Raw genomic sequence first — 54496 nt, forward strand, 5'->3', positions numbered from 1 at the left:
AGAGCCTCCAGCAAGCCAGGAACGTGTGCATGTGAGGCTCAGGCATGCAGCTCCGGCTCTGGACTGCGTCAGCCGAGCTGGCAGGGAGGAATATCTGTGGGAGCTGGGCTTTGCTCCGGAGGTCACTTCTTCCTTGGCCAAAATAAATACTTCTTTGATTCTCTGTCCCTGTTTCCACTGCCTGTAGCTCCTCTGCATCATCCCTGCTGCTCTGGGCTTGAAGCTTTTCTCCATACTTGCTTGTGGAGTACGACACACTCCAGGATACTCAGTGCAAGGTCTGGTGGGTGGCACAAAGAGACAAAAAAGGGATAAAATCAAGGACAAATTGATAAAAAGGAGCATACAGGAAAGCCCTTGGGTGGTGGGGAGGTGCCTTGCTGCTGGCATTTGCACATCTGAATCCAGCCAGGGCTTTGTATTGATTCCTTTAAAAGCTCTTTCAATTATTTTTACAATGAGTTCATCTTTCCTGGCACATCCTTGCTCCCTGTGCATTTCATACATGGCAGGTGTTGTTCACCTCTCTCTAGTCATTCACATATAAGCTGGGAAAAGCAGCTCTGCTGCTTGTCCCTGGAGAAAAAGAGAAAAAGAGGTCTTGTCTTGGCTTCTTGTAGGCACTGTGTGAAGGTGGGGTGGATGGAACTGGAGGTGTTTCTGATGGAGCTGTCTGAACTTAGCCAAAACAAGGCCTGTGTGCTGCCTCTCAGCAGTGGGACTTGCACAAAAGCTGTTTTTTTTTTTTTTTTTGGTCAATACTTTAGGAAACATTCCCATGAGCAGAGGTGGAGTTGTGGAAAAGACTGGGTGGTGTGTTGGTACATTGTGATAAACCACTGCTACTCCAGCCAAAAATCCAAAAGGCCTCTTGGAGTTGCATTTTTAAGATGACAAGCTGACTGCACACTGCAAGGACACTAAAAAAATTAAAGTATTGTGTCTGCCCATGGCATTCACAGTCCTGAGTGAAGCTTCTTAGAAATTTCACATGTCAAGAACTCAGAATTGCGTCTTGGGGGAGCTTCATCTTTCATCATTCATCTTAACCTATGGCTGTATCATAAAATAGGAAATCTTGGAAACCCCAATCTGGAAATCTGGAGTCCCTGCAGATCTGAAATCCTTAAAATACTGCCCCAAAACTCTGTGAGCAGAGGGAGCTCCCTGGTGAGGTGACACCAGCAGCACCCAAAGCCTCACTCTCCCTACATGTTTGATTTAAAGAGTGAACCAAGGAGTGGGTCCCATGGATCTGACACAGGGGCTTGGTTCTTGGGGATGCTGCAAGGCAGCACCAGTGGTTCAGGGCTGAGGAATCACCCCCAGCTGCAGAGCTCCTGTCTGCTGACACCTCCTGTGCTGGTGCTGAAGCCGTTGGAAACAAAGAGCCAAGAAGCTCAAGGACCTGTCCAGGCAAAACACCTCATTTTGCTTTAATAATTTTGTTTTTCTCAATTCTACACCTCCATAATAATGTGTCCAGGCCTGTTTCACTGTACTGGTTCACTCAGAGGATTCATTCTGAGATCCAGATATTTCTAGAACATGATCATGCCCCTGTCCAATCCTCTGGAAAAAAGGTAGTGTTGTTTCTCTCTTTCCATGTTGTTTCTCTCTTTCACATGCAAACATGGATTTTGCCACCTGGGTTTGGGGATGCACTCCCTGCAAAACACCCAAATCTGTATGGATTCTTCCTTTCCGTGCCTCACTGTGTGTGAGATGTCTGCTGGTACGTTTCTGTTCCAGGGCAGTTGGATTCATAAAGCTCCTGTTTTTGCAGTCCCACAGGAATTTGCAGGCTCAGTGAAATCGCTGGGGGCTCCCTGCAGAGGCTGGCTGGGTGTTAGCCCTCTGCACCATTTGCAAGCAGAGGCAACAGGCTGATGGAAGAAAATTTTTCTGCAAAGCTGCCTGCCATGCTCCAGCCTCTGGCTCTTGTCAGCAGCTGCAGTGTGTTAACCACAAGCCAAGGTGCTGCTATTCCTCAGGTCGCTCATTTTATGGAGATGAGCCCCTTTATAATACCCAAATACTGTTAAAATTGTCCTCTGGATAGTTTTATTATGAATGCCTGTGTATGTAGGTGTTTGTCTCCTTGCATTTTGTGCTTTTTGGCCTAATGGATGTTCTTCCAAGTGATGCAGCTCAGTTATTTATTCACAATATGCTAAATATCTTAATCTAATATAAACTTAGGACCTTTCCTGTTTCAAACCCACCAAATATGTCTTTCCCTGTGATTCAAAGTTACTGTGGCTTTGGATTTTTTAAGATCCAATTAATTTACTCTTATAAAATTACCTTTATTTGAATCTCTCCAAGAAACCACTGCTTGGACATGCAGAGGGAGAGAAAAAGCTTGGATTCCGGAGGAGCTAAAAGTTTAATTTAGGAAATTTAATAAGTTTGGGAGAGGAATGAGCAAAATACCATGAGCTCTTTTACAGACAAAGTTTACACTACCATCATAGAAGACTCAAAATCTCAAATCTCCCATCACCTGGAGCTCTGGGGCCAAACTGATACAAAGAAAGTGAAATCAGGTTCCTCATGCAGTTTCCTGTTACGATAGGTGATGAATAACTTGGTTTTTACCTCGCAAAGATGACTGCAAATCTTTTGGGGGTTGTTGGCACATATCCACAGCAAGCTGAGAGCGTGTGTGTCTGCCTGGGAGCAAGGAACAGAGCTGGGAAAGTTTTGTGCCTCCATGAGGTAGGAGAAGAGCTCTTTATTCTCAGAGCTCCTGTGAGTGTTTGTGGATGCCTGCAGTGATGTTCTGTGCTCCTCTGCCTGTTGGGCAGCCCTGTCTTCTGCAGCCACTCAGGCCTGGGGCTTATGGCAGGGGAGTGTTCTGAGTGTAGCTTTCCAGTATTGTTGTAACTGTAGTGGGACACAGGGTGAGGGTTTGTCAGCTCAGAACATGGCCAGATGCCAAACCTTTTCATCCCAATTACCTTGCAGTTCTCCTTGTTCCACGGAAGTGTTATTCCAACACAGCTTTGCACAAAGAATGGAGAGGAAAGAAACAACAGGGAGACAGGAAAAGGGCCTCCCAGGCTCTGCATGGCTTTGCTTGTGATCTGGGACAGGAACACCTTTGAGTTGCAGGTGACTCCAGCTGGATTCATCCTGGTGTGTTGACCATCAGGAGGAATCCCTAAGAAATCAAATGTTAGTCTTCAAGAGCCCACAGCTAAACAGTTTTCCTGAGACCTCTTTCCTTCAGGAGACCCAAACGAGGTGCAGACTGGGCTGTAATTGTTGTCACCAAGTGCAGGGGCAGCCTGCTGTCCTGGAGCTCCAGTTCTAAGCTTCAAGAGATCCTAAGCTCCTGAAAATCTAAATGTTTTGCAAGAAACTTGAGAACATGCCCATCAAACAGCTGAGTCAGGCATTTATGAGCTGCCATCTGTAGTGCTCTGGATATAAAGCTTCCCAAGATATGTACATGGAGGGCATTCCCAAATTCTGTTTTTGGATAGCTTTGCCCTGCCATGTGTGTGATGAGTCAGTGTGGAACATACTTAAGATAGATGTCTCTATGAGCTCTGGTGCCCAGTCTAAGCAGGGAAGCACTGCTGCTCCCTGCCTTCTCCTGCACATCTCTCGAAGAAGGGAGGGGAGCCACTGCAAGGCTGGGAGCACCTGCCTCCCGGAATGCCCCTTTCAGCTGGCCCGTCTGGAACAAGGGGAAGTGGTTTTGGGCTGGAGCCAACCCTGGGCATTTTACAAACTCATGTGATGGCTCTGCTTAGGGTACAGCCTTGTGCAGGACACGGAGCAGAAATCACTTGGGACCAAGTTTCCCAAGACTTCTCTCCCAGGCCATCCATCCACCGACCCGCTGGGGGCAGGCAGAGCGGTTCCTGGCCGCCAGCAGATCCCAGCCCGGGTGTCACGGCCGTGGGGAACACCACATGGAGGCCGTTCCCAGGCTGAGGCCGCCTCTCGGCCTCCCCTTCCACCCAAATCGCAGCGCTTCCGCCACCACGTCCCGGAGCCATCCAGCAGCCGCCAGCCGCAGGAAGTGCAGCAGGTCGTGGGAACTGGCCCGAGGAGCAGCGGCTGGGCCGCCGGGAGCCAGGAGCAGCACCCGGCACTGCCTCCGCTCCCCGGGCGAGGAGTCCTGCAGCGCCCTGGGGAGCTGGGGTGCACGGGGTACACACACCTCCGGCTGGGACACACGGCCCCTCGCTGCCCAGCCTCGTGTTCCCATCACTGCACCCATGTGCTCCTCACCAAAGTGTGGGTGCCCGGCTCACCCTGCACCCTGTTCCCTCCTCAGCCATCGCTCCCCCGCCCTACCCCTGTCTGAGCGGGCGCTGGGTGCTGTGTGAAGCTGGGCGGGTTGTTATGGACCAGCTGAAATGCCTCACGTGCCTTTGAGTGTTTTCCTTTTTGTTAAGAGAGGAGCCACCTCTGGTCACTAAAACCTCTGATTGCTCGGGAATTATTAAAGTGTCTCTTTTAGCCCTGACAGCATTTTTGTTAAAGCATTTTTAAAACGATTTGCCAAGTTTTCCTTTCAATTGCTCAAAAAGGGCTGTGTTTCAGAGTTCCTTGTCTTTTAGATCTCTCTAAGGACTTGCTGGGGCCATTATCCTACAGGAAGAGCCCCAGAAACATGAGTGCAGCAGTGCCCTGTCCCAAGTGCAGCCTTGCCAGCCCTGCTTCCACCAATGGCCCTGTGGGGCTTTTATGGGACATTCAGCTCAGCCACCATCTTCCAGCTGTTTTCTCCATGCAGTTCCAGGTCACTCTCTTGCAGCAGGGCTGGATGCATGTGAAGAAGGTGGTTTATTTGGGACAGGAATGGGGGATTGCTTGGAAGCCAAAGGGAGCAACAACAGAGCAGGGAAGAAATGGCAAGATGCAGAGCTTTTCCTGTATAAATTTCTATTTGTGGCAGTGAAAAAATTCCTACCCAAAGCTGTGGTTGCCCTCTTCATTGGTCCTTGAGACACAGAACAATGATCACAGCCTCTGGGTGGTGTGGGATGGATTTTCAGGCAGCTGGTGGGTTATATTCTGCAGTGTTCCCAGGCTAGTCCGTATTTCCCTGGCTTGTGTCAGTTGCTGAGGGTGTCCTAGACTGTGATGGAGTAAATCCGTGTGTGAGAGTGATGCTGAGGGGGCTGTACCCCATCTGCCCAGCAGCCAGAAGGGAGCACTGTGGGGTGAGGGGTCCTTGAGACCAAACCCAGGCTTCATCTTCACCCCGCAGCCACCCTGTTCCTGCTGCGGTACATCTCCAGGCAGCCCTGTCAGTGTCACTTGTCACCTCATCTGTTACTGGTCTTTTGTCCCTCCCTTGGTCCTCGTCCCCTACATTCCCACTAGTGACTGTATTCCCCTTTTTGGGGTTCCTGTCAACTCCTGTGGCTCTGTAAGGCCACAGATGGATGGTGTGGGACAGGAGGGTGCCCTGTCCCAGGAGGTGACACCAGGAACAGTGCTGTGTCTCCGTGTTGCTGACAGTGAAAATGGAGAGCTCAGTGCATTTAAATCCCAGCTGAATTTTTGTGACTCAAATATATTTTCCAATGTTTTAATGCCAAACCACCCTGCTTTACTCTCCCTGCAGCAAACTCCTGCTGGAAAAGGATGGGGAGCCGAGTCCCCTGCGAGACCCTGTAACTTGTGTTCCTGTCTTGTGTCTCCCCACAGTGGTTTCACGCTTTGCCCCAGAGATTCCACCTCTCGCTGTCTGGCGTCACACAGCTGAGCAGCAGCCCGGCTGAGCTTTCCAGCAATGGTTTCCTCCCATCGCGACAGCTGGGGTCACTCTTTCACAACGAGCGTTTTCCTCCTGAGCTCCGCTTGCGCTTTCCAATAGGACGAGCTCTGAGCATTGCACCCTGTGCTGGCTGGAATTTCAAGCTCCCAGGACTCTTCACTGGACAAACGCAGGGTCAGCAATATCTCTGATTTTAACACTGCAGTCATACAGGAATAAGCTTTTTCTGTTGTCTTAGAAGCTCGATTAATTAGCATTAAAGCTCCCTGGGCTCCTCGGGTGTGGATCCAGCAGGGGAGCTGGACTCTGCTCTTTGTCTGGCCATTCCCGGTGGTCATCGGTGGGGAGGGAGTGATGTGGCTTAAGCTCACGGAGTCATCCCCAGGTCTGGCATGTGATCATATGCCATGGCATTCATTGCAGCCTCCTTAGCACCCCAAACCCTCCGTGGTTTCATGAGGGGGAGTGTGAGGTGATGTCAGGACCCTGCTGGGCTTCCCGTGAGGTGGTCTTATGCCATGTTTGGTTTTCCCCTCTTCTCGGTGTGAGCAGGGCACCGACCCACCGAAGCCATGCCTGGTCTGCCAGCACACACCCTGCGGCCCCTGCGCAGCCAGGGAGAGGAGCTGATGCCCTGGTGGTGCATGGGGCCAGCTTGTAGGGACACAGCAAGGTCCCCCCCCAGTGCTAGGCTGAAGTCTGTGGGCTCTTCCCTGGTAGTCAGGCTGGAGCATCCTCGGGGATTCAGCCCCACTGCCTGTCCCGTGTGAACAGGGCTGCTCCCAGCCCAGCCAGCACAACCACATGGGAACGTCCTGCCCTGGGGGAGGAGCTGGGGGAACTGCGGGGGTGGGAGTGAAGCATCACCCGGTGATGGGAACTGATTGTACCCTGGAGGGGGTCTTCAGGGATAAATTCAGTGGTGGTGAAAGAGTGCAGCTGGCTCTGCCTGATGTGTGATGAGCCAAGTGTGCCAGGAGCATCTGTGGTTCCTGCTGTCATTGGGTAGCAAAGCCCTGGACACCCAATGGGGACAGGAAGATGGGGTGGGAAGGGGGTCGCAGTGACTCAAAGCAGCAACCCCAGCCAGCCCCTTTGCCAATCCTCCTTGGTGACTCCACTGTCACTTAAAGGAAGAGGAGCTTGGAGAAGACATGCCAGGGCTGATTTGAGAAGCAGGTCACCCAAGTGCAGGGAACTTTGCAATTCCAGGATAGTGGCTTTGTTGATAGTGCCTGGACATCCACAGTACATCCTTGAAGGATGTACTCGGTGCTGGGAGCCAACCCCAGCCTGGCACACCAAGGGGGCTAAGGAGATCATTTGCTGTGTTAACAGTGAGGGTGGGGGTCCCATCTGCTAAGAATGGGTCCAGCCAGGCCTGGTGACACCCTGCTGCCACTTCACAGGGGACATGGTGACAACAATGTCCCAGGCCTAACTGAGTGGCCAATCTGTCGTGTGGCAGGGAGGTGTAAAAGGTGTAAAGGGCCATATCAGGATGGGCAAAAATATTTCCTTCTCTGAGTTTGATCCAAAGTCAGGCTGGAAGGAGTTTAGAGTGACCTGGTCTAATGTAAAGTATCCCAGCCAGTGGCAGGGGGTGGAACAAGATGATTCTGAAGGTCCCTTCCAAGCCAAACTGTGATTCTATTGTCCTGATAAACAGGACCAACCCTGCATGGTGCTCCCTTGGGAAATGGTGCTGGCAGGGAGCCTTTCTTGCTGCTTTTATGTTTCCCTGTGCTCCCTCTTGTGTCAATCCTGGAAATCCCATCCCCTGGCTTTTCCTTTGGCACTCACCTCCCTGGCCCACATTCGGTGGTGTCTCACATGCTGCTGCAGTGTTTATCCCATCTCCTTTCCCACCATCCTGTCCTTACATCTCGCTTCTTGTGAAGGTGTTCACAAGGACACCCAAACATCTTCCAGAGAGGCAGCCAGGCTCAGATGTCAAGCCATGCCACCCTCTCACACCCATCCCTGTAAGTGTTCAAAGCCAGGTTGGACAGGGATCTGAGCAACCTGGTCTAGTGGAAGGTGTCCTGCCTGTGGCAGGGCATTGGAAGGAGGTGGGCTTTAAGCTCCCTCCCAACCCAAGCCAGTCTGTGATTCTCTTTTCATCCAGCATGTTGAAATGGCTGTGGCAAACCAGCCTCTTTCAACTGGACATCTCTCCTTCCCAATGCCTGGGGTTTCCACAGGTGACTTTCCACCAGCCCCTTTGTACAAAGCAGAATCATTTTGTGCTTCTTTCCTGTGTCGGGCAACAGTTGCCATGTTATTAATTAACCCAGTTACTCACATAACCATAGTGTTGGACTCACTGTTGTTTAAACCGGTGAACCTGAGCCTCAATTCACTCCCTTCCCTCTGCTCCGAGGTACTGCAGCTCCAAGGAGGGGGAAGTTTGCACTGTCAGCTGCCCTGAGGAGAGCTGAAATACAGAGGGCAGCGAGGCATTTGCAGGAGGGGAAGGAACCCTTTGCCTGGTGCAACCCAGGGCTGCAGGGCTCTGGGTGTTCCCAAAGCCCGGGCTTGCTTTGGGTCTGCAGGGCTGTGGGGCCGTGCCTTGCCGCTGCATGTGCCAGCAGTGGCACTGTTCCTTCCGCCTCGCCGAACAGCAGCCAGCCCAAGCAGGGCCTGTTTAATTCAGCAAGTCATAAATTCATAATGCTTATTTACCACACAGTACCATCAATATTTGATAGCGGCCACTGGCCTGCTGCAGCGTGGCCTGCAGAGGAAGGGGATGGTGCTGGCACGGGGCTGTAGGGGGCTGGCAATGGGGTTGGCATGTAGTGGGGCTGCCCACTTCAGTGTGCTGGTGCTGAGGTGGAACTGGAGAGATGTGGGCTCCTCCTCCACCCCTGCAAACCTGCCAGTAGTGGGATGTGGCCGCAAAGGCTCTCAGAGGGATGCGTGGGGGCCGGGCCGGCAGCTGGAGGCTGTCAGGTTGAGGGAGGAATGAAGCAGGGAGCTGGGTGCAGAGGGGGACCCAGCAGCTGGTGGTTAGGAGGGGAATTTGCAGCCCTTGGGACACACACACACAATTTGGTTGTTCCCAGCGTGTCCCAGGACAGCCATGGGGATTGCCCTCGATGTGCCACTCGGTGCTGGCGTCGCTCAGCAGCCGTTCAAAGACAGGCGCTGTGAACTCGGGAAGCCCCTTGACCCCCGACCCTGGCTCACTAATTGACTGTGAGGAGGAACCCTGCCCTGGCGGACGGGTGAGCAGGAAGGAACCTTCTCCCCGAGAGAAGGAGAAGGCACAAGCGGGGGAGTTTAGCCATGCAAAGACAATATTTTGCAGTTCACTCCAAAAGAGCCTCTTCCTGCTTATGGATCTTGAGTGTTTTGCTCATCGTAAGCAAAAGTTGCTGCAGACAGTGGCTTCTCCCCCAGCTCCTGCTGGAAATACTCTTCCCTGGGAGTGCTGAGGGTCTCATTTCTTACTCCTTTGGAGGGGGGCTGCTCTCTCCTGCCTTCCCTTTGTCTGAGCTCCCTCTCCCTTGTGTGCAGAGGGTTGTGGAGGGAACCAAGGATGGCTGTACCCCTGGAAAACCTGGCTCACCCAGGAGCCATCCCAACTTCCCTCTGAAGGGCTGCAGTGGCTCGGGGACATGTGGTGTGTGGACCAGGTGGCCAGTGGAGCTGGATGGGATGTGATGGCTCCAACTGGGCATAAGGCTGCAGGTTGCCATCACAGAGGGGACAGAGCTGAGACTGCTCAGAGGTGGCTGGTGAACTGGTGCTTTCCCTGGCATCACTCAGCAATCCCTGAGCACTCAGCTGTGACATGCAGCTGATAAGGTGGCCCTCAGCCCCTGAAGCTGCAGTGGCACCCGCTTGCTGAGTGGTGCTCCACTCTCCCTGCTGTGCTGAGACAAGCCAGGCCAGCCTGAGTGACAGGTCTCCCCTTTTACGGTTGCTTTTATCTCTCCCTGGGGAATGTGGCCCCAGTGCTGGTTGAGTCTCTGGCGGCAGTGCCGGCAGCCATGCTGCCTTGCCTCCTGCTACCCCAAAGTTTGACATCCCTGCTCTGCTGGCTCCTGGACCTGCTGCTGTCATTCCTGGGGGATGTAGCAGGAGTTAAAACCCCTTCCCAACACACTGGAGTTCTGCCCTGCGCTGACTCTGCTGAGAGCAAAGGGGGCATGTGTCCATTAGTGCCTTGCACCTCTGTGCCAGGTTGGGACAGCGAGGTGCCAGCGCATCCTTTGGCAGTGCATCCCAAATCCCACAGCCTTTACTCTACTCCAGAAGCTCTTCTGGCTTGGACCTGAACTTTTCACCCAGGACGTGACTCCCCACACTCCCCTGGTCATTGCAAAACCGGCGCCGGTGGGGCTGCTCTCCGGGTTGTGGCTTAGGGGATTTGGGAGAGTGGCAGATAGGGGCAGGTCTGCTTTAATTTACAGTGACAAGTGTTTATGGGCTTTAGGTACAGCCCACACTTCACTGTCCATGTAGTCAGGTCCCTCCTCATACAGCCTGGAAAGGACCAGATTATGTGGACTGGGGTGAGGAGAGGGATTTCCCATGATGGAATGAATGTCCTCTGTACCGACCGCTGTCACCTTCCCCCTACAGTGAGCCCAGCATGTGGGGTAACAGTGTGGGAGCACAGTGACCACACTGCTTGGAGGGGGTGAGGGAGATGGGGGGAGCTGGGGGGAACTGGGAAGACGGGGTCTGCCTTGGCACTTGCCAGGAAGCCACTCTGCAGTGACTGGGATACCTAATGGATGGCTGTGTGCATGGGAGCAAACCCTCACGGCTGTAGCATCCCTGGGGGCAGAGCGGGAAGACCTGGTACATCTCCAGAAGAAGTGTCCTCCTTGGCCAATGCTCCAATGGGCTGCTCCAAGTCGATCCCTGCCAGAAGCATCCCTGCCAGACCACACCATGGCCACTGTGCTGACCAGGTGGCTGTTTGTTGCAATGCTCAGTTGGCTCCCAGCCCTCTTTAGGGTGCTCATTCCTCTGAAATATTCATCCTTGCTCCATGGGAGACACTGAATTGCTTTAACCTCTCTGAATATTTAATCCCCCACCTTGCAAATGGTTCTGCTGGGGTTGGTGATGTCCTGGCCTCAGTTCCATCTGAGACAAGTTCCAAAAATTGTCAGGTTAGTGTCCCACAAGCCTGACTGCTAACTGGGGCCATGACACCAGCCTGCCCCCCATGTAGCTCCTTGTCCTCCTCATCACCATCTCCACAACACCTCCCAAACACAATGTTTTTCACCCATGCTCACAAGCCACTGTTGGTGTTCAAGCATCTGGGAGGTGGATCCAATGGGTACGCTGGGAGCAGACATCATGGCTCCTTGGGGTGCAGGATCAGAGAGGTTCAGGGATGGGCAAGGTTGCCAGGGTTAGGGATTAGCAGATGATGCATGTGCTAAGAGTGGGTGCAGAACTTCAGGGTGCAGGATGGGCAGGAGGATCAGGAATTCTGTGGGATACAGGCAATAGCAGTGATGCAGGGAAAGGCTTAGGAAGGGGTGCCAGGCTTGGTACAACAGTTCAGCCTTTCAGCAGTTGATCCTTGCTGCTGAGTGTGTTGAGGCACCCCAGTTACTTATTATTCTGATTAATTCCTCAGCAGTTTTGACCAAATAAGTCAAGAAAGTTGAAAAATATCTGAAGAGCTTCTTGCCCCTTGCTGTCCTGCCTGAAGTGGGGCTGGGAGCTCTCTCTGTGGTTCCCGGCCCCTCAGCTGGTTTTACTGGTCTTGAGGATAGAGGGAAACTGAGGTCACCCACCCTGGGGACACAGTGAAACATGTCTGGCCCCATCCCACTGCCTCACCCCACTCCTTGTGGGGCTCTTTCTCCACCCCCCTGCTCTAGGAGTTAAAACCCTCCCTCCAGCCTGGCGTTGCTCATGGAAAGTTTATATATAGCCTTTTGTTTTTGCCAGCATCCCCCTTGAGTTTAAATAGCTCTTCCCCGTCCCTGGCGTTGACCCCGGATGTATTTATAGAGAGCAATCAGATTTGTGCACAGCACTGAGCAAACCAAGCTCATGTCAGTCCCCCGAGGGAGGCCCTTCCAGCAGTGTGGCCTCACACTGAGCCTTGCCCTGAGGAGGAGGCATCGAGGGCTGGCAGGGGCTGCCCAGAGGGTTCAGAGCTGGGGCTGTGCCAGTCTGTGCATGGCTTCCTTTGGGATGACCGTGCCAATTCTGGCTATGGAGCAGCTTTTTGGATTGCCATGACGAGAGTTCAGAGCATTGTGAGACAAGTGCTGTTTCTCCTGTAAAACTGTGTTTCATGTTGTGGAGGTGACCCATGTCCCTGGGTGCCACAGGCCACTCAAAGCCGGGGCTGTGAGGATGCTTTAACTCCCTGGGGCTAAACGTGAGGCTTCTGCCACCTCTCCCTCAGCCAGCCAGCTCCCCCCGCGGGTGCCAGCTCCTCTCCCATCCCGGAGGTCCATGCTGCTGGGCGGCTTCCCCTCCAACCTCAGCTCTTGACTATTTAAGGCAAATCTCCTTGCTGGACTTTTAAACAAAACCCGGGCTCCTCTCACTCTCCTCGTTTTAAATAACTCGCCTGGCGTAAACAGAATGAAGCATAACACTATAAATCAGGCATTCCCGGGATCTGCCTGGCAGGCTGCATGCAGGGGCTCACCAGGCCCCTGAGCTTCCCTGCAAGCTCTTTTCAGGGCCTGGGGGGAGTGATAAGAGGGCAAAAGGGGCTCTGGTAGGGCAGGCTTTCTCAAGGAGACTAATGTGATTACAGGCTGCCAGCCTTTGGGGTAAAATAATTAAGGTTGCAAAATAGTTTCCATCACAGCCCCTTGCTTGTTGTTCCCCACTGAGGCTGGAATTTTCCAAGCTGTATTCCTTGCGTGAAAATGAATTTTTACAGGGAGGTTTGCGCTGGTGATGGTCAGTGATGCAATGGGTGTTTCATTGGGGTTTGGGGGGAAATGCCTAGACTGCAGATGAGAGCTCAGCATGTTCCTTGCAGGAACACGGGCACTTTGCACCACAGTTTGTCCCATCAGCCAAAGGGATCAACTCTGGAAAATCGGCCCTTGTGCCGTCAGTCCTCAGTGTTTATGCACTGTGGTCAAAGCAGGACAGAAATAATTACAGCTCATCTCAGGGATCAGTGCTTCCCATTATAAAATTCTTTGTTTTCCCTGGTTTTAGGACTTTGCCAAACGTTCATCATGAGCTGAGTCTTTCAGGCTGGGTGTCCAACATACACCAAGTCTTCTAAACAACCCAATTTAAACAAGTCTGGCCTTGCTGGGATTGAAAACTGAGAAGATGTATTAGTTTGCTGCCAAGGCTGGAAACTCTAAAGGGTAAGACTTGGGGTGCCCTGGGGATGGGGACGGGCCACTAACTGTGCCTGTCGGGAGCTCCGGGCTGTGGCCAAGCTGAGGAGTGTGTGAAAACCCCGCAGGTGGAGCAGGAGCCTTGGCTGTGGTGCATCCCCCATGTGGAAACAGCACTGGGAAGGGTGTTGCTGTAGCACATTGTCTTTCACTGTACCCCCAGCTCAAGGAGGGCAGGAGGGACAGTGGAGCCATGCTGCCATCCCTGGCCTGCCCCAGTGCTGCCCTCCACCTTCCCTTCTCTCCCCAAAGACAAGCAGGATGGATGGAGCAGCCTCTTGCAAGGCAATGCTTCATTTGGCTCTCATCCTCCCAACTAGTTAATACCTCTCTTTATTCACATGACTGAGGAGCAGCCTTCAGAGTTCTGGCAGCGGCTTTTACACAGCAGGTTGCACCCTTGGATGGGCAGTGTCATCTCCAGGAGGGGAGCATGGGTCCTGCTTGGCCAGAGGAGATGGAAAGCTGGAGTCAGCAGGAAATCTCCTCTGTGCCACATCCATGCTGGGACCTCCCCCATGCTGGGCAGTATCACACAGGGTGTCTAACAATGGAGCTGTGCTCTGCAATGCTCAGCACCGGGAGAACAGCACAGGAGGAAGCTGCAAGGAGATTTCTTTCCTACCCTTGAGGGCACCCATGGACACATACCCCAGAGTGGATGTGCAGAGGGCTGCCTGAGGGGCACCCATGGGAGCTGGGAGTGTCCTGGGGAAAGACATCATAAGTGAGCTGATAAAGAGCTTTTCCAAGCTTGCAGCTGCCACAGAGAAAGTGCCACATCCAGGCTGGAGTGATGTCCATCCTACACGTCCCCTCTTGCTCTCTGGAATGCTCCAGCAGGCTTTGGGACTCACTGTGCATCCCAGGCTGGCGCCAGTGGCTGGGGAGCTGAGCCATGCCACGTGTGGCGGGAGCGCTCGCTTGGGTTTTTGACAATCTGTTTTCCAAGTCGGAAGGTCATGTGTATGTTGGTCGTGTTGCCAAGGATTCCTCCACAACAAGTCTTTTTGTTTTGTTTGACAAGGCCTCCAGTGTGCAGAGGGGCTGAACATCAATAACCTTGGTGAAAATGGGATGCCTTCCTCTCAGGGAGTTTGGGTTGGTGTGTTCTGCTGTGGCCAGGGGACATATCACATGGCACAGCTCAAAGCTGCCCATCTCCTCCCTTACAGAGGTGGCCCTCTTTGGCTGTCCAGATACTTAAGGGCAAACTTTGGGAGTATTTCTCCCTTCCATATGATCCATAATGTCTGTTAATAGGGATGAAGGTGATGTAGTAGAGGATGAGGCCTGCAGAGCCCTGTTGATGGTCAGAGGTGGCTCTGGAGAGGATGGGACATGGTACTCTACTTGGTGGTACCTGGCTGAGAGATCCAAAGCTGGATCTCCTGACACCCTGAGGAGCCTGGGCCAGATCCTGGGGGTAGGACCACACATGAGCGCTCAGGACACCAATAACACTGACTGTCTCAGTGCTCTGGGTCAAGCCATGTCCTGTCCTTCTGCTCCACATCCCTGAAGCCAATGTTTTCACTGAGCAACCGGTCAAACCTTCACTCAAACAACTGCAGAGCAGGGAAGGGGCAGGATTTGGCCGAGCAGGACTTGCCAGAGGTGCTGTGCCTCCTCCCTGCTGCCGGGACAGGTCTGGTGACCATTGGTGCCACTTTGTTAATGCTGAGTGCCAGGCTCTGGAGTAGAGCTGTGTCTGCTGACGGGCAGTGATAGTGGGGTTGGGAGACTTGAGCGTGTCCCTCTGCCAGTGGGGCAGCTCCTGACACGGCTCCAGTGAGGAAGGACAGATTCTACTGCAAAACTCCCTCCATTACAGCTGGCATGGGACCACAGCAACCTGGGCAGCTCCCAGCTCCTCTGTGGATGAGGTGGTGGAACGATCCTGTTGTTGGTGAGGTCCAACTGCATTATGAGGATTTTAGCACGCAGGAGCACCATGGTGGTGGCGTCAGCTGCTCTCATGGCTGAACGATGGTGGAAGGAGCTGCAGGGGATGGACACAGAGGATCAGCCTTAATGCTCCAACACGTCCGCCAGGTCTCGGCACACCTGTACCTGGAGCTGAGAGAGCCTGCACCCCACACTTCAAAAAGACCTCGTTAAAAATCAGCCATGGATGCCCCTTGGGCAGCAGTTCAGTGCAGGAGTGCTAGAGCCAGGTGTGTGGCCATCCCATGCACAGGGCTGAACTGGTTTTGGGGTCCTTAGTTAAAAAGTCCTCTACAAAGGACTCCCCCTGGTTAATTTCCTCATAATTAATATGCCTGGCAGTGGAAATGACACATTAATTATGAAACAAAAGAGATAACAGTGCACTGTTTCAGTGCTGCACAAGCAAGGAGGAACATTGTCTTCTTTCTTCTCTGTATTTCATCTTCTAGGCAAAAAAAGTATGAGTCTTGGGGCAGACTAAAGTCCTGTCTTCATTTCCTAGGTGACTAAGTGACAAATCCCTCTATGAAGCCGTGCTTTTTCCACCAGATCGCCAGCAATGCTGCATCTGCAACCCATCAGAGAAAACGTTTGGGTTTATTGGTCCCGCTCCTGGCTCCAGAAAGGCTTTTCTGTTTGGCGCTATCTTTTTATTCAAATTGTGTAAACACAAGCTCTCCTCACCCGTTTTTGGTCGGAAGCCCACTCGGTGGTTCACGTCATGGGGCACTGCAGCATCCCCGGAGCTCGGCTCGGGCGGCGCTGCCAGGAGCTGCTCCGAAATGCCCATAAAAGCAGCTTTGCAGCGATCCGATGCGTCTGAGCACACATTTGCGCGCACCTCTGAGCCCTTGTCTCTCCCAGTTAGCTTCAGCTTGTCCTCCTGGGGGAAGGCGGAGCTGGGGAAGACGAGCGGTGATGTACGGAGAGGAATTAAAGTTTGAAAGCACTCACTGACGTCCTCAAAGCAGCTACTCCAGGCACATGATGCTGGATGATCTCTGGAATTCCACTGCTGCTTGTCTCTGCCCTGCACCCACTGGGCCACCCAAAGTCCTGCGCAGCTCCAGGATGGGGCTAACTGCATCCTGTGATTTGGTACCAAAATGTCAGTGGTCTCTGGTACTAATTTTTCTGCCACACCATTTATCCTCTGCCCTTTGCAGTGTTTAGGGTTGTTGTAGCCACATGGCGTTTGATCCAATGGAAGGAATAAGTCCATGGAAGGGGTTGGGAGCTCCTCTTTGGCTTGGGCTTGACCAAGTGCCATCCTAGCTGTTTGGAGACAGATAGACCAAAAGAGGCTGCAGGATGGGAGGAATGTCTGGGCCTACCCTGTGTCAAGCAGAGATGCAGACTAGGAGAGGGGGAAGCACAGAAAGTGCAGCTGAGGGGTCAGCAAAGAACTGGGCAGGGTTAGTCTGGCCAAAAGAGGTTGAAGGCGCTTACACCTCTCTCTATTTGGAGCTTACACCTCCCTAGAGGAGTAGTTACGAAGATGGTGGAATTTCACTTTCCTTGATAGCAGCAGCAGATGATGTAACATGGGGCAGCAGCCACACATGGTGGCTTGACAGAGTCAGGATAGGTGTTAGGGAAGCCTTTTTCCCTCCTGGATGGTGCAGCTTTGGGGTGGACACCTGGAGAGGTGGGGTCAGTCCATCCTTAGGGGTTTTCAAGGCAGGACCAGCCTGACCCAGTGCTAGTGACAGTCCTGTAGGATGTTGGATGGGTGAGTTCTGATGTCCCTTCCCAGCTTTGCTATAACAAGTCTCCAGACGTTTGGATGCTCATCCATACCAAAAGCAGCCCCAGAGCCTTTGCTTGCCTGTGGCCAGAAAGTTCTCATCTGAGGCCTTGTGAAGAGTCTTTGGTGACACCAGCACTCAGCCTGCATGTGTCCATCACTGGTCTGAGCAGTGACAGGGTGTTGTCTGGTCTCACTGTTTGCTTGGAAATCAGTGTTCTTCCATGTCCCATGGTTGGTTGCCTCTTTCCAGCCAGCATAGCAAATCCCAGTCCAGAATAATTAAGCAGAAAGACTAAGAGCATGAGGCCACAACAGCTGGAATGGGCAGAGGATGGAGGAAAGAACAGAGCAGCCTGGGGAGATGTGGGATCTCCTGGACAAGTTCAGAATCAGGACAAATTGGTGTCAGTGGCAAGCAGAGGAAACCCTCCCTTCTCCATACCTCAGAAACGTCGGAAGTGGCATGGGAGCATCCTCTCTGTCCTGGGACAAATGCCAAGGCTCAGTTGTTGTCGCAGATAAGCAGTGAGAAATAGCAAAAACAATCCAGCAGCTCAGCCAAAGTGTGTCACTGCCTGTGAGGGGCTCGGCAGGAACAGGGGCCTAAAGTGCCCCCTATGACAACCACCATGATGCCCGGAATAAAATCCATTGCTTTTCTACAGGTGGGTGAAGGAGATCTGGGATCACAGAATGAGTGGGCAGGATGCAGGAGCCCAGCTGAAGAGAGACATCCCTCGTTGTCACCTTAACCAACATCCTGAGCTGGTCACCTGCTTGTTTAAGAATGAAAAATAGTCCTTGCATAATTCAAAGCTGAGAAACTGTATGAAAGAACAAGATTGTCCACAACTGGCTGTAATTTCAAGTCTCGCCTTGATTTCTCTGCTGATTTCAACCTGCTTCTGTCTCGAGTACTTTGTTATACCCCCTTTCTAGGACCTGCTAGACCAATCTTGTTGGTTGTGTGCACCTCCCAGCTTTTACTCCTTTCCCCTGGTGAGGCTCTGCCTTTCTCATTGCTTGCAGGCAGGACAGCATGGTTGGATCTGCTTGTGTGGGACATTGTCACAGAGTTCACTGTCCATGTGTCCACCCTGATGGGGAATTGATGTGGGAGAGGTAAGTGGGTGCTGAATGGGTCACAGCATCACGTCTGCTCTTCTAACCATCCCATCTTAGTGGAGATGGTATCACAAGGACAAAGCTCTGGTGCAGCCCTTGGCCAGACTGCAGAGCCAGATGCTGTCGAGTGATACTTTAGGAGGAAAAGTGTTGGTGAAAAAAATACATTGCTGTAAGGCGTGGGTAAGCAAAGTCCAAACCAAAGTGTCTCCTGCTTCTGCACTGGTCACTGGTGTGACCTTGGATCACATACTTAAATCTGATCATCTCCAGGTGGGAGTGGAATCCCCAGCCAAAATCTCTGCAGAGACGTCACCATTTTCTGGTGGACTGGCTCACCTGCACAAGCTGGTAGCAGTGACGGCTTCATTTGTCCCACCTTCTGTCCTTCCCTTTAAGTTCCTGGGGGGAGAAAACATCCCCTCTGTGTGCAGCTGGTTGGACCATCAAGGCTGCACGTGTTGAAGCACATGCTGCAGTGCTTTGGGAGGGGAGAGGCTGCCTGGGCGTGATGTTTATGAAGATATAAAAGGGACTATGAGCCACAAGATACTGGGATGTAGGGATGCTGCCACCACATACAGCTCTGAGGGGTGAGTGTGCAAGGAAGATCTCCAGCCCAATGTCATGAGTTTGCCTATAAAATAAACCAGAGTTTGTGGTCATCAGTATGCTAGTGATGTGGTGGACCTGCTGTTGTTACCCCAGCATGATGGATACATAAACTCTTCTGCCTGTGGCCAGGATTTCCCTGCTCTGGAAGAGGCAGAATGTCTCCTCTGCATCTGTGTGCAGCATTGGGGTCCTTGGGGGTCTGATGAAAACCTGCTGCTGCTCCTGACTTCCACCCTTTTTTTGACTTCTTCCACTTGCCTCGGGCTCTGCACTCAAAGTCTGTAGAAAGTGAAACACCAAACCTAAACACAGAGAAAGTGCTGTGAGCTTACACTGAGTTTTTCTCAATTAGCACAGGAAGCAAATATTCCTTGTCTTTGTCAGGGCCAGGTCTCTTAGAATTTTTGAAGAATGGTAGGAAACACTCTTCCTGGGAGTTATTCCTGCACAGCTTTATGGGACTGTCCCCCAGTCTTGGGGACAAAGTTACGGTGAAGGGCAGTATCCCTTGAAGAGTGGAGAAAGTTCTTGCTCTGATCTGGATCTGTCTGTGCTGAACTTCATGGGGGGCTTGGGGAGCTCTTGCTGTGGTGCTCAGAGCTGGAATGTGAAGTCTCTCCAAAACCCTTTCATAGGACAGCATTTTAAATAAATAAATTGGGGTTTTTTAGTCACAAAGTGGGAGTTTTCTCCCCTCCTGCAGAACCTGGCAGGGATCAGGCTCTCTGGCTTAGCAGCTCATTACAAAGCCTTGAAAAAAGAAGTGGTCACTTCGCTGCTGTGTGAGGACTCCATGCACAAACCCTCTGTGCCACATGCAAACAGCTGCTGCTGCTAAAAGCCATAACCTAGAAAGCAGGGGAACATAAAGCTGGTGCTCCCAGGAGATGTTTCATCCCCTCCAATACACCTCCTGTGATGGAATTACTTGGCCCCACATGCACTTGGCTGTGGGCACCATCTCAGTGCTAGTGTTTTCTGCTTTGCTTTTCTGGTGCCAGACTCAGAGTGTCGTGGGTTGTGCTGGATGATGCTTTTGCATGGGGATGGCTGAGGTTGGGGTTACATTTTCACGGGGTGCCTCTCTGTAGCCAGGTGGCAAATGGAGTCAGAGGCTGGGGCTTGAACAGGGTAGTGGACAGAGGTGTGGTGGGAACTCAGCTGTGGTTTCTCCCAGCTAGGCTCACACCTCTTCACAACATTCACATGAGCAAAACAATATATCCCTGAGCTCCTGCTGGAATGAAACTATCACTCAGAGCCAGGTGTGGACTTGGTTTGACTTTGAAGTGACATTCAGTGCCATGGAGACAGCACAGGTGTCTCCAGCCAGGCCAGTGGAGGACAGGGAAAACACTTGGCTTTTGCAGTGCGAGGGGGCTGTGGGACCTACAGGGCAGGGCTGATGTTTCCCGTCTTTCACCTGGCCTCGGTGCTGGGGAAGCAGCACAGGCTGGGCAGAAGAAATGCTGGTTAAGATAACAGGGCTCAGATCCCTGGACATCTCTCACTTGGCAGGTTGACCTAAGCTCTTGGGGTTTTACACTTATACCTCACATAGGGGACCAAGATGGGGGAGGCAGTATGGAGGAATGTTTATGTATTCCATTTTCTGCTCATGTTATCCAACTGCAGGCTGTGCTTTAGGATGCAGCCAATAGGGCACCCATGTGCGCAGGAAGAAAGGAAAGAAGAGGGATAATGAGGGTGGTGAGGCCCTGGCACAGGCTGCCTAGAGAAGCTGTGGCTGCCACATCCCTGGAAATGTCCAAGGCCAGGCTGGATGGGGCCTGGAGCAACCTGGAATAATGGAAGGTGTCCCTGCCCATGGCAGGGGGGTTGAATGAGATAAATTTAAGGTCCCTTCCCACCCACACCACGCATGGATTCCATGATTCTATGCCTCAACCCTGCTCCTCCTCCCGGGCCCAAGAACAGGGCTTTGCACGGGGCACACATCGATGTCTGTGGGGTTGCCCAGGCAGGAGGAACCAGGCTCTTGTCCCCAGGGGACCGGGGATGCTGTCGGGGCAGATTTGGGGATGCTCTCCTGAGGCTCAGGACCGCTGTCCCGGAGTTACAGTATCCCCATCCTGAGCTCCCGGGGCTGCTGTTCTTGGGGCTCGGGGCTCTCATCGGGGGTCACAAAGGTGCCGTCCCGGGATCTCGGACCCCCGCGGGGCTGAGCCACATCTCCCCGCCCCGGGGATGCGCGGAGGGAACGGCACGGTCCCGCCGCGAGAGCGGAGCCCGGCGGGCCCTTTAAGAAAGTCGAAACCCGAAAGTTCATCAAAGTTGACAAAGTTTTTCGTGGAAAGGAGGGGGAAAAAAAATTAAAATAACTCTAGCCCAACAACAACAAAAAACCTCCCCGCGGTCCCGGGGGGCCGGGCCGGGCCGGGATTGGCGGCGGCGGCCGGGGGCGGCCCCGGGCGGGGCAGGCGGGCGGGTCCCGGCCCCGCTGCTCGGTGCGCGGTGGCGGCACCGGGAGCGGCGGCTGGGGCTGGGGCGCGTCGGCCCCGCAGCTGCGGCTCGTTGCGCTCCGCTCGGCCCCGCTCCGCCCGGCCCGGCCCGGCCCTTAACAGCGGCGCCGTCCCGGGACGCCGTATGTGAGCCGCGAGGGCAGCCCCGCACCGCCCCGCACCGCCCCGCACCGCCCCCGCGCACCAGCACCACACCGGCACCCGGCTCGGCCCCGCGGAGCTCCGGAGCAGCCGGCACCACCCCCCGCCCCGGCACCCCACCATGAGCAACCTCAACAAGGACACCGAGCACACCAACGGCGGCGGCACCGTCGAGGAGGAGGTGGGCGCCGGGCTGGGGTGGGAGATGGGGCGGCGGAGGGCTGCGAGCGGCGGCACTGGGACACCGAAGTGCCTGGGGATCGGGGACGGGGCTGCGCCTGGGTCGCGGCGGAAAACGGGGAGCGGCGGCGGGACCAGGGACGGGGCGGCGGGGATGGAACGCCAGGGTGCCGGGGGACGGCGGGTGGAGCGCAGGGCCGTCGGGGAGCCGGGGCGGGGGTACTGGGGACGGAGCAGAGCGGTATCGGGGACCGCGGAGGCGGCACCGCGGCGTCGGGGAAGCCGGGAAGGAGTGTAGCGCCTCTTTTGGGGAATAGTGAACCCGGTATCAGGGCTGGATCCCCGGGTCGTCGGGGAACCGGAGCCCAGGTGCTCGGGCTGCTGCGGGCTGAGAAGCGGGGGCCAGGCTGTGGCAGCCAGAGTACGGAGGTGTTGGCGAGCTGGTGCTGGAGTCCCCGGCTCGCCCCGAGGAGCGGCTGGGGCTGGGCAGGGCGAGTCCCCTGCTCAGCCCGGTGTCCCTGTAGCCCTGTAGGGCAGAGCGCTGGCAGGTCCCTGTTCAATCCAGCGCAGCCGCTGCCCATGGGCATGGTGTCCTGCTGCCACGTCCCTGTAGCTGGACGGCTCCTGGGTCCAGCACCGTTCCGCCCATGTGGGCGGCAATGGAGACCCTTGGACTATAGTGGAGGAGCCCCTGCCCTGCTCCGTGTGTGCTGGCAGCCTGGCTGGGGCTGGAGGACTGAGCTGACCTGCTGGCAGCCCCTTCCCCCAGATGCCATTGCAAACCAGAGCCTGGTGCTGCTGGATTCAGGGCTGGGAATGCTAGTAAGGGTTGGTTGTCTGTAGCCACATCCTCGAGCTTGCAGCCCTCCATATTTGCACTTTGGCTGTTGGAGCCATTGGCTGATGTCATTACTGCACCCCTGGAGCAGGTATTGCCATAGTGGGTTACTAGCTACCCTCCATCTTGGAGAGGGCTCTGGAATATGCCTGGCCTCGGAAACGTTTTGCTGCAGTCCTCCGTGCCTGGCCCTCAGGACTGGGGAGGTGCTCAGTCCCCTCCCCTTGCTGTCCTCCGTGCGCTCTCGCCGCCGCAACATGGCGCCTGGCTTGCTCCACCACCCACCGGGCAGCACAGGCCCTGTGCGCAGCTGACCTGGGGCTGTCGCGTCCCCTGGGCTTCAGCCCCGGCGAGGGAGACCGAGTAACGGGGTGGAATGGATTGGCAGGGGGTGGCTGTAGCCATTCTGTCCGCAGCATGGAGCAGGGCATAGGTGATGCGCTGATGCAATGGGATGTGGCTGCTGCGGGTGGGATGTCCCAGCGTCACCGGTGGCACTGGTGTGGGTGGGCTGAGAGCCTGAGCACCTGGGGCCCTGTGCTGTTCCCAGTGGAGGGAGGTTTGGTACCTGGGGCTTCACAGGCTCTGCATGCGTGTGCTGAAGATTCTATGCGGCTCCTCAATCCAGTTATTCACTGGCCTGCAAAGCTCCCCAAGGTTGGTGCCACTTGGTGCATCCCGTCCCAGTAATGTTGCTCCATCTGGGCTGGTGCCTCACAGGTTGTGGTCAGGTGAGCTCCTGGTGCTGGGAAGAGCTGATCTGTTCCCCACTGCCAGGTGATCATTTGGCAGAGCGGGTGCTGGAGTGTTTCAGGAAATCCTCACCCTCTGGAGAGGCTGGTCCTCTCAGGAGTGGAGCTTGATGGCTGGAAAATGGAGTTAAAGATGGCATCCCTGGGGAGCGTGCAGGGGTTGGACAGAAGGGGCTCCTGCTGTCCAGTGTGCAGCCTCCAGGAGCACGTGGGGAGGGGCATGGTCTGTCTACCCTGTTAGATGGTCTGTGGCCCCGCTGGGTGTGTCTGTCACCCTGCACCCACGGCTGCAGCAAGAGACTTGCCACCTGGGTTAGGCTGGGACTGGTGGGGGGTTAGGGGGGTTAATGTCCCAGTCCCTGGTGGGATTGCTGTTGGAAAGTCCTTTATCTGACAGAATCCAACAGGAATAATGCTGTGAATGGTGAGCACGATTTGGGCTCCATGGTGGCTACCCTGAGCCTACTCTGAATTCTTGTTTTTCCAGTACCTCCTGGCTAACCAGGAGCTATTCTTCACTGCAGAAGCTAGTGGAGGCATAAGGAGTGACCTTGTATTCTTGATCCCAGCATGGTCTGGAGGCCCCCATTCTTGCCCAGAAGCTCCCCTTGATACAGAGCGATAAATACATTCGGTGCAAAGTGGAATTCTTCAGTCCCAACATATGCAGGAGGGTGTGCTGGAATATTTTCCCACACTGCATGGATAACACTGCCAGATCCTGGCGCTGCGGACACTCCTCCACCCCCCACTCCCCCCACCATGCCCCTCCTTCACTGCCTCCCAAGCGTTCGCAGAAGGGCGCCGTGTGCCCCAGATACAGCGGGGCGAAGCTCCCAAATTCAGCCTTTCCCTTTATCTTATCTGTGAGCCCCTGGATCTCGCAGCCGCTTCCTGGCTGGTGACATGCGGAGGACAGGAATGCCTCTCGCTCCTCTCGAGGTCGTTAACGGGAATGTTAAACAAACAGGGCCTAATGTCAGTCCCTGCTGTTCCTCACCAGACACCTCCCCAAACGCGATCCCTCCCCACTTGCTGCTATCTTCTGTTTAATTTTCCAGGCAGCCACCAATCTACGTGGCTGCATCTCTCCTGGCAGTCCTGAAGGGTAGTGTGGGACAGGCAGCTGCCTAGGTGCTGCACTCCCACCCCTATGGCAGGCAGAGCTTTTTCCAGCAGCTGGAGGAGCTCTCATGCTTCCCATGGACACTGGGTGTTGTGTCCATGGCTGCATAGCAATAAAACCCTGTGTGTTCACCCTGCTCTCTGGAGTGCCTGATGCAGACATGTTGGTTCTACTCTAGAAATTAGTTCTTGCTCTCCTGAGAGGGCACCGGGAAGTTGTAGATCTACTGGGAGCAGGAGGAATCTGGAGCTGGCTGCGTAGGTGCTCAAACTGGCAGCTGAAGCCTGTGGTTATCCTGTGTGTCCTCTTGGCTGGTCTGAAGGGCCTCTTTGCAGCTCCATGGCTGGTGGCTGCTGCTCTTGAGGTAGAGCTTCGGGATCCCAGACTGCTGAAGGCGTTAAATGAGAAGTTGTGCTGGGAGAGCCCAGAGGACCTGGCTAAGCTCTGCCAGAGAGGATAATCTTAGAAAGAAATACTTCCATGTGATAGGGTGAAGCCCTAACACAGGTTGCCCAGAGCAGCTGTGGCTGCCCCATCCCTGGAAGTGTTCAAGGCCAAGTGGGATGGGGGTTGGAGCAACCTGGTCTAGTGGAAGGTGTCCCTGCCCATGGTAAGGGATGGAATGGGATGGTCTTTAAGGTCCCTTTTGAACCAAATCATTATGTAATTCTGTGGTCTTCCCTGTTGGTCCATGGAAGGCTGTGGGTTAGAAAACTCTGTGTTGGAGAGGCAGAAGACTTGGTTTCCAGACAACCTCCTCAGTAGCAAGTCCTACATCCCTTTTTCCTTAGCTGCTGCACTCCAGGGCTGCCGGAACTGCCTGGGAATGCTGCTGGTGAGTGGGCTGTGTTATGTGCTGGATGTCTGTAGCACTTCATGGACCGGTGCCAGGCATCTCTTGACTTCTGTAATCTCTGCTTGAGTGGACCTAGATACCTCGTGCATGTGTGGATTCCAGCTCTACAGCTGCAAACAAATAAGGTTAGTGTGAGTTCTGGAGTCAAATGTCTCCTCTGATGCTGCTCTTCACTCTGAGGAACATGAAGCTGTAGTAGTTACAGTCACCACTCGCTAATCCTCTTGCACTTGGCCTGGCTGAAGGAGGATGGTGCCTCAGAGCTGTTTTCATGCATCCTAAAAGTCCCCTAAGTGTTAGTTGCAGCTTTCTGTCAGTGACAGATTGTTGGCTGAGCAGACACCCTGGAGTCACCACGCACACAGGGGTTCTGGGAACTGATGTGTTCCCAGACATCCTCTTGGTCTTGAGTTGAGCACTGAGTTGCTCTGACAGGAGGAGGGATGTGGGAATCTCCCCATTATCTCCTTGTGTTCTGGTGCCTGTGAATACCCTCTGAAGGAGCTTTTTTCTCCTTTCTCACACTTTGTTTCAAATCTAAATTTCTTAGATGTGAGTCTGAGTGTCAACATCCCAACTCAACCAGTCCCTGTGATGGGGTAATTTCTTTCGCCTGCCAGCTGGGCTATTAAATGAGACCCAGCTTCAGAAATGAGTCTTCCTCTTTGGCTAATCTGAGGAGCTGCTGAGCAGGACTTTCCCTCCTTAGCCTCAGAATTAATGGATTTTTTGGTGGTGCCTGTGGAAGTTAGGAAGGGCCAAACTCAATGGTTCCCTTTCTAGGTCTCTGCCCTCACCAAAGCAGGAAGGATGCCCTTTGAGATGTCTGGGAGGTAGCTAAGAGTAGTTCAGGCTTTGTTGTCCTTCCTCATAGCTCTGCTTGAGGATCTGGCACTGTAGGAATTCAAGACTCTTGCTGGAGCTAATATGGAAGGTTGTGGAGTGAAAGATCCTTTGAGTTTGCTGGTCTTGGCCATGCCAAATCACAGAGACTTTGCTGCTTGGATTGCAGAGCAATGCTGCTGCTGTTCTGGAGCTCTGAAATAAAGGCTTCAGCTTGAAGCTTCACTGTGGCATGACTGTAGAAATGAGGTGGTTAGACCTCGCTGCAATACTCAGCATCTTCCTGCACCTAGTGGGATAGTGGAAACAGAGTTCCTCCTGTGTGCCTGGCCCTGTGAAGGGCAGTGGGGAACAGCTCAACACTGGAGCTGCTGAACCTGGCCCATGCTGAGGTGTGATCCTGAGCCAGGCAGCACATCTGATGAGGAGGAAGTAGTGGCACCAGGTGACCCTGCTCTTGGCACGGCAGAAGTGGTGCTACAGGCTTGGCAAGGATGCTCTGGCCACTTCCCCGTAGGGTCATGGTGTGCTGAGGTGGCTGGAAACCTGAGAGCCCAGTGGGTGGTCTTAGCCTTGTGGAGGTTCTCCAGCTCTGCTGCACAGCCCAGGAGAAGCTGTGGAAACGTTTGACCTCCCAGTGTGGGGTGGTGCCTGCCCTCCTGTGCCGCAGGTGGTGACAGGTCCTTGCATTGCTGTGGGGTTGGTTGTGGTGTCAGAAGCTGCTGGCCTGGGGATGCCTTCCAGGGACAGGAGGCCTGTGTCTCCCTCGATGTGTAACTGCCCTGGGCCACCTGTAGCAATGGGCTGAAGTGCAGCATGAGCCATGCACTGGGACAGTGCAGCCAAAGGACATATTGTGGGTTTGGGTTGGCACTTTTGGTCCATATTTTGGTGGCACAGCCCTTCCCTTCTGTCTAGTGGTGCTGTCTTGCTAAGAGCTGCACTGATGCAGTGCTGGCTTAGTCCTGTGGGTGCTTGTCATCCTCCCGGTGTCCCCAAAGGTCTCTCTGTGTTGGGGGTGACACTCCAATAACTGCTGTCCACAGCAAAGAGCTGCTGTGAGCTTTCAGCTCTCCATCGCCTGAATTTTATGGAGTACTTGCTTGTTGGGCTGTGGAGGGACCTGAGATGGTGCATGGGGCTGGGGCATGGCCATTGGTGTGCTACCCCAAATTGGGTTGATTTGAGGAGAGATTCCTCTGTCTCTGGATGTGTCTGGGAGGCATGGGACTGAAAAGGGCCCAGGAATCATTGTGTGTGGTGGGGTGAAGCAGATACAGATGTACTCAACGAAAGATCTGAGGTGAGAATGTTTCTTGTGAGGGTCCTGCTTCCAGACCCATGTCTCCTGCCAGTCTCTACCCTGGGGAGGAGCCCCTTTCACCGCTGTCTCCTGTCTGGAGAGCAGGTGCCTGGGTGTGGGCAGGAAAAGCTGGTCCATAACAAGTGAAGTCTGTGGCTCCAGCTGATGATGATGGGTGTCTGCAGGTCCCCAGCACCAGAGAGTGGCAGGTGAGGGTGTCTGGAGCCCGGGGCTTAGTGTGGTGGCTGGGTAAGGCCAGCATGGTTGTGAGTGTCCTTCAGCAGTTGGCTGTGGCACTCATACCAGTCCCCTCTGGCTTAGTGAACCTCTTGGCAAGGTGAAAGGTGATGAAGGCAGCCTGAGGGTGCTCAGCCAGCCCCTCCCTGTGCTGGGGAGCTGCCCTGTTGGACAGTAATCTCTTGGTGATTGTGGGGCTACCTTTCCAAATGTTTCATCAGCTTTGGGCCCCTCTGGTGGCCCAAACCCATCTGGGTGCTGTTCTTTTTGTGAAAGGCTGCAGAGACAGAGGTGATGGGACTTGATAGCAGGAGCAAGCATGGCAAAGCCACTCCAGCTGTGCTTCCTCTGCCAGGCCCAAGATCTATTCTTGGGTGCTGTCCTGTTGTGCCTGGACTTATCAGCTCCCATGTGCTTCCTGCTCTCCCGGAGTGGGGCTGGTGCCTCTCCCTGCTTCCCCCTTGTTGGACTGTCTTCCTCCCCTGACCACAGGCTGAGCCCCACTGACATCCCCTGCCTGATGTGGGGGAAGAGCAGTGCTGGGGAGAGGCTTCTCTGGCTATGAGCAGTGTGGAACACCACAGCCTTGGGGACAAAATGCTGGTGCACTTGGGCTGGTTTGTGGTCAGCCTTCTTCCCTCTGGGCCAGCAGGATGTTGGTTCTCTCGTGCCTGTTGTGCAAAAGGCTATTTTCGGAGGAAAATGCCTGAAGCCTGCCTTGCTTCAATGCCAGGGGAGGCTCAAGGCCCTCTTTCCCCTCTGGGCATGGGTGAACATCTCTCCAGTGGGTGGGAGGCTCTGGGCTTCCCGGTTGGAGCGGCTCCTGGCCGGATCCTTTGCCGGGGCTCAGTGCGATCCTGCCTGAGGACACCGCAGCTCTGCTAGGGCTGCAAGGGCAGCAGCCCCCGGCTTTTGCTACTTCTCTTCTGAGTGGTGGAGGGGAAACTGAGGCATGGAGCAGTGAAGCAGCCAGTTGCAAGCCCCTTCTCTCGGGATTCTTGCCCCGTGGTGTGGAGGCTGCCCTGCTTGCCTGCCGTACAGACCACACATCCATCTCTCCCAGTTTTCTCCTCCCTTGCGGTTCCTGGGACTTTGTGCCGAGGTCCAAAGCAGCCCCGGGTTGCAGTAGCAGGACTCTGCAGCCCGTGCGAGACACCGAGAAGAGGCTCCTGTCGCATTTTTCATCCCCGCCACGGGGCTCCGTGTGTTCCCTCCCCGCAGCCCTGTTGTGCAAGCTCGCCGCTCCATCCCGCTCCCGTGCCTTATAAGTCCCGGCTCCGGGGCAGCCAGCCGCATTCCAGCGCCCTCGCGTCAAGTGGCCCTGGCTGCATCGCAGCGGCCAGGACCGGGGCTCTGTGTCCCCCTGCGGCCCCGCTGCTGACCCCGGATACCGGAGAGGCACCCACTGAGATGCTCTCCAACGGGAAAAGCTGTGGCCCGTATCCCTGAGCTCTTGGCACCACAGAGTGGCTGTCAGGAGTGCAAAGTGCCTTTGGGATGCTGTGGCAGAGCTTGTCCCTGTCCTCAGCAGGATGGCGTGGGGCTGGTGGCACAGGGAGAAGGCTCTGTGGACATATTGGTGTGAACTAGTGGGAAATGGCTCGTTTCTAGGAAAAGCTGGCATGGGACTGGGGTGGCTTCCTGGAGAGGGGGAATGTCCAACGGCGCAATGTGGGGGTGGCATTGGAGCACGTTCCTGCTGTACCCGTGCTCAGGTGTCTCTGAGGCACTGCTGGTCAAGACTTGTGTGCTGTAGGTGCTGGAAGTACGGATCCAGGACCAGGGGATGGGGTAACCCAAGCTGTGCTGTGGGTGATGTAGTTAAAGGGCTGATCTCTCCAAAGGGGAGGATCAGCCTTGCTGGCTCCAGGAGGGGGATTCAGAGCAGTCTTGTAAAAAAAAAAAACCCCAGTCACTGCAGCCTCAGGGGGTGGGTACCTGTGCCCTTGCATCAGACACTTCTGACGTAACTTGACCTTTTTTGGGCTGCAGTTTTGAGAGCTCTTACTCCAAAGCAGCTGTGGCCAGGAGCAGTGGGAGCTGTGCTGGTCCCCTGGCAGCACTGGGGCTGTGGTAGCACAAGGCAGGTGCTGCAGCTTGGCTCTCTTGGTGCAAAACTCCTGGCTGTGCTGGCCCAAGGTGTGTGTCTCTTTGGGGAGATACAGCTGTGCAAGGACTGACGCTGAGAATTCAAGTGCTAAATGGTTTGTCCGTGTCCCTCCTCCCCCTGCGTGGGAAGCTGTGCTGGGATCCTCCCTTTCTAAGAGATGGCCTAGATGGTCTTGTCCCTTCTGGCATGAATCCTGTTTTCCATGGCTCTCCTCCATCTCTGTCAGGTGTTTGGACTGGGGACATCCCCAGAGGGGCAGGGATGGGGAAGGGAGAATGTTTTCTGCAGGGCCTGCAGCTGTGTGACACTCCCAGGCTATCCTAGGTGGGAGCTGTTCCCTGCCCTGCTTCCCCCATGCCCATGTGTCCAGTTCAGATCAGTCCTGGGTGGGATGTGACTGCTTTTACCTGGCATCAGAACCTAAGAATGAGCAGAAGAACATGGTATTCCTGCTCCTGCTGGATGTCTGGACATGTAGTTTGGCCCAGGCTGTTCTTGACCCAGCCATAGATGGATATTTTTGATGGTATTTTTGCTTGGGTTGGTGTTTTTTGTCTTGTGCCTTTTCCAGATGCACTGTGGGGAAGCTGGATTTGGTGTTTGGTGGTGTGGACTTGAAGTAGGGCATATTTTAGCAGAAGTTATCCTGTTGTGGCATGTTGAGTGTGAGGGCTGGATGCCTGGATTTGTCAGCCCTGTGTGGTACCACTGGGCTCTCAAAGCCTGCAGGACTTGGGCTGACTGGAGAGTCCCAGTTTGGTTAATCCACTGGAAGATGCTTGTCTAGACCCTCTTGCTTTCATCTACAACTTCCTCTATTTTGGGAGCAGGGGAAGAGGCTGGACCAGGTTGCCCACAGTGCACAAGAGGCTCAGATTGGTGAGCCTCCTGCTTTTCTCCTGTGGGATAACCTAAATCTCCGTTGCTTTACGCCTGGTGTTGGCAGTGAGCTCCCTCTGGTTTAGTTCACTCTGTGCCGTGAAAATATTGCTCAGGTCTCTCACCAGCCTCACCCTCCTTTCACTGAATAACTTGGTCTCCCTCTTTCCTTACCCTTCTCTAGATCACTTATGGATCTGTTGAATTGCAGAGATCTTGTAAAACCAACTGCTTGGTCTTGTCATTTCCAACAAGCTGTTCTGGGCAGGGACTTCCTTAGCTTGTCTTGAGACCCTCTTTGGAGAGGTTGGAATTGCCCAGGCTTTGGAGCAGTGGTGGCCCTTGCTGGGTGCTGTGGCTTGGCTTTCCAAAGCCTTTTCAGTGCTGTGGGTGGTGACAAACAGGACTTGGAGGCCAAGGGAAACTTCTGGCCAGCGAGAGAAGATTTCTTGCTCCCGTCCTTGGCAGCAACTTATGGGGCTGGCACTGGGAGCCTGTTACCTCTGACAAAGAGCTTTCCTGGGCACCTGCCTTGCTCTGCTCAGGCTGATGTGAGGACTCCAGCTCTGGCTCCCCATTCCCTGAGCCACCACACATCTTCCATCCTGTCACGCCTGTCGCAAGGACTTACCAAGTGACGCATCACGGGGCCATTTACAGACCCAACAGGGATGCAGATTTCTATCTGCTCGGAAGAAAAATCCATTCTGGGGGCTGAGCGCACTTGGATCCTGAAATATTGAAAAGGGACGATGCTTTCACATGGCTGAGGCACATGTGTGTGTGCAGTTCTCCCCTGCAAGAGATGGCCGCGGGTCTTCTGGGAACACGCTGCGAGCGCTCTGTGGAGCTCATGCTGAAGTGCAAGCGCTGAGCTCTTTGAGGCAGCCAGCAAGCTGAGAAACAGTGGCATTGTCCCCTCTGTCCAGGCATGGGGTGGCCTTGGAGTGGTGCCTTAAAGAGTCACATGTGGGGTGGGATGGTTGGGGAGCCTGTCAGACCGAGCCTGGGCTTGCAAAATATTCCTGGAGTGCTCCACATGGCATCCTGCTTCCCAAGGCAGGGCAAAGCAAAAGTGTGTGGTAGAGCCATGCACATTGAAGGGCCAGGGAGGGGATGGGAAGGGTGCTCTGGTTCTACTCCTGAGCTGTGTTGGGCCAGAGCTCCTCACACTAGTCTAATGGGGGACAGGGGCAGCCCTAAGTCTCAGCATGCACAAGAGAGTGGGAACACCCCAAGCTTTTCACAATCACTGTTCATTCAGAGGGACTTTATCCTGGGAAGGGCGTTTTTCTGCCTTGGCAGGACTGTCCTGGGCACAGGAGGTGAGATTTCATCTGTAAGAGAAACTTCCTTGTGTGGTGGAGTCTCTATCTGGCTGCCTCCAGAGAATTACAGAGGCAGAGGCTCCTGTGTTTCCAGGTCTGCCTCCAGCCCAGGAGCAAGGCAAGCATATGCTGCTTAGTTTGGTAGGAAAAATGGTTTTGGATATAGCCCACTCTGTCTGGAGAAGGGGAAATGGCTGAGCAAAACAAAAAAGGGAGCAGAGACCTTCTGGCCTGCAAACTTAATGGGGTCACTCTGTGCTGGAAGCAGGCCAGGAGATGAGCTCTGGCTCCTGCTCCTTGTCAATAATGACAAGAGTCTTCATGGCTTTGGTTGTGCATAACTTCCCTTTCCAGCTCTGTGCTGATTTACAAGAAGCCTCTGCAGCTTCATCCTGCTACTTCCTATGGAAATAGTCTGCCAGCCAGTGTGCAGGGAGAAGGTGCTCATGATGAGTCTGACTGTTGAGCAGAGGTCTTCCAGGCCATGAGCCTTCAGCACTTTCTTCTTCCTGGTTATTCAAGTGAACTATTATCTATAATTTTAATGGATTATCTATTTAAGTCTTCCCCTGGCATGGTGTTTTTTGCTTTGACATGAGTGTGTTTGGACTTGGTCCATGACTTGAACAGCCTGGGAAGAGCAGATGCCTACAGGGTTCGGCCCAGCACAACAGCTCTTGACTGGGCACAACAGAATAGCTGCTCTGAGAGTGGGTTTGGGAGCAACTTCTGAAGAGTCTGAGGTGTGCTGGGGAAGAAACTGGGATGAACCCAGAAATCTTCCTGCAGTGATGTTCTGGGACGGTTGAAGTCAAAAATGATGAGTGGGGCAGTGAGGTGTTTATCAAAATGGAGGACTATCTTTGAATTGGTGATGGAATTAAAGTGCCAGGATAGGTTGAGGAGAGGAGATCTATTATGTGATCTGTAGAAAGGTCTGGAGAGAACTGGGGTTTATACTGGTCCCTTTGGACCTCTGGGATGCATCAGATGTAGTTCTTGTGGCAGTCTGTGACCTTTTCCCGTTCAGGTCGTCATCAAGGTCCTGTCAGGCTGTGGGGCTGGTGTCTGTGCCCTCATCAACGCAGGCCATGATGCCAGGGACTGAATTTTTGTAAAGGCATCAATTCTTTGAGGTGGTGGTCAAAGGGCTAGGTGTGTTGTATCCTGGACAACGCTCCCCTAATGCAGGGAAGGGCTAGTGGACTTTTGATGCAAGGTGTCCTGTTCTTAGTGCACTTAATCTTCTGAGCTGTGCTCTGTGCTCCTGCTTGGGCACCAAACACCTCCTTTCAGTACAGCTGGCTGGCCTCTCCCCTAGGTACGGACGCTGTTTGTCAGTGGCCTTCCTGTGGATATCAAACCCAGAGAGCTCTACCTTCTCTTCCGGCCATTCAAGGTAAGAAGGTCTCCAGATCTGGTTTTTGGAGGGAAAGATGCTGTTTTGTGGGTGACCTGGCACCAAAGGTCTGTCAGGGGAAGTAGGGATGACATAGGAACCTGAAGCCAGCATGGGATCCTGTGACTTGTGCTCAGCTGGGAACCTCCAGCTGGAGCCTGCCATTGGAATTGTGCTGTCTCTAGGCTTGATAAAACCTGCTTGGTCAGCCCTGCTGCTCAGCTGGACCAGCCCTTCCTTGAGGATGTGTCCTCATCCCCCAGACTCTCCATTCTTCTCTAATAACCACCTAGGCTGTCTCAGGGGAAGTGGGGTTCCCTTGTCTGCACTGCCCTAGCACAGAGGGTGCTCTGCTCTCTCTAGGCACTAGCCAGGGCAGGGTGCTCATCCTTGTACCTGGATGAAGAGCCAGAAAATAGAATTCCTTCCCAAAAGGTCAGAATGGAAGAGCTAAAATACCTGCTCTGCCCCAGTCTTCTCTACTGGTGGAAAAGAAGTGTTATTGTCCCTGTTTCTACTGTGGCTGCTGCCCTGTGGAGGGCTTGGTGCTACAGGAGCTCCTGGAGCTGTTGTGTTGTGTCTTGGTTGTAGCACAGCCTCTTCAGGAGCCTGACACTGACTTGCTTTCTTCTCTCCTGCAGGGTTATGAGGGGTCACTGATCAAGCTGACTTCAAAGCAGGTACCTCCTTCCAGCCTGTGTGTTTTTGGCTTTTGCTAGCAAACTTGACATGCCAGGAGGGGAGAGGGGAAAGATCTCATTTCGCTGGCACTGTCTGGGCCAACACCAGCTGCACAGAGGGGTTCTACTGACCCAGCATGTTCTGAATGTCTCCATGTCTTCTGCTGCCCTGGGTGAGACCCGAGGCTTCAGCCTCAAACCTTGTGCTGGCATCAGCCTTCCCCACTCCCAGCTGATCAAGGCAGGGGTAGCCATGCTGGGGGCTTGTCAGGGAGAGCGGTGTCCCCACACGTAAGAATGCCAAAACATTTGTGCTGGAAGCAGGTGCAGAGCAGGAATCTTGAGCCAAAGACCCAAGCTCTGCTTGAAGCCCCTATGCAGCTTAGGATGGTCTCTTCTGCTGGTTGTCTGGGGCAGAGGGGGTGGCAAGGCAGCCTGAGGAGCTGGAAGAAGCTTCCAAACTGAAGTTGGTGTTGTTTCTTTTAGCCAGTGGGTTTTGTGACCTTTGACAGCCGGGCTGGCGCTGAAGCAGCGAAGAATGCCTTGAATGTGAGTACCAAAAGTGCTGGGGGCTGAAGGGGCTGGGGGCCACCTGCCACTTGCCACTTGCCATGCTGGACCCAGAGCTAAGGGCAGAGACAGGGCAGGGTTGTCTACCAGCTGTGTCCTGGACTATGGAAGTGAAATGATCCTGCAGCATCCCACCAGAGAAGCAGGAGAACTGTTCAAGGATGACATCAGCCTGGGCAAATAGATGCAAGCTGTCTCTACATAATTTTTGACCACTGGAAGACAGCTCTGAGGGCCTCTGAGGCTGTGGGGACCTGCTGTGACTCAAGAAAATATCTTGAGGATGATCAGCATGGAAAAACACCCAAAATGATCCCCATCCTGCAGGACTGTTGGTGGGATCTGGTCAGCAAGACATGGTTCTGCTGTGTGGTAGACCTTGCCTTGGGCTTTTTGACCTCTGTAGTGCCTCTGCTCAGGCTGGCAGAAGGTATAGTGGCACCACAGATGGGAGCTCCCACACAGATGGGGGTTATTCCTACTCCAGTACAGACAGTTACCCCAGCTTCAGCAGACAGGTCTTTCCTGAGCCGTGCTGGTAGCCATCCCTGCTGTAGTGGTTGGTGAAATGCACATAAGAAGCAAAACTGTGTCCCTCATGTTGGAAATGGTGATCCTGGGTCTAACATTAGTCCTGGCCAGCTAAATGTAAAAATAAAAGCACGTGGGAACTTGAGTGTTGCAGTGAGGTGACAAAAATCTGGGCATGTGACAGCAGTGTGGTGGCCTTGGTTCCTCAGCTGGGCTTTGCTCCATGAATAACCACAGCCTGTGCTTGGACTGGAGCTTCACCTCTGAGAAACCCCTGTGCTCTCTCCTGTGACAGGGCATCCGCTTCGACCCTGAGAACCCCCAGACCTTGCGGTTAGAATTTGCTAAAGCCAACACAAAGATGGCCAAGAGCAAGCTGATGGCCACCCCGAACCCCACCAACATCCACCCTGCCCTGGGTGCACATTTCATTGCACGGGACCCCTGTGAGTATGCTGGGAGGGGCTTGGAGGTCATGGCTCCAACCTGAGAGATGCCCAACTCTGTGAGTGTTACCACAGTGGAAAGGAACCCAGACCCACCTCTGCTCTGCTTGAAATCTGCCTGGGGCAGGGAGGCCAGGAGGATGCTGGAGCCACAGGAGAATAACAGGCATCTGGCCAACATAGAACTGTTGAGACATGAAAGTTGGATTTGGTAGCTCAAGTGATACTATAAATCTTTTAAAGCATCCCTAAATGTGAAGCATAAGGGATGAGTCCTGTGCCATCACCCTCTGTGTAGCCTGGTGGGCTGAGAAGCCCTGCTGAGGCTTATGGGGTGACCTGCAATGTGGCTCTGAGCCCCCTGTCCTGCATCCTGTGGCACCGCCCCTCTGCTGCCTGTGTGGACCAGTCTGTCTAAAGCCCATGTGAGGCTGTAGTGCAACACATTCCTGGGTTCTCCTGTCGAGGCTGGGAGGCTGGAGGAGCAGCTGTGCACGCAGGTTTTATACCTCATCAAGGTGGCAGTGCAAAGCTTTAGCCTGGGGGGAGGAATCCGGAGTCTGTCCCCAGAGCAGGCTGCCGGGGCCGGTGCTGGGACTGTCCCCTTGTCTCCTCCTCCCGTCTAGATGACCTGACTGGAGCGGCTCTCATCCCAGCGTCCCCGGAGGCGTGGGCTCCCTACCCGCTGTACACCACGGAGCTGACCCCTGCCATCCCCCACGCCGCCTTCACGTACCCGGCGGCTGCCGCCGCGGCCGCCGCTCTGCACGCTCAGGTGAGTCCCGCGCCGGGCGCTGCTGGCCCCGCTCCTTCGGCGGGCTCCGCTCGGCCGGCTCCGCCCTGGCCTCTGCCCCCTGGGCACAGCTGCTCCGGCCGCAGGGCAGCGGCGCCCGGCCCCGAGCCAGCCCCCGACCAGCCCTCGGTCTGTGCGGAGCCGGGTGATCATTGCTGACCCTGCTTTCCCGCAAGGGGCGGGCGGGTGGGAGGAAGGCAGGGCTCGATTTCTGGCTGGTTCTGTTGCTCCCCATGGCCAGAGAACTACACTGAGGGACTGCTGGCAGGAAACACTTCCTGCACGTAACATAGCTATGAAATGTCATCTCAAGTCACAGTGAAAGCAACGGGCTTAGCTCTGTGCCAACCTGAGGGGCTCAGCTGGGACCCCATGGGCCTAATGACTCAAACACTTCCAAAGCTGGAGGAGGGTGTCCTGCAGGAGATGAATGACTAGAGCCTTGCCAGAGTGAGGAATTGTGATGGAACAGGGTGTTAGCCGCCCTCGGTACAGGCTAGTGAGGAGAGTCATTCCATGCATGAGCCTCTGGAAGAGCAGATGGTGGCGCAACCAGCTGCCTGGTGTCCCCAGGTTTGCTTGCTGACAGCTGAAGATGTAGGGATGCCTGTACTGGTCTGACACGGATGCTTTAATGTACAGAGACCACATAAACTTTGAAGCCGTGAACATGCAAAGGGAAAGTCAAAACAGAGCAGCAGTGTCCTAATTCCAAGTTAAGGTGCTTAGTTTGAAGCAATTGTCCATGAGAAGCTGGAACCCCTGTCCCTGCCCTGCTCAGTGTGACCAGCCAGCTGTGCTCTGCCTGCTTCTGTGTCTGCTCCCGGAGTGGTGCCATGGGAGACTGCGGCAGTGGGACTGAGTGTTGGGGCTTAACCTCTGCTCTCTGCCCTGCCAGGCAGGGCATTGGCTCCTACTCTTCCCTGCTTAAATGGAGAGGAAGAGGAGCTGTGTCCTCTCACCTTGCTGTCCTGGCTGGCAGTGAGCTATGTTGGCCCTTGGGCATCCTGTTGCTTCCTGCAAGCTTTGTGATGGTAACTGCCCAGCTTCAAGCCAAGCTTGCTTCCCAAATGCCATGTGGAGTGGATGCCAACTCCTGTCCTCTGTCCTGCCCCTCTCTCCTGCTCCTGCCCTTCTACAGGTGAGCTGTTGTTGGGCTGAAGCTCTGGGGGTTAGGGAAAACTACATCAGGGTTCAGGACAGGACCAGGAAAAGCACTGGAATGTTCTTCCAAGGACCTCCCGAGCCAGGCTGCTTCTTCACTGGGAAGGTTGTGCTTGCTGGTGTTTTCCAGAAGTTGGTGGTGGTGCCCACAACTACAGGGCTGTGCTGTGCTCCTCAGTGGCCCAGGAGAGAACTGTCTTCCTGCCCCTCGTGTGTGTAGGCTGGTGGTCAAGGTTGAATTGTCCCCGGAAGGGAGGACCAGGAAAAATCAACCCCTCTAGCCTGTCTGAGGTGGTTGAAGGAGGTGAAACCTTTACTGCAGTTTCTTCCAGGGTGGTCACTGGTGACTGTATAGGGACCCTGAGTATGAGGGTTAGACACCAAAACTTTATGGTGTAAAGTGGGGGAGAAAGTTCTGCTCTTGTAGAGTGGAGGATATTAAGGAGGCCTCCAGCTACATATTCTCCCTCTTTAGTTGCTACCCTCCAGCTAGTGAGTTACTGGTTTCCAAAGAGGTTGTCTGGTCTCATCATAAGACCCTGAGGAGCTCCCTGTGTAGGTAGAGGGCTCCATGCCCGAGGGCTCCATGGGTGGTGATGAGCTCTAAGCCTTAGGGAGCAGTGCAGCCCCTCCAGGCTGTGGCTGGACCCAGCTCTTTTCCAAAGAGGCTGCCAGGCAGTCCCAGCTGCTCCTGGCTGTGCTGAGCCGGTGCTGACCCTGCAGGGGCATGTCCTGGCACAGGATAGGTTACCAATAAAATGTAGTGGGGTTAAACATTACTCGTGTTGGCAGCTCTGGGCTGGAGCCCTGTCCCTTGCAGAGCTGAGGGTGGAGCACAACAGGGAGATTTTGCTCACAAACTGGGCTAAAAGCTGTGCCCTTAGTCCCTGTGTGCTGAGCCCTCTGCCCTCACTGGGAGGGGCTGGCTCACTTATGTGGTGGGCTTATGGTTTATTCCCCAGAACAGTCACATTTCTTCCTCGTGCTGGACTGGTGTTGGCTGGAGCGCATCCATGGGGATGGCCAGAGCTGTAGCAGCTCCACAGTCACCAGCCTTGAGGCAGGCAAGAAGTTGGAGGACGTAGCTAAACCAAGATCTTGTCACAAGAGATTTAAAGCCAAAGGGCTCACCTTGCAGAGCTGAGTTCAGCAATGGGGAGAGGAGCTGGCCTGGCCTGGCCTCCTGACGAGCTGCCCAGAAGGCTGGCAGGAGGGATGAGGGGCAGGAGGTGGTGAGAGGCTGGCCTGGCCTCGGGAACCCTTGGTAAGCCACTCCCAGCCGATGGCTGCTGCTCCTGGCACGTCCATGCCTTGGCCATGCTCCGGGCAGGCACCAGGCTGCTGCAGCTGTGACTGTAGCCTGACCCTGCCCCACCGGGGACTCTGCTGACTTGAAGATTGTCCCAGCTGCCTTCCCTCCCTCCCACCCTCTCTCAAATCCCTCCTTTGATGTCCCTAGTGAACTCCAGCCATGATGCCAGCGCAGGCTAGCCCCGAAGCTCAGAGCTGTCCCTGGAGATGGGACGCCCTAGTGATGCCTTATTGCAGCTAGTGGAGTGGCTGTACTACAGCTCCATTCCTAGAAGTGTTAAGCATGATGGCAGCCACATCTGGAAAGACTGGTAAGGTAACCATCTCTCCTCCAAGGTGCACTGTGGGATTTGCAAGCTTCTGCCCATCTCTGTAGCCCGTATCTCCTTGGCAACCCAGTGCATGGGCCTCACGCTACCCACCCACCAGAGCCTGGGGAATGAGATGCCAGGCCTTCTTTCTAACCCACATCTCCAACTTGGCAGCACATGACATGGCGCACACAGCATGGCACCATCTTACATCAGCTCCTCCCAGCTGAGCCAGGCTCGGCCAGGCCCTGCCAGTGGGAGGGGAGCAGCCCGGTTGAGCTGGGGCAGAGACCACCCTGTCACTCGGCCTGAAAGAAACCTGGTTTCTCCCCAACCTCGACCCTTCGAGGGCAACCAGAAATACACCCTGACCTCACTCCTGGCACACGGTGGGGGAGGTGAGTGATGTGGTAGTGATAGCACACGACTAAATTTTAGTGGGCACCTTAGACAACAGCACTTGCCGGTCACTTTGTTCCAGAATCGCATACCGGGACAGACCCTGCCCTTAATCATGGGTCTAATCTCACTGCTTTCCTCTCTGGTAATGGAAACAGAGCCAGTTCCTACCTGGAGCTTGACTTCTCTCTTGCAACCTGAAATCACAGGCAGGACACAGGTTGTGTGAGCTGTAATGGAAGGAATCGGCAGCCTTGGGAGAGAGGGGTGTGTGGTTTAGGAGATTGGGATCTTGGGCAGAGGGAAGGGCCTGGGACTGGTTGGCAGGGGGATGGTTGATGTTTGACTGAAGGAAATGAGCCCTGGTTCAGTTCTCCCTGCAGTGGTTCTGAGCAGACCTTTTCCTCTCTCTGTGGAAGTGATGATAAGAAGCCACCAAAGATGAGGGTCCAGGTCTGCCTTTGCCCTTAGAAAACTGTGAGGTGCAGAGATGTGCAGAGTTATAATTTCCCCTCCTGGGAAGATGGGAAGAGCTTGACACAGGCATAGAGACAATGATACAGCTTGTCTTGTTCTGCCTGGTCCTGCTAGACAGGTCCATCCATTGCTGGTAGGATGGAGTTGGGCTGCATTGTGTCTCTGAGGTGGAGCCACTGTTTTTGGGATGCCTCTAAACCAGGCTTTGAGTGGACTGCAGGGGATGCCAGGGCTGTCCACGCTTCTAGAACTCTTGCAGAGATGCTTCCAGCTGTGGCAGCACCCATGAGGGCAGGACTCTGCTCTCAGCAGGACTTGGCGTAGGAAGCGGGGCTGGATGCAGGATTGGCTCATACAAACATGGCCACGTGGTGTTGCTGGGGACACAGCTGATGTGTTGGGTGCCTGGAGACCCTGGTAGGTGTTTCCAGGGCAGCCAGCCAGGTCAAAGCCTAAGGGCATAGAGAGGCCAGTCTTTTTGGGGGTAGGCTGCCCAAGGTTCCCTTGAAGCATCCCCTGGAGACCTTGAGGAGATGGCAGAGGAGGGTCTCTGGTTCTGGGACCCATCCAAGTGAGTGGTGGGTGGAGGGAGCAGTCCTGGATCATGGCTGTGTGGTTGTGCAAAAGCCTGGAAGGACCTTGGGACTTCCCTGGCACTGGGTTGAGGCTGATCCCATTGATGAAAGCAGAGGTCAGTCCCAAACCCCCTTTCCCTTGCAGCTAAGCTGACAGACCCACCCTAGACTGGAAACAGGATGAAGTTTCTGTTCCTAATATCTTGTTGCCTCTTGGTGCTGTCATGGAGGGACTTCCCAGGATTATTTCTCTCTGGGCAAGCTCCATGCTTCTCAGAGATATGAAGTCTCTTGTTCAAGACATTCATGGTTGTGGCAACTTTCTAAATGCCAATGACATAGTGGTGGCATAGCTGGCCAAGCAGCTCCAAGCCAGCAGTTCCCTCCTAGCCAGGGAAAAGCAGGCAGGAGGTGCTCTGAGCATCCTCCAAGCAGAGGATGCTCCTAAGCAGCTGTCCTTGGTAAGTGGTGAGACTGCTGGGCCATCAGAAGAGGCTTGTGGCCAACAGTGGCTCTCCCTGGCTGGTTCAACACCAAAGAAAGCAACACAACTTGCTGTGAAAAGGGAAATGCTTGTTTGCTGCAGTCTCAGAGGGGTGTGTCTCCCTGAGCTGTAGGGGTACCAGGTGTTGGGCTGATGGATGGATGCACACCTTTTAGAACGTTCCTAAGCAGGAGGAGGGATCAGTGCCTGCCTTGTCCCACATGCTCCTTGCCCTGGTGTGGGATGATGTGCTGATCCTCCAGCTCTCCCTCGCCAGAGCTGCTCGGGGAGATGCACGGGCTCGATCCCACTGCATCTGCTTTTCCTGGTGGTGGGCTGAGCTGCTCTGTTCCCACACCTCATCGTGCCCCCACAGCAGCCCCCGAGAGGCTGTCGAGCCGGTGACCAGGGCGCAGTGCCCGCTGCTGGGCTGGGCGCGTGTCCAGCACACAGCAGTGGGCGAGGTGCTGCCTGTGCTGCCTGTCCTTGCCTCCCTGAGTCACATTTCCAGGGGGAGCAGAGCAGCTCTCGCCAGCCACCAGCGGGGCTGCCCAGGGCTCACACCCAGTGACCCGCAGTGCTGCCTGCCGGGTGCTCGTGGCTTGCCAGGCTGAGGATCTCAGCAGCACCAGCGAGGATGCTGCTCTGCACTTCGGCAGCTTGGCAGCAAGATGCAGCTCTTGGATGTGTTAGCTGGATCCTACCAGCTCCCAGGAGCACAGGGAGTGCTTTGTGCCTGCCTGCACCATGAGCCTTTCTGGTCTCTGGGGACCGCTCCAGCTGTAGAGGTGGATGGGAGCTCTGAGATGCTGGGGCTGGCTGCAGACCTAGAGGTAACTAAGGAGGAAAGGCAGGTCCTCCAAGTCAAAGGTGCTCTGAGGAGGGACCTGTGTACTTGGTCCTCACTTGCCCTCTTTTGAAGGATTTGCTCTCCCTTCAGGATGGTGGACAACTGGATGCTTAAATTCTGAGGGCAATTGGAAGAGACAAAGGAGGTTTTGACAAGGAGAGTGAAGCTCTCATGGGCTGTATCTCTGCCCTGTTTATAATTTCATTGTGATTTTTAGGCAGCTTCTGGTGTTATGCTGTGGAAAGGAAGAGGCTCCTGGCCTCGGGGAGGTGGCAGGCAGAGGCACACATTTCTCCTCTCCAGCTGTTTTCTGGGAGAGATGTTGAAGGCAGCAGCACGAGGCTGCTGCAGTTGGCCAGCAGTGGCTGCCTCATCCCTGCAAACAGGAGATGTGTCGGTGGTGTGACCAGACTCCTTTCCAATTGTGAGCTAATGCTTCTCCAGAAACAACTGTGTCTCTTCCAGTAAAAGCCTCTCTTGCTCTGCGTTCCTCACCCAGTGATGAACATCTCCATTAGTTCTCAGCTTCCTCCTTGACAGATGTAGTATTCTGAGGGGTGTGAAGAGAAAACAGCCTTGCCTGGTGCCTGGAGAGTGTCCTCTTGGCTAGCTGCTGCCTCTGATCCACAGCTTCCAGTGCTTTCTGCTGGCTTTGGGAACCTCCCTCCTACTACTTCCTGCCTGGTCCCATCAAGCCCTTAATCTAAGACCTGGCAGGTCATTCCCTCATCCTGCCAGCATGTCAGAGACTTGGATTGTACCCAGGATTGTCACAGCAGCTCCTGCGGGGCTCCAGGCTGGACCCCTCTGAATGCAGGGCTGGGCTGGTGGCCTGTGGGGCCACAGTGGGTCAGGCTGGGTGGGTTGGGTGTGTGAGCATTGTAGACCTGCAGGAGGAAGACAAGGAGGGGTGGTCCATTGCAGTGATGGTTTATTAGCACCAGAGCTATGAACAGTGCCTGTTTTAAGAGAAAACCAGGACTTCTGTTCAAAGTGGAGGTGCTGAGGCTCTGCAGGTGGCTGTGAGGCCAGGATGGAGGGCCACCAGGCTGGGCTGTACTGGCTCATGGATGGCCTGGCTGTGCTGCTTGGCTGCGTGTGCGTGGGGCAGCTCTCAGGGTTGAGCACTTAGAGCCCTGTGAATGAAGGGGGAGTTTCCTGTTACTGCTGGGCAGGAGGAAACTGCTTCCAGCTGTCGAGGGGAGGGGTGTGGAGTGGGAGACACTGGCCAGGGAGGACGGCTGCAGAGATGTGGCTCTGCTGAGCAAGCACCTCCTGGTGACAGGGGACAAGGAACCCCTGTCCTTGCTCTGGCAGCTGCTGTGGTGGCCCTGTGAGTTGTCAGTGATGCTGCTGCCCCTGCCAAGCCTTCCTGAGTGGTGTCTGTGCACAGTGAGGTGGCCCTGACTGGGCAGCAAAGGTCCCTCTCCCAGGCTAAAGGAGAAGTGAAAATGCTCGGTGTGGCACTTTGGTGCTGGCACTAGGTGGGACCCCTCACTGGGGAGGAGGGTCTTGGTAACATCCATGCCTTGATTTCCATGGCTGGACTGACTGGGGTGCTGTGCCATGAAGTGAGGTATGGGGCCAGCTGGGAGCTGATTTAGTGGCATCCACTGGCCTTGTGAAGGTGTCTGGCAAGAGTCCAGCAGATTATGGAACCGTGCAATGGTTCAAGTTGGAAGGGACCTTAAACTGATCCCATTCCACCCCCATGCCACGTGCAGGGACATCTTCCACAAGACCAGGTTGTTCAAGTCTTGTTCAAACTGGCCTTGTTCTGAGCTGATAAGTGGCTCCTGTGAGGACAGAGCTTCTGCTCACTGGCAGGGCTCATTTAGGAGCCATCTCTGGAGAAGGAATCAAGGCCCATAGCTCATGTGGCTGCAGTTCCTGGCACTGCAGCCCTCATGGCTGTGGGGGCAGAACTTGGCTGCTGCAGGCAGCAGTGCCAAGGTTGTGGCAGTTTGCTGCACATCTCTGCACATCCTTGGGAGAGGAGCATCTAGCCAGGCTTATTTGGGTGAGAAGGCAGCTGTGCCAGGATGAATAGGACAAGGGGAATGGCTCACATGGGGCTCCAGGGGGTTTCTGTCACTTTTCTCCCCATCTTAGAGCCAAGCCCATCCTTGTGCTGGTTCCCAGAACCCTGAATGTGCTGAGGCTGTGCTTCTCTCCAGGCAGCTGGGGAGGGAGGAGTGGGGGTGGCTGCCATGCTCCAGCAGCAGGACCAAGTTCCAGTTGCAGCTCCAGCTGCTGGATCCCTGCTCAGTCAAGTGGCATGGGCTTGTCTCCTGCTGCTGTCAGGCACGGAGCTGCTGATGCAGCCCAGCTGGACATACTGGCCCTGCTGACCAGATGGGATCATCTGGATGTCCGAGGCTGTGGGGCTGGATGTTGCCAGCTCACTGTGTCTCCTAAGGGGCTGGAAAGTGTCTGTTCAGTTACTGTCCCTTGTTTTGCTTGTTAGGTCCCTATCCAGCCCTTTCCTTGGCAAGGAGCAGGTCTGAGAAATAGATGTGGCAGCAAGCACCTGCCAGGGAAGCCTCCAAGTCTTGCTGGTTTGCAGCTCTTCCAAGTTCTTCCCTTGGTGTGGTTTGCCTGGAGCCACTCCTGGTGGCAGGGTTGGGGCTTGGAAAACTCCATGGGTGTCTGTTGTAGTGGATGAGCCACTTCTTCCCCCCCCACCCCCCCCCCCCCCCCGTACACGTCCTGTAGAGGTTGTCTGGTTTTAATGTGTGGTCTTGAGATGCCTCCTTTGGCTGGCTGCGGGTAGGGCAATTCAAGCAGTATTTGGAGCTCACCCTGGAACTTCCCATGCTGGAAACATCTCTGCTCCACGGACCTTGCACGTGGCTTGAAGGAGCTGAAGGTTTGTACTCTGGCTGAGGTGATCCTGGATCATGGATCATCCTCTGCCATGCCTTTCTTTTCCAGATGCGCTGGTATCCTCCCTCTGAAGCTACCCAGCAAGGATGGAAGTCTCGTCAGTTTTGTTAGTTCATTAGTAAGTAATTAATTACTCTTGGAGTCAGGTCTTTGCCTTGCTCTTCCTTGGGCTCCTTGGACTCTTGGTGGGAGGAGGGATGGCAGCTCGGGCTGAGCCCCACACGCCCACCCAAGGGAGTGGTTGGGTTTCCTGGAGGGGAGGAGGCTGGGGGCCACCCCGAGGCCGGCGGTGCAGCTGGCCCCGCTCACGGCGCTCCCGTCCCGCAGGGTCTCTCTCCTCGGCTCGCGTTCCTCTCCCTGCCCCCGCCGAGGGATGTGCCGGGGACGATGGCTCCGACCCCTCTGCGTTCGGTATGTGGCCAGAGGACACCGCGCTGCCCCCGGGGCTGCAGCACCGCTTTGCCCGGACTGTGAAGCCACGGTGGCCCCAGGCAGGGGCTGTGCGCTGCCTCCATCCCTCTCTCCGTGCATCCCTCCGTCCCTCCCTCAAGCCAGCCCCGGGACCTCCTCCCTGCCTGAGCTTTGCCGTCTGGCTGCACTGAAACCCAGCTGGGGGCGAGGTCCTGGGCTTCCCCAGGCCCCCCTGCCCCGGGGGCAGCTCGGCTGAAGGAATCGAAAGGCAAAATGGGTTTTGCATGTTTTCTGGCATGAATTAAAACACTTAACTTGTGTCTGTGTGAGTGTAAGTTTGTTTGTTCTAGCGTTTGTGTAACCGTTAGCAACAGGTCTTGGCCCAACAGATTGATCCATCAAGGTTTTCCTCTTGCTTCGGTGAAGACTTGGCTTTGAGAAATACTAACTGTCCTTGTCTCACCCCTTCTCCCACCTCCACCCTTCCCTCCCCAGGATGACCAGAAAAATTTGAAAAATGCTTTTTTTTTTTTTCTTTTTTTTTTTTAAAGTATGATGCACTGGGTTTTTGTTCTCATCCATTCTGCTTGTTTTAAAGTCAGGGTTATTATTTTATTTTTTTCCTTCTTCAAACTTCTATATATAGAACAGCTGTAAAATATCTAACCTCTTTTTTTTTTTTTTTCCCACATTCTTCTGATTGGAGAGCATCCAGTCTTGCCAAATAATCAGCCATCCTTATGGGAATACCGAACAAAAAAAAAGTACGAGTATTTTTGTACCATGTGTAATAAGGAAATATTTATGCATCATAAAGAATTTCTTGTGTGTTTGTGTGCAATTAATTATTATTATTATTAAAGAGAAATTGTAATCCTGTAAGATAAGTTAATGTTTAGTTAAAAGCTTGAAAAAGAAGGGTTGTCTTCTGTACCAATGATTCAGTCAGGCATAGTAAACAAGAAATTGTGCAATTTTTGTTTTAGCATCTTATTGCTTGGTATTGAAGTGCTTTAAGTATTATCTGACCATGGCTGTCTCGCTTGTATTAAAAGATTTGAGAATAAGTTGCTCTATAATTGCTGATCCTATGAGAATGTGAAACTGGATAATATATGAAATGCAACCAAAAAAAAAAAATATATATATACCCCAGAGGCTGCTGTGACTTTTTCTGTGGTCTTGGGTGTTTTCTTATGGGGAATGGTGTGGGATGCTTCAGGCCTGGCCTGAAGTTTCCCAGGCTGGAAGGATGCAGGCTGCTTTGGGATACAGCTGAGGACCAGGAGAGGGATCTTCCCTGCCCTGCTGGGAGCAGGGCAAGCCCTTGCCTGTATGGGCATGTGCTGCGGGGGGCTGGTGGTGTGAAGCTCTGCCGGAGGCCTCTGCGAGGGCAGCCCTGAGCTTTTTTGGATGTTTCTGTTCCCCCTTCCCAGCGGCTGCGGAGGCTGAGGCCTCCCCTCCGTGCCAGCAGTGCAGAGGAGATCTCCATAGAAGGCAAGCGTTCTCCATGGCTGGAGCGTTCCCCTCGCGCCTGCCCGGCTCCGATGCCTCCCTGCGCCCTTCTCTGTACCTGCTGCAGCGGCGCTGGGAGAGGCAGGGCCGGGCTGCTTGTCCCGCAGGGAATCTCCAGGCAGGGGCTCCTCGCCCGTCCCCATGGCCCGGCTCGCTGACCCTGCCCCGGGGCGCTCCCACGCAGCTTCCCGCCCCAGGGATCAGCGTTTTCCTCTCTCCCCAGGGCTTCGAGGGCAGCGCTGAGCGAAAGCAAGGAAAAAAATTAGTAAAAGGAAAAAGGCAGGTCTAAAAATAGCCCCCCTGGTTCCCGTGCCTGGGAATGGGCTGGAGCGAGCGCTGCTGCTCCGGGAAGTGGCTCCTGCGGGGCTGCCCGCCCCGCACAAGCGCTGCCAGCCCCTTCCCATGGGATTCCCCCCGCCCGGGCTCCTGCCGGCATCCCGGCCCGGGCCCCGCTCCACGGGCCGGCTCTTCCTGCGCCTCTGTCCGCACCTCGCAGCTCTGCTCACCTGAGCGGAAACGCTCCGGGGAGCAGCGGGCCGTGGTGACGGGAGCGTGCAAGGCTTTAAATTATAGAGCAGACTTTATCCTGTTCGGTTTGGTTTTTTTTTTTAAGCCTTTAGCACATGCATTAACATGGCCAGGCCATGAATAATTTACGCCCGGCTCTACCAAGCTTTTACGCTGGGACTCGCTCGCCTCGGAGCTAAAGTAGGTCACGTCTGCTCCGAGGGTCCCCGGGCGGAGCGGGCGGACACGCGTGTGCCCTGCCCGGCCCTGCCCGCCTGCTCCCGACGGGTCCTGCTCAAACAGACGCTCTGGGAGGTGATCCGGGGACACGGAATGTCCCCAAAATATCCATGTCACCAGACAGGATGGAGCTCTAGGTGCAGGGGAGCTCTGGGTGAGGCGTGAGCTTTTGGCATCACCAGGATGCAGATCCATGGCACCTTTGGTCCTTGTGCTGCCTGGGCGTGTCGGTCAATAGCCAAAGGACAAACCTGCCGGGGAATAGAGAAGATGACACTGAGGCTGGGAAAAATATAGGGGAAAAGGCTGCTTTTGCCATGCTTTCATTTTGCACTTTACTGGAAATTCCTCTTTGCCTTGTTTTGAAGGTGGGACAAAAGATAAATCTTGGAGCTTTTGGACTCTTTTCTCCTGAGCATGCTGTGCTCTGCCACAGTGTGTGGTCTGGGCACTGAGGCAAGGAACACTTTGGGAATAGAAAATCCAGCTGTTGTGATGCAAAAGGGCCTCTCGGCATGGCTGTGCTGGAAAAGCTGCTCCCATTGGAGGTGATCAGACACACTCACAGCCAGCCAGGGAACCAGATCCAAAACTCTGTCCCTGCTCCAACCAGAGAGGTAGGAAAGGGCTCAGGTCACACCAGCACTCATCCAGTGATGTGCTGGTCACAGGAGCTCCTGTCCCTGAGGCAGGGGTATCCCACAGCGAGGATGCTCCCCTCATGTCCCACACACCTCTGCTGATGGTTAAAGGTCCCCAGATGCAGCTCAGTCACGTAGGTGACGATCGGTGCCTTTCACCCATTTCTCCAGGAAATGTCATGAACAATTCCAAGGCTTTTGTATAGGATCAAACCCCAGCAATTCCCATCTGCTGTCTGTGCCAACCCCGCTGTCGCCATCCCCTTCCCTATCCTCTCTCAGGCCAAAGCCTCATGGCTAGAGATCATTCCAAACATCACTGATGACCTGCCTGTTGTTTGTCCATCAGGCAGAGAACAATGGCCACAGCTGTGGGGAAATGTCTCAGGGAGCCCCAGCTCCATCCTGCAGCAGGATTGAGCAGCTACTGCTCCCTGCTGATTTCCATGAATCATAGAATCATGGAATTTTTAAGGCTGGAAAAACCCTCTAAGACTGAGTACATCCATTCCCCAGCACTGCCACCACTACAGCAACATTCCCAATCACCACATCTTTGAACAGTCCCAGGGATGGTGACTCCACTAGTCCCTAGGCAGCCACTTACATCACCTGATCACCCCTTCAGGGAACAGATTTTCCCCAACACTCAACCTAAACCACCCCTGGCACAACTTGGGGCCTTTTCCTCTCATCCTGTCCCTTGTTCCCTGGAAGCAGAGTCCAGCTTCCCCCCAACTGCCCCCTCCTGTCAGGGAGTTGTAGAGAGCCAGAGGGTCCCCCCTGAGCCTCCTTTTGTCAGGCTGAACCCCCCAACTCCCTCAGCTGCTCCTGGTGTTCCATCCCCTTGCCCTGCTCTAGTCCCTTCCCTGGACACGCTCCAGCCCCTCAGTGTCAGGAGGGGCCCAGAGCTGAGCACAGGATTTGAGCTGTGGCAAGAAGCTGCATCTCATGTAAGGTTGCTGGGATTCCCAGACAAATATGTGTTGTCCACCCCCGCGAGGATGAGGAGCAGGTCTCCTGATCACACATCCAGCCCCAGCCCACAGCATGTGAGCAGATAAAATGACTGTCTGAGATGTATCATGATGGATGAACTCAGAGGCACCTCTGGAAGAGGCAGGTTGGGCTGGCAGGTGTGCAAGCAGGCTCAGCCAGGCCTGAAACATCACCAGGAGGGCAGGAAGAGGTAGGGAATGATGGACACCAAGCAGGGAGGAGACAGTGTTCTGGCTGCCTCCTGATCTCTTATGGCACAGTGCCCCCTCTCAGGAGTTTTGCTTGGATGTCACCACACTGTCACAGCTCCAAAAAAGACCTCTGCCCTCCCCCAATCCAGCAACAAGGCTGTAGAGACTTGGAACTGGCATCCTAATCCCCCGTGAAAAGTCACAATGGATGGCACAGGGATCATGTAACAAAATACACCCCAAAAATAACTGTGAGGGAAAGGTGAGGGGGGACAGGTCCCACCCCCAAAGTGATGGGTGACATCCCAGAGAGGCCTTGGGATTCAAAGTGCTGCTGCGATGGGATCCTGAGCGTCATTAATTCCAGCAGGTAGCTCCATCGCGTTTAAAAAACACACGGTATCGGGTCAGTTCCACAAAGAACAAAAGCTGCTCTCAGCCAGTCGGGCTTTGCCGGCGTTGTTATTCGGGACAGTGTGATGAGAAACGGCGTGGAGAATTTAGCAGGAAAGCCAGGAGGTGGCATCCGAGACCTGAGCACAGGAAACCCTACCACTCCTCCAGCAGGAGCTCGACAGCGAATTCAGCTGGAAAAAAAGGAGGAAACACGCTTGCATTCTGTTACGCACCTTCTTCTCCTCTTTGGGATGGAGACAGTGGAGATACTTCAAGCGGAGAAGCTCTAGATTAAGTTCATAAAAGAAACTATTTTCTGCTTTTCTGGTCAGCTACAATGTTGTTACCAAAATGCACTGAATTTGAGCTGGAACAGGACGGGACACGGGGGTTGTTGCTTCATAGTGCAGCCGGGCTGAGGTGGGATTATCACCACCCGGGCCGGTCCTGGCTTGTTCCAGCTGAGCCTGGGAATCCCCTGAGGCTGGAGCTCACCCCTCTCCTGGGAGCCTCTCCTGTGCATAGCTCCTGGTATTACTCATTCGGCTCAAGGAGCGCGATGCGTTCGGGGGTGACCCAGCCGAGCCGGGCACAGGGCGGGCCGGACACACGGACACGGCACCGGGACACTGGCACGGATGCCCGAAGGCAGGAGAGGCGCTGCTGCAGTGCAGGTCTCAGCCCAGCGCAGGCAGGAGACCGAGAACCAGCTGCAGCCCTCTGGGCCAGGGGAACACCAGCTCCTGATAAAAACCTGGGAGGATCTCCAGATTCGTCCAAAACGTCCTGCTCTCTTGGTCTGGGGTGCTCAGGTCAGGAGAAATCCCAACTTTTCCCCAGGATGCAGATGAGTTGGGATCTCTAGAGTTTGTCCTGCTATGGGAACCCAGAGCTGTCCCATTCCCTCCTTTTCCCATGCTCCCTAGGCACGGCAAAGCCTGCCTCACCTCCTGGGCTTCATCCACTGAGCTTCTTCAGGCGAGATTCACCTGCCTGGCTTCATCCATTGGGCATCATCCCTGGGCTTTGTCCATTTGGCTTCACCTGCTGGGCTTAATTGTGGCTGACATTCCTTCCTGCTCCTCTGGGTGCCAGGAGTGAGTCTGACCTCCTGGATCTCTCCTGGGTTCCAAGTCTCCATGCTCCATGCTCCAGGACAGCAGTTCCAGCAGGAAAAGGGAGAGTAGCAGCTTGTGTTAAAGCCAGTGGAGTAATTGGTTAAAGCCAATTGCTGGCAGTGGCAGCAATTACTGACTGTCAGGGCAGCTGGTCCCACCACTGATGGGTTTCCATCTCTTCTCTTGTCCTCTCGCTATCCTTGGCATCCTGCTGAGGGCTGGGCTGGCTGCTCAGGGCTCTGTGTGTGACAGTGCTCTTCTCTCTCTGCTGGCAAAGACAGCAAACCCGCCCATCCCCAGCTGAATGTGCTGGAGATTTCCCAGGGATCTGTCAGCCTTAAGGATCATGAGCAAGGTTTTGTCAGAGGAGCCTGAGCCTTGCAAACATCTGGGAAAGGCAGGAACTACTCTCTGTCCAGTGTCCCTGGTAGCAGCCTGAGCTGGATCATTCTTCCCTCAGCAAGAAGAGTTATGGCTGCCAGCTCCAAATACCTGCCACCTCCTCCCTGCATGTTCAGGAGTTGTGTGGATGTGGCACCTGGGGATATGGGTCAGTGCTGGGGGAACAGTTAGGCTGCATCATCTCAGAGGCCTTTCCCAGCCTAAATGATTCCATAATTCTGTGGTCCTGTTCCAGCCTTGCCTTTGTGCCCCAAGTACATTAAAATGCTGGTGAGGACCAAACAGGGTAAAATTTGATTAATTAAATACCTCTATTTTAGGTTGCCCCTCTGGTATAGAACTTCCATGTGGGCTGGGAATCAGCAAGGAAATATTGCTTTTGCATGAAAGTTGACACTTGTAGGTAGTTGCCTCTTTAGTGGCAATTTTTGGGAATTGAAGAGAAATTTTTCTCATGAGGATCATGAGAAAAGTATCCTCCTGACCATGAGAAAAGTATCTCCTGCCAGTATCCTCCTGAAATGCAGTAACTGGATTTGAACAGAACTACTTCCTTAATATTTACCAAGGAAAGGTTTACCTGGAAATTCAAAGAACCACTGTATGTTTTTTCTTGGTTTCTTTAAAAAAAAAAAAAAAAAAAAAAAAAAAAAAAAAAAAAAAAAAAACAGGAAAAAGAGGAGAAAAAAATTTAAAAAATTAAAAAGCTAATTCTGAAAAATTTGTCCGTGCCATAAATACAAAAATTCCAAGGTACCTCTTGGGATGATATGCTGCCATATACCAAATATATGTAAAAAAATGTGGTGGTGGAACTTTAAAAACTACATGAGCATTTAATGAAGGCTAAAAACCCTCTCTTCACATTCCACAGTTTAAAATTATTATTTTTCATTTCTGATGGAGAGGGTCTGTGTCTGTGGCACTACTTTGTTGGGAAATGGGAGGAATTCCCATTGGATACAGAGGAAAAGAATTCACATTGAGAGTGGCAGAGTGACTGGACAGGGTATGGAGCACTGCTGAAGAGTTTCACCCTTGGAGACCTCCAGAATTGCCTCCAACTCAAACTCTCCGTTTCTTGCAATTTAGGGGACATTGCATGGGAGAGGGGTAACTCTGGCTAAACTTGATCTGCAGAAGTATCTAATTGTCTGTCTCTCAGGCCACAGTTAGTAGTCATTTATCACTAAAAAAAATTAAGGATGCACAGATATTTTTGCTTAAAAAGAAATGTTTCTAGCTAGAATTAAAATATTTATTGTTTTAGGGGTTAAATATATGAAACTGAATGCAGACAATGTTTTCCAGGAGGTTTAAACCTTTCTAGAGTGTTCAAGCCCTTCTTGGCGTTCTCTTCATGCCTGCCCTTAAAAAAAGTGTTATATAAAACAAAACAGGAAGAGAACAACTTATTTTTAATCCATTTGTATTCTTAAAAAGGGTTATTACAAAGAGGCACACAAATCCCAAGCCAGTAAATGGACTTCTAAAGAAAATATGTTGTGGTGAAGAAAAAGGTGATCTCCCAGCAGCGTGTGTTTGTGTGTTAGGGTTTGGGTTAGGTTTAAGGGGTTAAGGTTAGGGTTAGGGTTAAGTTTAGGGTCAGGGTTAGTGTTGTCAGGGTTAGGGTTAGGGTTAGAGTGAGGGTTTGTGTTGTTAGGGTTAGACTTAAGGTTAGAGTAGGGTTATGGTTAGGTTTAGGGTTAGGTTTAAGGGGTTATTGTTAGAGCTAGGGTTAGGGTAAGTGTTGTTAGGGTTCACGTTACTGTTAGGGTTGATGGCTAAGGTTAGGTTTAGGGTATGGGTGAAAGTTAGGTTTAGGCTTAAATTTAGGGTTAGGGTTAGGATTAGGATTAAAGTTCAGTGTTAGGGTTTGGTTTATGGTTTGAGGTGGGGGCAGGTTGGGTCTGGGGCACAGTCTTCGCCGTTCGGATTTTTCTCAATTGGCCACCCACTGAGGGCTACATGCCCCTGAACATAAAACTGACCCTTTACCCTGGGTAAAAAACTCACCAGCCCAGGTTCCTGATGTCAGTTTGGGTTAGGTTAGGGTTAGGGTTAGGTTTAGGGTTAAGTTTAGAGTTTAGGGTTAGGCTTTAGGGTTAGGGTTGGTTTAGGGTTAGGGGTTAGGTTTAGGGTCTGTAACATCAGTAGAATTGTAATATTGTACTTCACTGAGAAGAGGATCAGAGCAGGCAGGTGGGGGCACAGCAACACCACTACGAGAACGATGCTCATGCATGGGCATGGATGGCTGGGATTTGTCTGCTCTTGGGGTGTCTGCTCCTGGGTCAGAACAAGGAAGGAAGCAGCATGGAATACTTCAAAGTAGGTTACCAAGAAGGTCTTGCTGATTGTAAAGCAGTTTTAAAACCGCAGATACCTGAGAGAACAGAGAAGGGCTATTTGTGTGCACACAGAGCAGGAGGTAGTCACAAAGCAAAGCAGAATTTCTGTGGGTTATGGCCATGACCCTGAACTCCACCAAACCTCTGGGTGACTCTTGCCATCTGCACCCTGCCCTGGCACAGCCTGCCAGTCTCCAGCATGACTCACACAGCTACAGGATTTACTGGGAAAGCATGCAGAAAAATCAGGTGGACACACTGCCCCAGTGCCAACTACCAACACCTATCCCAGATCCACCACTGCTGTTCAGACAAAGCTCATTTGCAGAAGAGTGATTATGAGCTCTCTAATTCAACACACAGTGCAGAGGGACTGTCAGCCACTGTGCTCCTGTCCCACCTCAGGCTTGGGGACAGGGTGGTTGTCCTGCAGGGCACAGCCACCTCTCCCAGAAAGGGGGAACACACACACCTTCATGCTCTTAAAAATCTGGCACTTGGCCTCTAAATGTTTGTCTCACCAGGACATGTCAAATGATTTCCTGAGTGGTGTTTCCCTGGGGACAGTTGTGTTAAATAATAATTGATGGGATGGTATGTGGTGTCATGTCTTATCAGCAGCCAGAGCTGAGAGCAGGGGTGGACAAGGAAGTCAGGGCTGAGGATGGCTTCCGTGGAAATCACAAATCTGAGTATGCAAACAGCTCCATGTTTAGTAAATACCCAACTGATGGAGTCATGGCATTATAGAAGAGGTGGAGGGAGCAGTGGCATGTACATGAGGAGATGGATGAAAATCTTGACCCAGAATAGAACAATAATGCAAAAACTTATAACCAGCAGCCACAAAGGCTCCCAGGGCCTTCTTCTCCCACTGGATTATTTCATTATTTTTTCAGAATCTAATTGTCCCACTTGGAGCTATTCCATAGGATTACTGAACCTCTTGCTAATCTAAGTTGGGTGGTAGGTCACTACTTTACACAGCCCTACCACTCAGGGTCCCTTTGGTTCAGAGGGGAGATAAGACCGTCACAGGATGGTGGCTTTACAGCTGAGGTACAGTTATCACAGTTAGTACTGTAAGAACTAATTAACTTATTTTTCCAACTCTTTCAAAGGTGATGGTAGATCTTGGACAGTCACCTTAGAATTTTCTGCATCAGTTCTGGAAGAAAACACTTAGATGTAGTTGGTCAGAAATAGAATTGTGGTGTTGGGATGTG

General features: G+C 53.8%; 1 protein-coding gene across 2 annotated transcripts; it reads left to right on the plus strand.

Moving 5' to 3' along the window:
• Positions 1-21007: 21007 nt before the first annotated feature.
• RBPMS2 (RNA binding protein, mRNA processing factor 2) lies at positions 21008-46067 on the plus strand. Of its 2 annotated transcripts, XM_021554166.3 has the most exons (8): positions 21008-21352; positions 32945-33022; positions 33664-33702; positions 34189-34251; positions 35099-35249; positions 35876-36024; positions 44548-44617; positions 44827-46067. In XM_021554166.3, the coding sequence occupies exons 1-7, from the start codon at positions 21293-21295 to the stop codon at positions 44608-44610; spliced, it is 603 nt and encodes a 200-aa protein (XP_021409841.1). In that variant the 5' UTR covers positions 21008-21292; the 3' UTR covers positions 44611-44617; positions 44827-46067. The 2 variants fall into 2 exon arrangements, with proteins under 2 accessions (XP_021409841.1, XP_085444764.1); XM_085588638.1 differs by lacking the exons at positions 44548-44617; positions 44827-46067 and adding an exon at positions 38666-38806 and having other exon boundaries at positions 21149-21352.
• The last annotated feature ends 8429 nt before the right edge of the window (positions 46068-54496 follow it).

This window comes from Lonchura striata, chromosome 10 (assembly GCF_050655825.1).
Source record: "Lonchura striata isolate lonStrDom1 chromosome 10, ASM5065582v1, whole genome shotgun sequence".
Taxonomy (NCBI): Eukaryota; Metazoa; Chordata; class Aves; order Passeriformes; family Estrildidae; genus Lonchura; species Lonchura striata.

What these genes read in the sequence shown, in the direction of transcription:
- RBPMS2 (XM_021554166.3), top strand. Translation starts at nt 21,293, where the DNA reads ATGAGCAACCTCAACAAGGACACCGAGCACACCAACGGCGGCGGCACC. An exon ending in TTTCATTGCACGGGACCCCT is followed by an intron (nt 35,250 to 35,875) that starts GTGAGTATGCTG and finishes CCTCCCGTCTAG; the next exon opens with ATGACCTGACTGGAGCGGCT. An exon ending in CCGCCGCTCTGCACGCTCAG is followed by an intron (nt 36,025 to 44,547) that starts GTGAGTCCCGCG and finishes TTTCTTTTCCAG; the next exon opens with ATGCGCTGGTATCCTCCCTC.